Below are 72,089 nucleotides of genomic sequence, written 5' to 3' on the forward strand. Positions count from 1 at the left end.
GCACTCTCAATGTATACTTTTGGGTGAACAACTCAGAAAAAACTCTTAACTGCTAAGTTAAATATTCATGGCTGACACATAATGATATTGGCAAAATACAGCACTTTGCTAGATTAGAGTTGGCACTAACAGAATCAATGTGTTCTAGGTCAATTGGTAAAATGGAAATACATTATAGCAGATGGCTGCTTGGGCTAAGTGGGTAAGTAAAGCTCACAGAGTTACACAGAATTTGATGTTTCTAGCAGCCAAGCAAAGTTGCATGGTGCATCTTGATGCCATTTTAGCTTGGAATCTCCAAGCCCAGCTGGTCTGAGTAAGTCTGCCCAAGCCAGAAGGTTAATTATTCCTTAAGGATGGAGTAGCTTAAAAATAAATACTGCTTGTGGTTTTTATTCCTATTTTTACTACCAGAAGATGTAAATGTCATTCTTGTGGCTGTCTGAAATTTAGTATTTCTTTCTAGATATGAAATACTCGACAGAATACTGTCATAGTATTCATTAGTCTTCATCTTTTTTTATATAATTTAATTTAAAAAAATATATATATAAAATGAGAAGTTTGGTTTTGGCTTCCTCAACAAAACAATTGACTTTACTGTCTCCTGAAGGCAAGCACCTGGGTCTTCCAGCTTTCATGAGTCTGAAGTGAGGACACTGCAGACAACCTCGGTCACATTTGTTCTCATTGAAATTGTGAAAATCTGCTGTGGTTGGTTCATGTAAAAGTTTCTGGGATCTCTTCCGACTAGCAGAACATCACTACAGCCTCTCAAACTGCTGTATTGGGGCTGCAGGGCAGTGGCTAGGTTGCTAGAAGCAAAGCCAGTTGAACAGGACATGAGAAACTACTGGCCGTGGCAGGCAAGGTGAGAAGCCAGGAAAAGCTGCTGACAGTGCCATGAGGGAGGGCTGGTTTTCACAGGTGGTGAGGGGGGTGATGTGAGACCCATCCGAACCTACAGACAAAGCAAGGGGAGCACTGGGGCCCTGCTGATGACAGCAGCTGGCAAGGCCACCAGCAGCCCGTCCTGTCCCACCGCCCCAGCCCATCTCAGCTTACGATGAGGCTGCAGAAATGTCCCTCCGCAGCACTGAGGGATGTTCCCCCTCGCTGGGCCAGCACGTTGTCCACATGGGAGCTGCATGGGAAATAGCTGAAAAACCAGTCACACCATCTCACTGCAGCAACAACCTTCCAGATTACCTGGGCCTACAGGTTCACTTTGTATCCTTAGCATCTCTCATATCCTACTCCTTTCTCCTCTACTTGTTTTCTGCATACTTATCCATCAGTAATCTTGCAGATATATGTACAAATGTATATGCATATGTATACATATTTCTATGGTCTAGATCTGACCTCTATATTTACAGATCTGATTTAGTGTTGGCAATAGCCCAGCTCTGAAAGATTGGACTAGACCTACAGAAGTTCCTTTCAGCTAATATTTCTGTGATTTTTACATTGTCATATGTACATCACTATACTCAATGTTCATCTTACAGGTATCATTTTGTACAGTATTTCCTGGCAGAAAGTCCAGCTGCTCACACAGAAATGCAGTTAATATTTTTCATGTGAACAATCCAGCTCTCTTACTCAAGGTGCTTATTCGTTACAAATCAAGTTAAATGGACAAGACAAAACTGAATCTATCTGCAGTACATGGAAACATTTATTTTTTACTGTGGTATCTGAGTACTTCTCAGTTTTTAATTTATTCATCCTCACAATTAAATTTTGGAGGTAGAAGATCTGTGTTAACTGCAATATACCTCTAAGAAATGGAAATGCAGAGATAATGAGGACTTAGGGGCCTATATTTGATCCTTAGATCCTCAAAGTCACTTTTTAGCTGCTGCTAGCCCTGGAAATGAGTGTATTTCTGAGGTACATAAAAACTCACCTCACAATATTTCCATAGCCACCAAGACCCTATAGCATCTGTCGCATGAACTAAGCCACATAGTATTTATAATGAATCTGCTAAGCCTGGAAAAGGCCGAAATCCTAATGTAATATCTGTAGCAAGTAATGATACTACTGCCCCATTAATGCTATTTGCCCGTCGTTCAAACATGGAGCTGATCTGGAAAACAGTCCTGAAGCAACCTCTCCCATCTCCCTGGACCATGCTTTTGTCTCTACTCTCTGCTCTACCTTGTATATGAAATTATCATTAATGGGAGGACTAACCTTTGTTGTCTACCCAATGTAAGTGCCTGGACTATTGGTTATTCTCATAGTTGCCTTTCTGTATCCTGAGGAACTATTTTAGTTTATTGTGTAGTGAAATAACTTCAAATAGAAAGAGAAAGGTACCCCCACTGTGAGCAATAGGTATGGATTCCAATCTAGTAAGAAAAAGTGAAGCACTAATATAGATTTTTTGGGGGGGTTGTGTGTAAGATAAAGCATTTTTATCTACTGGAGCTTGATAAAATTGCATCCTTTTCTTACCACCTTGTGCTTTGTAATGGAAAGAAATAGGCTGGTAGCAAAATCTGACTCCAGGAAAGGGCTTGTGTTTTTGAGTCACAATTGCAGGGTAGTGCCTAAGTCACCCTCCTCTGTGTGCATGTGTGTGGAGAGGGTCACTGTTTGTTTGTTTGCTTTTGCTTGTTTTTTAATGAAATCCAGTTCTCCAGCCTTTAGCTTTACCTCTGTTTTGTAGGAAGTCTATGGGGAGTTTTTCTACTTTCTAACCTTTGATACCTACCTTAGGTTCTCTTAGTGGTAAAGGGAGAAAGGTAAGTTCCACTGAATGTTGTTTTAGAGCACAGTTTCTCTCCATTTGCTGTAAAGGAAGTGTGAGGAGACTGGCTTATTACATTCTCTGCCTAAAGTTATGAAGTAAATTGCTTGTGTGTCTCAATGACTTCACTTAAGAGGCAGGAAGTTTGCTACAGAGCAGTGATGAGTCATACTTCTTGAATTTTAACAACTCAGCTAACATTTTGAAAAAATATATGTTGGGGAGAGTTTAGAAACTCCTATTGTAAAAATATGTTTTAAAAAACATGTACATGAAATAGTTCAGGGACAAAACCAACATATTTATTTAAACTTTGCACATATGGCTTTCTATGATGAATTTCAGTGGGTCAATGAAGAGGAAAAGCATGATGATTCACAGGAAATGGAGATTGAACCCTGCTCAGGTAGAGATATGAAACACTTGAACTCCAGCTCCCAGGATGGAGACTGTCTGAAGCTCCCATTTTCCACAGAACTGGGTGCCGCTGTATGGATGGGTGGCCAAGGAGCCATGCAATTGCTCCTCTCACACGAATGAGCCATCCCCCATGTCACACTGCAGAAGGGAGGAGAGGGAAGAAGGAGAGAGAACATAGCTGTCATTGGTAAACACTGTCCTCGACAACACATCTCTACTTTGGATTTTTGACACGTTCGGTTTTGGACACGTACTACTTTTCGTTTCATGAGGAAAACCCTTTTTTTTTCTGCCTTTTCTCATTTTTTTCCTCGGCTATGATTTTCTTATCTCTAGACTTAACTAGAAATCCCTATTCCTGTCTAAAAAAGTTGGTTTACCTCTCCAGGTACTTGAGCTTTATTTGAGCTCCCGGTATCTGAGCTTTGTTTCAATTACTAGGCAGAAGAAGAAATCACATAACTTCAACCTTTCAGTTTACATTATATTTTAGAACTGACAGAGAATTTGTTTTCAATGCTGTTAACAATATGGTAAATCTCAAGAGAAATCTGTATAGGCCAACAATTCAACATGTATTATATAGAAGGAAAAAACTTTCATGCTATTGTCATAACCATTTTATGTGATGGAAAGAGATTTGCAGAACTAGTAATGCCAGCTTTGTTTGTACAAACCTTGGTTTGTAAATCCCTCTTGTCTTCTGTGAAGTTTTTAAAGAAGATTATTAGTTGGTGGAAGGACCATTTCCTCTGACAAATTTTAAAAGTGTAGGCCTGAATCTCAAATATCAAGTTTGGCATAGTCTCTGGTGAGGGAAGAAGTTTTGTGTTGGGTCAGCACTTTCCCAGGCCTTGTGTAGGACTGTGTCAAATCAGACCTTTCCTGAAAGCCATGTGAAAGTCTGTTCTGGCCAGGTCAGGGAGGCCCAGATCAGCCAGGCCCTAATTCGCTGTTGAGAACAGGAAAAACTGAAACTGAAAAGCAGTTTAGATCTGTGAAACAGCACTTAAAATTTCAGTACTGAAAGGATGTTTAGAAGTTGGGTTTTTTTAACTTTGAGGATAAACGGTTTTGAATCCGGTTCCATAGCTTTCAGAATGAAACTGAAGCATAAGAAAATAATATATCAATACACAATTCTAAATTTTGTACATAGGAAAACAATACAGACTTTGATGCAAAATATAGTGTGTGTATCTCAAGACTGATTTGAACCACAAGTCATTGGTTGTCTTCTCTTCTAATTCAGGCATGCAAACCAGGCTTTGAATTAATATTGTTATAATTACTTTGGCAAGGATATAAATCTGAAATCTGCCTAAGTGCTGTAGGCTTTACTTATTTCTCAGGGGATTAATTATACCACAATAAACATTTGAGCATGGAATAAGTTAATAAGATGAAAATAGGATAACATTAATATTTTCAAATATAATAAAACCAAGCTTTTTAATTTTCTTTCAGGGAAAAAGATACTCATTTTAAAACATTCAAAAGGCATAAAATACCATTCAAAACAAATACAGTAAATCTGAGTGAACCACCACACATATGAAGCAATGGTCTATCTTTCATTTTCCATCTCTTCTATGGATGTTTATCCATCAATGCTTTTCTTCATTTGTTGTCTTTAATATTGTATCACCAGTTCATGTAGTAGGATCTTCTAAATAGGCCTTTGGTATGTGGTTGATGTGAGATTTTACTTTTGAAAATTTCTAATACAATTTGAAAATACTAACTATGAAGAACAGTAGAAGAGTACATGCCAGCAGCTTTGGTAGTGCTCTTTGCAAAATAAGCTGTTTGCCACCAAAAGCAAGCTTAGGGACTGGGGAAGACAGCTGAAATTGCAACCTTACTAGGTGAAAGGAGTATTGCTTGAAAAGTAGGGAGAGAATTACACTGAGTTTACTCTTCCTTTTCTGTTTTTATGTAGCTATCTTTTTGCTTACATTATCATGGAGATGATAAGTGGGCACATATGCTGAAAAAGACACACTTGCTTCACTGTGAATAAGGAGGATGCAACGGGTGTTTTTCCATAGGGAGTGAATATAAATATTTGGGTACATTCTGCTAAGGCCAACCTTTCTTCTGGCCTTTTATTTCAGTCTTTTTTCAGCTTCCCAGCTTCTCTGCTTGTTCTGTATCCTTTCTACTTTAGGATATCTACATTGTTTGTCCTGTTTTATGCAGATGTGTATATCCCTACACATGTATCTGCACAGGAAATATTACCATGTCAGAAGCAGACTTTCTAGGAAGAGTCATGTGCTAAATCTGGCCCTAGAAGTACTGACAGGAAGGTATAAAGAGGCCAAGAGGATTTTCTCTGGCATTCTTCAGCCTCTTATTTTTCCTGCTTTGCTTCTCTCTTCAGAAGCTGGCTTGGAGCTACAGTAGATGGTGAAGTGTTTTAAAACCAATATAGTGTTAAAACCATTGAGTGATACAGCTGCCTCCTAAATTTTTTAGCACTTGTATGAGCATGTTTTTTTTCAAATTGGGGAATGAGGAAAAACATAAAAACTAAAGGAAAGTCATGAACTGAGTTCATTCAAGTTTTCATTTTGTAGAGATTTCTGTAGAATAATTTCCCAAGAAATATAGTGGAAGCCTTACTGCTTGAATATTTAAATGTTAATTGAAAAAATACTTAGAAAAATATATTGTAGGGAACAATCCTGGTATCAAAAAATAGATACCATGACCTAAAAGCCATTGTTTCTGAATTAGATTCTGCTCTCAGAAGCTCTCATCACCAACGAAATCTTGCAGAGCTTATCTCTGTTTGCTGCACCTGGTCTGTGCAGTGGACTTGAGCTGGGTATGAGTCTATGATCTGAGGGCTATTCAGAATAGTGGGGTAGCAATACAATATGTTATATACAAAAAGGTCTGTATGTGAGTTTATAAGGGGTCCAATGAACTGTGCATTAATTTCATTTAAATATCTTTATTTTCTGTGTGAAAGTCCAACAACAGCAGCTGATGAGTGGGTGACATGCAATGTCAAAAAATAATCAAAGATAACACAAAGATCAGTGAGCCTAGGCGATTAGAACTTGAAAGGATGGATGTTATTAGTATATTTATGATTTAAAGACAGATGGTGTGGAGTTGAGCTGAGGAAGATTGGAAAAACACAGTTGGCAAGCAATGTCTCTATTTTGGTTAATAAGATATTCAAGATTGCACATGCTATTGCAGAGCTCAGTTTGATTACATAAGAAATATAGAAGATGGATAAGGTTAAGCTTTTGCACACACTGGACTCATTCCTCGGCTGTCTCCACAGAGGCCTGGAGATAGATGCCCTGCTCTCTTCCCTGGCCCAAGTCCTCTTCCCAATCCCTCCCTCAATCCCCTCCAGTCCCTCTTCCCAGTCTGCAGCAGAAATTGGAGCTGAAGAGTGGTTGCACTTGCATTCCCTTGCCTAAGGGCAGGCTGATGGGATCACAGGACTTTCCCAAGATTTCCTGGCCATGCTTTCTTCCCTGCCCAAACTGCAAACCCATAGATGCAATTCAGGGAGTAATGGCAGGAAGGAGAAACTGCAGTTGGCTGCTCCACGATCTTGTTTCACTCCTTGGAGCACTTTGTTTGGTTTCTATTCTGTAATATGGCCCATGCTTTGCCCAGAGTTGTAGTCACTGCTTTTGTTCTAGGCTCACAACCATCGTCTCTACAGTGCTCAATAGTAGAACAAACATTTAAAATATCTCTATATTTGTATCTTTCAAAATGTATCCTTTTAAGCTTATAATGGCATGGGAACATAAGAAACAGCAGGAGGGCAATGCTTTCTGTGGTTCAGTAGGAATCTGTTCTTTTAAGATATTAATTGCTCAATAATCTGTTTCGTTCTCTAAACCACCTCATGTAGGGTTATGTTCCTGAGTCTGAGTAGCAGTTTATTTTCAGTTGTATCTCACTACTACTCATCTCCTGCAAAGTCATTGTCATATTTACCTTCTTAGACTGCTAATCAACTCAATCATTTTAGTATTTCAAAGTCCAGCAGTCAAATCCCTGGGACCAGATATGTGAGTAGCTTTTGGCCAGCTTGATAAAACATTGGAACTGTATGTGTATCCACAAATGTTTATATTGTATTAAGCTTATTTGGTTCGAATAAAACAATCTGTACTCCAGAAACTTGACCACTGATACGAGAGAAATATGACAGTAGAATAGCAGCAGTAAAATGCCAGTGGAAATTAAGGTATGTTATTATGTTTGGGTATATGTTGATGGAAGGAAACCAGTTGGTTAGAAGGCTGGCAGCAGGTAAAGTCACAGAATAATATGTTTGTACTACTTGCAGCTCACCTATAATTAAGAATTATTAAAATCAAATAAGAATTAATACCTGAGTTGCGATTGTGACAGAGACTCAAACACAAGCAGTGGCAAAGCTGAAGTTAAACTAATTACAAACTGGTCTAAAGTTTCTTGATTAAAGTGTGTTTTCATGCATATGATCAGGGGCAGCAAAATATTCATGCACTTCCATGTATGAGGAAAGAAGAAAGCAACAATGCTTAAAAAGACCTCTCAGAGGGATTGTGTGAATTTTTGTTTCTATAATAGTCCATATTTGAGCAGGTTACTAGTAGAATAGTACTGATTTTTATGTTTTTATTGTTTTTGCACGTGTATGGAACAGGAATTTCAGGTGTTTACATATATTGCTATTGCTAAATGGTCCTGCCTAGCATTAAAGAATCCATATTCAGTAGCAACAAAATGAAAATGTATTTTTGAAAATTTAACAAAATCCCTTTGCACAGAAAGTTTGGTCGTTGTCAGCTGATTAGTCATGTTTCAACATTTAATTTGACATTTAATTTATATTTTTATTTATTTTGTCCTCAGAGAAGGAACAAATGATTATGAAGGGCAATATTTTCTTCTCACTTGGTAGTCTAAGCAAAAACACAATTTATCTTGGAGTAGAGAAGAGACTAAAACACAGATAAACATCTGTTGAAAACCTATGCTGTATCTATTTCAGGTAGTACGTGCAGATATGCTGCTTATATGCATATGACTATTTATCAGACATAGGAATATAGAAAATGATGGGAAAAGATCAGTAAACTCCACTGAGTAATCTTATCAGTGAATTTTCAGATATTTATTGTGTTACCCATGTAGTGTTTGAATATGCATAGACATTTTAAAATGTCTGTTTTAGAATGTATTGCCATTCTGACCCATCTGATCTGTATGCCTCATCATACATGAAATATAAAGTGTCTGAATTCTTTGCAATGACATCCTTAGAGGTTATTCAAAATAGCAAAGTGATAATGACAACAATAGTTAATGTATCAATCATGGTGTAGTAGCAATTAGTCTATTTTTTTCCTAAAACACAGCACTAAGAATGGCATGTGCACAGCTTAGATTACTAATGCTGTCTACTCAGACATCTGAGATTTTCTGATACCCATCCAAACTTTAATCATGCTACACTTGCTACTAAATAAAATAATATACTTCTGTGATTTATTTCATTACTATCTGGTTAATGTAATGTACCAAGTGAGAGTGTTTGATCCCATTCATAATATATATCAGGGCTGCAACACCTCCATATAGGCAAATAACATTCCAGCAGTAATCTAAGGCCTGTATGAAATGCTTGTGATCTACTAAGCTAGATACTTGCACTATCATGCAAGTATCCGTAGGCCTTGTTCTTTGTTTTCATTCATCCACCTAAACTGTGAACAAATGAACTACTGCTTAATCTGATTACTGACAGATTTGAACCTGAAACTTGCGATTAAAATCCCAGAATACGCAGTAGAACTGTCCCAGCCAGAAAAATTAAACATTTAATTCTTGTCAGTCATGTGACGAGGATAGTGTGTTGGCTTCATGGAATCTTTTTAAAATCAAAAGCAAATAAGTCATATCCCCCCCGCCCCGCAACTGACTCTGTATTCAGAATTTTTCAGACAGTGTATTGGAAATGTCAGCTTTTCTCATCTGGGAAGATTCTGAAAACCAAGAGCATTTCTACCATATGTAGTCTTTGAAGTATATGCAGTAGTTGTGCGCAAACTGGGTGGAAATAAAACAGTTTTTGTTTTGTCTAACAATTTGACATTTTCTCAAAATTTGCATCATTAATATCCTAATTAGGCTGAGCAGAATACACTAGTTTATAGACTGTATAAACAGAATGTTTAGTCTAAATGCTGTTCAAGGTTATAATGCATTAATGTGCCTTTAATCTAAGGTTATCCAGCTGCTTCACAAGACTATGGGCTAGATGCACAAAGGAGGCAAAGATGCTCTTGGCCTAAGCGCTCACCTGGCACCCAAAACTTTTCCTATGCCTGGGGAAGACTAAATTTCTCTAGGTGTTAGAGTTTTCAGCAGACAATTCCCAGGGGTGCCTGCCCTGGGATGTAGGGCATTGCTTGGCATGTACAGCACTGTTGAAATCTTGACAGAACTGGTGAACTCCATTAGCCTAAATAGCTGAGGGACTTGCAAATAGAAGTATGTCTCAAGGAAACACACACACAAGTGATCTTGTGCTGCCCATACTGCAACTGGCCATGTTTACCAGCTGCAGTCCAGAAGCCATCTAGACATTAACACAGCTCTGCTGAGGCAAGATGTTTTAGTTTGGGCTCAGGGCCATGCTAAAATGGATCAATAGCCTCCAGGCCACAGCTGGCTTGTGTCTCTGAGCTCGGAGAGCTGGCAGAGGAACTCTCAGATGTCTTAGGCAAATGTGTGGGGTAGATTTATATAAGTTTCTCTGGACCCTGTGGAGAAGAGAGGCATTCTGTTAGATAAGCATATAATGCTTATCCCCAAATAAAACACAGCAGGGACGAAAAATATAACCTCTTAGGTCAGTTCTGATCACTCTAAGGCCCAGTCTGAAATCCCTCAGTTTCTTGGGATGATTCATATTCCTCATTGTGAAATTCATTCTCCTCATTGCCAACGTAGAGGGCAAAGTTGTATGTGGACAGGGTCTCTCAGCTCTTTTGCTTGAAGCTATTCCATTTAGGGGTGGGCTAATTGCACAGAGAAAAACCAAATTCATTCAGTGATGTAACTTCTAGAGTTGCTGGTGTGGTGTGTTAGGTGTTTCACACAAAGTGGGACAGCTTCACTTAGAGATAATGAATAAGCCCCAACCTGGAATAAGTTGTAACTTTTAATAATCCTCACATTTCTTCATATGACATGCAAGGGTTGCAAACAAGAATTTAAATGAAAAAGATGCTAGAAACCCACCTGTAATTTTCTGTGTTAGTATACAGGATACCCAGTTTTCTTTTCATTTTAATGAAACAAAATGCTGATGATACTAATGATGTTAGGAAAAATATTAAGAAGAGCAGTTCAGCAGTTATTTCCCTGCCACAGGTTTATACAGCTGAGTGGTAAATCTGTTTCTTTCCTTTATGCCAACTCTAGTTAATTACTCGGGTTAAATCTTCCAATAGATGTTTTAACTTATATCAGCCTAGCATTTTGCCTCAAGGCTTCCATGCAAATTTTCAGTATTTTGAGAACATTATGGGGCTTGACTAAAAGCTCAATGTGGTCTTTATTAAACAATTTAATACCAAATACCTACAAGAATGTTTGCCTTAAAACACTTCAATACAAAGAGCTCTCTAGCAGCCAACATGACAGGCCCAGTTCTACAAAGTCTTTAAACTGGTAAACATGTCATTCCTATTGCCTTTCATAATGTAAGGACAGCACTATCAACTCCTTTGTGAAACAGTCCATGAATATAAAGTACCTGACACTTCTGACATGTTCAAACTCTCCTATGGAGCTTAATACCCTGCAGCACCACTTAAATCTTGAGAGCTGTCATTCTTTTAATCTCTTTCCCACCATCAGGAAACTGTCCTTCACATGGTAGCGTGGCTATTTCACAAGTTTCAAATGCAGCTTTGAAACACACAACAGTTTGGACCTAAATAGAACAGGGAACATTGAATGTACTTGGAGGAAAAGAAATATTTCCTTTTGTTTTAGTGTTGAAAAAGAAAAAAAGAACCATAGTTGCACATGAAAAATGCTCTCAGATGCCATTTGATCACAGACCTAAAGTACTGTCGCAAAATGATGTAGAAGTATCTCAGATAAAAGGATTTATCTGCTCCTAGTTGCACGCTTACACCTGAAGGAAGGGGAAGTGTTATTAAAACAAAAATGGCATAGATTCACATTATGCAGCTCAACTAGAAATTCTTTTTCCATTGGCATGAATCCATGCAGTCCTTTTCTCCTATGACATGCATTTATAGCTTTGTAGACATGAGGCAGTCATCTATTTATGCTAAGCAGACATTACTCTGCAAAACCACCATACAGTGTTTATAAAATGTATTGTGAATTAAGCAACTGTTAAAGCAGGAAATCTGCAAGAAGAACTTGAAGAGTCCTGGTTAGAAGAAATTGAGTTTTTCTTTTCTTTCATAGTGTGTGGTGGCTGTCTGCTCTTGGAGGATCAAGGCGATCCAGCCAGCACATTCCAATAAAACAGATTTTTGAAAAATATATTAATTCCTGGAACCCCAAAAAACTACATTCTAAACTTTGTGATGTAAGGCAAGAGCTGGAGTGAAGTCTGCCTGGCAAGTTTAATTGATGGCAGAGGAAAAATAGAAACTATCTGGCTCAAGCTCCATATCTGCAGCCCTCAGTAACACAATTGGCATTAGGGGCTATCCAATCACCCGTAGAAACAGAGACTCCATGTTTGTTTGTGTGGACTCGAGCTGTGTCTTCTTGATGCGGGGTACAGGTAAACACCATGTTTCAGTGTTGCAGCTTATCAATGACTTTTATAAAAGGCTGAGGATGTAGTTCAGGGGAAATGGATCCGCATACAGGTGAAATTGGCACAGTATTCCCAGATAATGCAATCAGACTGTGAATCTATAAAGTAAAACTTTAGCTGGATGTTCAGATTTAGAGAGAATAAACAGTTAATAAATGGATTTTTAATGGTGGAAAAAATCCAGAATATGTACTATACTGTAGGAAAATATTCCTTTACTATTTACTCAAAGTGTGAAGCTGCATGTATTTTTGGACAATGTTTTTTATGAGCATACAATTTGGCTGCACAATTGTTGTACAGGAAAGATAGGATTACTAAACTCTAGGAGGACAAGAGCACCATGCTTCATACTGAGAAAAATTTTTGTCAAAGGGTCAAGTATAGCTTGGCTGCAAAATTCATATATAGAGGAAATGTGTAATTGCATTTTCCTAGGGATAGAAGAGTAAGCTGGTTTGATTCAGTCATAATCCACCTTTGATTTTCTGTTTCCTCAGGCAAACAAACTGGAGAGGAGATGTAGGTGTCCACGGGGACAGGTGAAATTTGGGACGATCTGCGTATCCATAAACAAAATAAGGCAGCCCTTGGTGGGTTCAGTAATCATCCAAACAAGATGCTAACCAGACTTGTTTTATTCAGAATTTTAGTTTCAACTACTTCTGTGTTATAGAAGTAACACAGGGACTTGTTAACTATGTCATTTTTCCATATTTTAGAGTTTAATAAGATGACTATAAACACTATTTTTCAAGGTGTGAAATTTACTGATGTTTTCAGGATAGCTGAAGTTGGAAGGGACCTTTGGGGTCATGTAGTCCAATTCATGGTTCTTCACTAACTGGTTACGGAGACAGCAGGCAAGCAGGAAAAAATGGTCTAAGTTAAGCAAATGCAATAGGAATATTAGTTAAGTTTGGGAGAAGAAAATGAACTAATCTATAGAAGTATCAATTTGTAAACTTCATCCTATTTCTTACAAGAGATTAGTAAATGGGAAGCAGAGTTTGAAGGACAGAAAAGCACAGCTGTCTGCTCCTCATACGGACTGCACACTAAGGAGAGGAATATCCACCTCTTAATAACAGGAAGAGGAAATAGGCGTCTCTCAGAGCTTTTTGTGTGATGAGAGAAGCAAGAAGAGAGGAAAGGTTAAATGGCCAGCCTCACTTTTAGCCAAGATGATGAGGCTCTTCAAATAGCCATGAATTGATAAACATAGTCTAGAATTGTATTTGCGCGTCTTGTGTTTTTCTTTTATAATTGTTTCCATTACAGGAAACACAGTACAGTCCATACTTCAGCAGAGCTAAACTCTTTTATCCTATATATTCATGAATATTAAAATCATCTTGGTAACCTGACAACATGCAGTGCCATTCCCACGGCAGCAGAGCAAATATAATTAGGGTGCATTGATTACTCCTGAATGACGGGCAACTCAGATCTAGGAGACCATACAACCCATGGACCCCTTCTCCACTAACCTGTTAAAATCTGCTTTTAAGCTATTAAATTGATTGTGCCAGTGTCGTGGAGGGAAGACTCTCCCTTAGTCAAAGGGACTGTTAAGTTAGAGGAAAGCAAAGTGATTTTTTGAGGGTAAGGGCAGGAGGAGTGTCTCTTTTTATGCATCATTCAGTACTTGTGTGACTGATACCCTTCAGGAAGAGGACGGTATTTTTAAACTTGCGTATCCAATACCGACGTATATGATTTAAAAAAAAAAAAAAAGAAAAAAGAAAAAAGACAACTTTTTCCTGTTCCTGTGAGGAACACCTCCAAAATAATGATTTTATTGTCATATTTTCTTGAAACAGTGCAAGTCTTGCTGGTATTTGAAGATTCTTCCAATGTGGTATGATACCTTGCATTGTTTAGAGTTTTTCTATATTTTAAGTATATTACCCATATGCCTGCCTTCTATTGACTGTTAGTGCATGCATTTTCCTATGTTTATTTCTATGGTTTTGGTTTAGATAATTAGGCTCATCCTAGTGGCCGCGTGGTGCTTGGCTGGTGACTGGAATGAAGCCATGACATACCTTTTTGAACTCCATTGAGTTGCATTCAGCATTTTCCAGAGTTCAAATCTTACTCAGTTATTCATTCCTTCATCTTGGTAGTACAACATCAAGTAATCTCCCAAGGCAAGCGGCTTAACATACACGCCTGAAACGTATTGCGGTCAGCTGACTCCATGTGACCTCTTCTGAGAGTTTAAAACTACTCTTCTCAACAAGTCATTTTCCTCATCCACACACAAAGCCAAGGAGACTAAATCTTGGAAGCTGCTTCTTCCTTGCATAGGTGATGGTGGGTATGTGCCAGCAAAGAGGGAAGAGCTGAAATGGATCACACAAATGAATACATGAAAAATTACTGCAGGATTTCTGCTTTTATTTCTTTTACATTTATGAAATTGTTATCGAAAGAAATTGATTTTTCAAGGCAGAGAATGCAGGAATTTGATTTAAAAAAGGTGCTTGAAGGGAGAGAAGATGACATATTGAGACTACAAATGACACCTAAGGAAACTTAGTCATAAGGTGTTGTAATTGTCTGAGTTTTTGGTGGGAATACCCTTCCTAATCCCTATTTGCCAACTATTGAGAACAATTTATAGAAAACAGAAATGTAGCTGCTAGAAGAATAAAAGGTCTTCATTTTAGATCAACTGCTGAAATATAGTTTTCACTTGAAAGAAATGAGTTCTAGAGGTTCTTAAATTAAAAGTGGTGAATAACTGCATATGTCATCATCAGAAAATAAGTTCTCTCATAACTGATCTTACAAGGAAATAAAGACAAAATTCTGGAAGATCCAATAGGAAAGGTGCTAAAAATGGAAGTTAATAGTCTTTTTCCAATGATGAGGAATTATTTTGATTTCTGAGATAAAAAAGTTTTTCAATCTGCAATTTACCATTTGACCATATATCTAATTTTTAGCTCATTTCCAGTTAGTAATTTAAAGAGCAGATAAAATAATTGATAAAATCATTTGGACAAAAATTGTAGTCTTAACGGTGTCCATTTTTCTAACCTGTGTGCTAGGTGGAGTAGATTGTGCTCCCATTTCTTTGAAGAACTTTTAAGGAGTGATGTTGACAAAATCAGCAAGGTCAGCTCAATTTGATGAGGAAAATAACAAAAATTAACCTGGATGATTTTGCTTGAAGAGATTACAAAGAGCTCACGGAACACCTTCCAGCAGTACTTTGTATGTAGCAGAGGACGGCTGGGAGATGGGGGAAGAGGAGAGAAGCAACAAGCATCTGGGGAATGTGCATTACCCAAGCAACGCAACTGGACCTCGGAGACGGTACGAGTCTACAGTGTGCTGGCTGGATCTGTGTGTGGCACATCCAGCAACAGCTGCTAAAGGTGCAACTACTGCCAGATGACACCACGGTCTAAGGAAATTGAATGTATGGGGTAGGGGAATTACTGCAGGAGGGAAGCAAAACCAAGCAGCAGGAGAGTAGCTGTCTCCATACCCTGTTCCAGGAATAAATATTGTTGTTAATGAGCTCATTCCTATGTCACTATTCCAGGGAATTAAGTGCTAATCCACCAACAATTGACCCTTCAACTGCACAATATTTTTGTAGAATTTTATTTTGAGAATTGTGATACATTCTTGGAGGGAGACAGAACTAAGCCACGGCTGAGTGCCACTTGCTACCCCTCCATGCTGCCTGCTTCTGCTTGCTGACCAGAGATATTTTTGTTAGCTTGATTGTATAATGGATAGACCAGACAGATAAATACGGCCTAAATGGACCACCCCAAACCCTGATGGCCAGTGGCTGATTTACATGGGAGCATGTAGATGAGTAGTTAGTTTGCTTCCATGGTTTTGCAGATGTTATAGGGGCTGCAGTTAGGTTCTGAAGAACATGCCATGACTTTTCTCTTTTTTTTAATAAAATCATGTCATTCCTAACTTAGTTTGTGAAGCAAGGACTGTACTTTGAATCATTCGAGCAGCAAAATCCAGTGACTAATGGAACACTATGTATTTGTCCATGAGAGATTATCACATGTGCAGTTTATGGTCTGACTGAAAAAGAAGCCGTGTGTCACAAAAGGGGTACTATGATGTTCACTTGGCAGGCCTGTTTTCAGCACATTCCCTTCGTAACTTAGCTGAATTAAATCTAATTTCCAATCACAGCTGGTCTCTTCAAAAGAGAATTAGAACCTAACCAGTACTAGAAAGTGGGAGAAATCAAAAGCCTGACTCTTCACACCCATCAGTAAAGACCAATAAGTACTGATTCTCCAAACAGAGTAATCACTGAAATGAGAAGTCATTAATAAACAGCTACGGAGGTTACTGGCCTATTTGTTTATGCCAATTCTGAGTCTTTCGAGATACGTATATGAGTAAACCATAAAAACAGTATTAAACTTGTGCCTGCATTCTGACACCTATAGGTCTTGGAAGAGAGTCAGTTTTACTGGCAATTTTTTGGTAAATCCTGGAGATGTTTTAGCACTTCCCAGTAAAATCTGATGGGAAAGCAGTATTTGGTAGTTGCTGGCCTACAGCATAGAACCATCTGTAAGTAACTGAAAGGTAGAAGCAGCAAAGCTCATAAAGATGGAAATAGCAGGGATAAATGGATTTGATTTTTGTGTTAAAATTTACAATAATCAAAACTTTTGACCTGCTGTAGTGAACAGGAAGAATGAGGGTAATGAGAGTGAGCAGATCTTTATTCTCAGTTCTCAGACTGCAATTGTACTTGCCAAGAACACTGTAAATTCAGCAGAATGTATGTCTGAAGAAACAGTTTCTTCAGCAGAGACTACTGTCACCTTGCGGCTTCAATTGTTCTCCATTTCATAAATGCCACGTTTTAATTTATTCCAATAACATTATGGTTGTTTTACAGGGTATTTTTCTATTTACTGTTTGACTTTTAAGCCTTATACACCAGAAGCCAAAGACATTATAATACCTTTAATCAATTTTCTGGATTTTATTAATATTACAAATATGGATGATGATTTGTCATGGACTGGGAACAGGAGAGCAAGATCCTGCACTTATATTCAACAGCAGCTTTAGAAGTCCTGGGGGTAGAAGATGACTGAAAAAACACTAGGATGGAGAGAGCATCTCTGAGTGGCGGGGACACACCACCATTGATAGAATGCAAGTTACAGTTGCATTTGGAAATGATTTATTATCTTTGAGGATCTTAGAGTAGGAGCTATAGTAGCCACATAGCATAGCCAGATATTGCTAACCCTAACTTTTTATTCTTAGTTTTGACTTGCTTATACAGTATGCTTGATAGACTGGGTAGAATTTTGCTTTTTTGGAGCTAGTGATCTCTCTCAGGATAGTTAAGTCTTTGTATGTAGATTAATAGAAAAAAGAGACAGAGAGCAGTTCCTTTGCTGTTTCTCTCAGTCTCTCAACAATAATGTTTTCATTTTTTTTGTTCCATGTGTCTTGCAAACAGAAATGCTAAGCTAACATTAGCAGCGACAGACATACAAAAAGGCACTGCTGTAATTTCAAGGCTTGATAAACCAATGAAAAGGCTTAAGTTCCTTAAGTCAGTTGGTATCTTGTTCATGAAGATCCCTGATGCTATCATTATAAGAGTCATATAAATTCTTAAATTGAATAGGAATCCAAATCAATCTGACTTGATTGTATCAAGACACTTAACGAAGTAAGTACTGACATAAAGTAGACCAGCACCAGATAACATATATTCTTTTGGAGCATTCCTGTATAATTCCCAGTATTCTGAAACCAAAATATTAACAAAAAGACAAGTTTCAAGAGTTAACTGAAGGACAACATCAGAGATTAGAGATTCTGAAACTGAACAGCTCATGATTTCCTTCTGCATTTTCCACTTGGTCAACTTTGCATAGAGTTAACGGGAGAGGTTTAGTACACTGGAGTTCTTTTTAGTGTAAATTTGCCTTATAAGTATACTTGCAGACTGTACCCAAATGGTGACTTATTCAAACTACAGTCCTTTGCTCCTTGATTTGCACTGGTAAGTAGTGGAGACATATCTACTTTCCAGTGTCACTAATTCTTACAAGCAGTGCTTGATCCTTCTGTCCTGTTCACCAGTCTCTACCACATATTCACAAAATCACTTTCTCCCTCTCTTTTATCACTTCTTTCAAACACATCCATGTGGCCATCTTCAGCACCTTGAAACAGAAGTTCATAAGTCAGTTTATCTTCAGGCATGTTTGCCTGTGCTCCTACAGACCATTGAAATGTGGTAAATTCCAGACCAAACCCAAGGCGCACCTCAGTGTGCAAATCAATTGCACAAGTCCAATCCTTCCTCCACACCAGTCTCATTACAAAAGTGGGGTACACCAACACAGCTTTAGTCAAACTTCTGATCCCAACTGTAGTAGAGCTGCCCTCAGCATGCAGTGGCCATTCTTCCTGAATTTTCATATATCCAGTACATCCTCCAAAGCAGATGATCAGTGTTTTTAGCAAAAGGTTATTGAAATTGGTGGGACTGTCAAGCCTGCTTCCAAGCTAAGAATGCTACATGATATGGACTATATTTAACAGGCCAACTTAGCACCTCTAGTAAATTTGAGGATTACTGCATTTCTGCCTGTCAGATGAGCCATACTAACTAACCCGGTGTGCATGCTTCACCGAAACAAGCAGGTAAAATTTGTCAACTTCAGTGCAAGATGACTCAATGAAACTTCCAAGCTAATGACTTTATCTCTTCTTTTCCCATGGGCTATATGTGTATGCATTATTTACTGTGGCTTGGACAATGCACAGAAACATGATTATGCATCTTGGTTTTGAAGCTGCTGTTGTCAATTTAAATATTTAGTGAGAATGCAAAAACTGAAACTTTGGGGTATTTTTTTTCTGTTTGCAAAACAAGTTTTCTAGTGCTGCTTAATAACAAAATTCAGGTCCCTGAAGTATTCATCGCTAGACGATGTTTACCTAATCTCACATTTTTTAGCCAGCCAAAGCGAGACATGTTCATAGATACGAATATTTAGGAGTATACCTCGTAATGCACTTCTTGCCTCAGGTATAACTATTTCAAACAAAAAGACGAGTCTTTTTGAGCATATTGTTAAAATATGATCATTCCCTCACAGGAATGCTTTGAAGTCAAGTGTTTATGCTTAGTTAGATTTACAAATGTCTAACACAAATACATCAGTTCCCAAGATGTATGTTATGCTTCAGCAAAATGATTAGTTATGAAATTGTGCATTAATAAAAACAGTTGGTTCTCTTTGTAGCTCAACTCCCTTTGCCCTCACTTTATATACAATAATGTCAAATAGCTCTCTGCAGTACTTTTGAATGACTATAACTATACTATAATCATAATATGTGAATTTATATTATGCATGAAAGGTCATGGCCTATGAGGAAGTCAGTTTCTTTTCATGCATGTACTCCTTAAGAGTTAGCACTTACGGAAGTGAGGCAAAAGGAAAAGAAACAAGCACTGCAAGGAGTGTGATCTAAAACCTTGATCCTGTAAGAAAAGCACAGGACATTTGGTGAATAATGGAAAACATACATAAAAGATTCCCATAGATCAGGGAAAATGTGAATTCCAGTACTAAATAGAGGCCTGGATCTTGTAACCTAAATGAAAAAAAGAACTGTATCATACCTCTATGAGATTGCCCATGTCAGACAGCAGAATTTACCTCCTTCATTGCTAGCGCAAGAGATGGAAAGATTTACATTTGCATCTCTCATTCAAAATACACTAACATCAGAACACCACGGAACTTGTAAAGAAATAGCAGATCCAGACAGGACAGTAATTTAAAGATTCTGGCATGTTGTAAACAGTGTGATTTTAAGAGAAATATTGCTCCTCTTGATTTGAGATGTCAGCTAAAAATTTTGTACCATGGATATTTACAGTTCGGAAAAGGAAGTGATCATTGAATGAACACACTGCGTTTTGACAGTGCCATTTATTTACTAGCAATTAATTTACAACTATTCTTGACTTCCCCAAGCACTGAATGAATAAAAAAGGAGACAGAATCCCTATTCACAGCCACAGGAATTCAGTTCAGAGAGTTTATCAGGGTCAGGTCCCCAGGGGTTGTTCTTATTGCCTGCTGCTTCTTAACAGTATGCTTTACTTTTGTCATTCATTCACAAGCGTTTGCAAAATAGCCATGGGAAACCCTGGATCAAAATGGCTCTTTCATTTACCTTTATTTCAGCAGCAATATGAGCCTGTGTTTGGAATAGGGCCTAGTACTATTTTAAAAATTATTTGAAGTCTTTTTTATAATAATTTTTAATTACAGGGCAGCAGTTACACTCTAATGTATAACTACCAGTACCCCTTATCCTACTTAAAATAACTTCCTTCCCAGATACAGTTTAAAGAGCTATAAGTTTTACAGATCTTATTGAATTAAATGCATGCTTTCATGTCATCCAGAAATGTCATCCAGTATAATTTTGTGGCAGCACAGCTACTACATCTACTGTTGTAGCTCTCCCATCCCTGGAAACATTCGAGGTCAGGTTGGATGGGGCTCTGAGCAACCTGATCTAGTTGAAGATGTCCCTGCTCATTGCAGGAGGGTTGGACTAGGTGACCTTCAAAGGTCCCTTCCAACCCAAACCATTCTATGATTCTATGATTCTGTGATTCTTCACAGGCCAGGAGGAAACTTTGCCAGAGGACATCCGGAGATGAGATTCTTTTGAACAATAACGTGAGACCTAGAGAACAGCTGTGCTCCTGGCAAAAAATATCCAGGTCAAAGCACTTGTGAAGGCTGAAGTGACAGGGGAGTTGCAACTCTTTGAAATATTATGCAAGTCTCCATTGAACAATGTGAGTGATCAAGCCCAGATGTTCCTGGGTATCTGCAGGAGAACCACATACATATCCTGTAAGAAGTAGCTCATATGGAGGTTCTGAGCCCAAAGCAGGGCTTGAAACCTTGTCTACCACATCTTGGAGAAGAATGGGAGAGAACACTTATGAGCCTTACCTGATGATGATTTTGTGTTTAACAGAGAAGAGCAGGTTGTTTTCTTTGGGCAGCTCTGCAGAATAGGATCTGTGGCCTGTGGACCTGCCATAAGCTGGAAACCAACTAGGGTGCAGAAGCCAGCCATGAAGGAGGTAGTGAAAATGTTACTGCTGGCGCCCACCTGTGGAGAAGCTCAGGAGTAAGCACTGGTATTTTGTGGAAGAAAGAAATACACTGACTCAAGTAGCCTGACTAATCCATCTCTAGTTTCTTCTGGAGACATCAGCATGTTATTGTGGCTTGCAGTCACTCTCAGGGGCTCAGCCTTTTTTGCCCAAATACTGTTTCCCTAAGAAACTCAGGTTTCTTTCAAAATTTTATCTCCTGCCTAAAAATTTTATCTAAGGGAGATATGCCTATCTCCCTCATCTATAGCAGCAGAGATTTGAACTGCGACACCTTCCCCTCACCCCTTATCTTCTGGAGATGTGTGGTTTTCATTCTTGTGGATCAGGCCTTCCTATCAGTTCAGCTGGTCTGTCATTTTCCTCCCATTTTTCAGGTCTGCAAGTCGCCCAGTCCTTCTCCTGATCTCTTCCTCAATTGAGTGGTATAAGATGGCTTTCATTATTCAGCCTGCTTCCAGCCTTACTACAGATCCATTTTTACCTTTTCATGTTCTCTACTCTTGTTCCCCACATCAATGTCTCTTTCAATGGTTTGTGAAGCTTATAAACCTCATCAAACTTCCCCTGCATGGCAGAGAGCAGGTCTGGGAGGTTGTTAGCCTCATACCGTTGATACATACGTGCTTTTCTAAATTCCTTGCAAACATCAACTATAAAAGGAAATGTGTTTAAAAGCTGAAATGAGCACAGAACAAAAAGGGAAATGAAATTCAGTCCTGAGAAGGAATAGTCATCCATAGATCTCAAACAAACTACCAAAACTCCCAGGCAGAAAATACATTAATGCTTTTGCACAGTTGAATCAATTGTCCCTTTTGAGCCCACATCTCAGTCTAATACTCATTCTACAACTGCGTCAACTGAGCAGTAGAAGAATTTGCAGCACTATGTCCCAAGATTCAGCAGAGGCTGGGAGAGACAGGATGTGGAGGAGTCACTTTTGTGGAGACCAGAGGGCATTTATTTTTTTATTCACTGACAGCATAGCTCCTGAGTATTAAGGAAGCACCTGTATTTCATGCTTGCTTCAGTGCCTCTTAGGAAAATCCCATCTCACTGTAGTACTGAAATGGGATGTATGATTTGGTGAACAGGCTGATGGGGGTACAGTGATAAAGACAGAGTCTGAAAAAGATCAGTGGGGTTTTGGGTGAGAGCTAGGTGAAGAGGAGGATTTCAAATTCCTAACAGTAGCAGACTGGGTTTGTGCCCTGGTAGGCTTCACTGAGGACAGAGTTTGTGAGGAACTAAGTGTGGGGTGGGTATCTCCTCTCCCCTGCCAATTCCTCTGCCCCTGTAGAGCTCAGGACTTTCATCTCTTTCTTGCCCAAGCCCCCTACAAGCCCTCCCATCTCCTCTAACTGTGGTCTTCCTTTTTCTCTCCTGCCCCTGACTTTTAGTCACCTTCTTCAGCTGGCCTCACACACTCTTCCAGGTTGCAGCTGCAGAGCTAGAGAGGCAAAGGACTTGGACAGGGCCTACCCTTGCTGAGAAAGAGGCAGAACCAGGCTCCTATTAGCTGACTAGTAGCATCCTGCTCTTCATCTGCTCCTGCATCGGCAGGAGCTAGGCTGCAGAACCATCCCAGGTGTCACCCTCTTGGTACCACCAGGAGAAGTAAATGCCCGGCTGCCCAGGCAGCTGCCTACTTCACTCATGCCTGCATCTGATCCTGTTAGTACTAGTCTTCAGGAACTTTGCAATGCACTGCCATACTATGAGCATGAATTTGCAGTATTAAAAGAAGGTAAACTTTGTTCATATGTTTTCTATGAGACAAAGTTTTCATTTTAGTTGGTACTGGTAGCTTTTATACAATAATCTCAATAGTGCATTGCATTTTATTTGCTAAAAATACAAATTATTTTGTAAACTATCAGGATAGGAATATATGTATTTAAAGCTAAGGAAGAGTTCTCTTCCAATTATATAAAAATACATGCCCTCTTGATATTTCGAATCTCCGGGTCATAGAGTTTTCATTTCAAGCAATAACTTCTCTGGCACTTGCACTAATGTTTTAACCAAAACCATTAAAGTCAGGAAATAAATAAATGAAGGAAGGAAGCAATCATGTTTTTACAGGCAAATATGCATAAGTGCCAACTCCACAAAAATTAACTAGGAGATTTTGGGTCTCCCTGTGACTGGAAATGTGCCAGATAGTTTGGCAGATAATGTGTAGGAGCAACACATCCTGCTAAGGAAGAGGTAAGTGATATTCATTGGCTAAGGAACAGAAAATTCAGCTCGTAGCTATGGTAAAAGCTTACAAGAAAACACATTTTTACAATCATTTTAGTTTTCAAAGCAAATGCATTTCAAAAGCTCACATTCGCATGCTTACATGGATAATACATGAATGAATAGCTATTCAATCATAGTTGCAAACTCCTTTTGCTTTTTATCTTTAGATAGGTAAATATGGCAGTTTTTAAATTGTGGTTCAGATAAACTTTGAATGTTCTTCAATTTGAAAGTTTATCAAAAGTAACACATAATATTAACTAAACTACAATGTTAACTAGATAATACATTTGCTGAATTCAACTGTATTTTTTTCTTTCTTATTAGGAAATGTGCATATTTATGTGGTATAACATTATTCATGATCTCGATTTGTCAAAGGATCCAAAACAAATTATCATTACAATAATTACTAGAAAGCAATATAATATTTATTTTTAGTAATAAATAAGCATCAATAATGTATTGTATTGGAAAATCCATGCAGATACTGTAATTATTTACTCTACTCTTACTCTACTCTTTGTCATCTAATTTTAATTATCTCCTTAGCTCTCATCCATCCTTCTTCCAGAAAATGTTTTTCTTTGCTGTAATGAACCTAATTCTTTAACTTCCCCTTTACTGTTTTGATACAGTAGTTTCTCTTCTAAAACACAGAAGTAATGTTCACTTCTTAAAATTCTGGTTAAAATTCAAAATATGTTTCCAGATTTTTCAGAATAATCTCTAGAATTTTTAAATGTAATTGACTATCATTTAACTTAGAAATGGCTTCCCAAGGGACTCACATGAAGTTGAAAACAGGTGAGTCCTGTAGCTCCCCGGGTCCTCCCTCTTGCCCTTCTTCAGGACAGATGCGATGTCTGCATTTTTCAATCATCAGGAACCCCTCCCAATTACTCTGACCTCTCAAAGATGATAGAGATATAGCAGCATCAGCCAGCTCCTCTTAACACCCTTGGATGAATGCTCATCTGGGTCCACAGACTTGTGTATGACCAGGTGGGTTAAGTAATTTCTTTCTTCCTGTGGATACTGCTTCACTCCCACAGATTCTGCTATGAGTCTCAAGCAGCTGGGAGGCCTGAGCACACACCATACCAGCGATATCTGAGGCAAAGAAGGTACTGAGTACTTCAGTCTTTTCCCAGTCCCTTTTCAGTAGGTCTCCTGCCCTACTAAGCAATGGACCTACACTTTCCTTAGCCTTCCTTTTGCTAACAATGTTATTTTAGAAACCTTTCTTGTTGCCCTTCACCTCTCTTGCTAGTTTCAACTCCAGTTGAGTTTTGGCTTTCCTGACTCCATCACTACGCATGCAGGCAATGTCCTTGTATTCCTCCCATGAAGCCTGTCTCTCCTTCCACTTTCTGTGTACTTCCTTCTGGTGTTTGAGATCAGTGAGGAACAACATATTCATCCATGCTTGCTTTCTCCCATGCTTACATGACTTTGTGCACATTGGAATGGACTGTTCCTGTGCTCTGAGGAGGCTGTCCTTGAAGATTAGCCATCTCTCCTGGCTAATCCCCTTTGCCCTCTAGGATAGTTTCTCATGGGATCCTACCAAGCCCCTGAAGTGGCAAAAATCTGCTCTTTTGAAGTCTGGGCTTGCAATTCAGCTGCTCATCTTGCTTACTGCTCTCCGGATACCATGGCCTCGCAGTCATTGTAGCAAAGGCTGCTTCATCCAAACAGTTCTTCCTGGTTTTCGTATGGCAGGTACATCAGAGCATCTCCCCAAGTCAGCTCCTTCATCACTTCCATCAAGAAATTGCTTTTGATACGTTCCAGAAATCTGTATTGCCCTTCCAGCAGAAAGTGTGGTTAGAGACACTCATGAGCACCAGGGCATGTGACTGTAAGGCCTTCTCCAGCTGCTGAAAGAAGGCTTCATCTAGCTGATCTTCTTGACCAGATCTGTAGCAGACACCTACTACAATTTTACCTGCACTGGTCTGTCCTCTGATCCTTCCCCACAAACTCTCAACTACTCTGTCATTTGCCACAAGAGAAAGCTCCGTGCATTGAAGCCACCCTTCTACAAAGAGCGCAACCCTTCCTCCATGCCTGCTCACCCTATCTTTCTGAAAAAGCTCACATTCCTCCGTTGCAGCACTCCAATCATGAGTTATGTCACCGTGTCTCCATAATCCCAATGAGGTCATAGTTCTGTAGCTGTCCACAGACTCATGATTCCTCCTGGTCATTCCCCATGCTATATGCATTGATGTACGGGTATTTGAAATGGCCCCCAAAGTCATTCTGCTTTTACACTTGCTTTGCATGGCTCAGGCTTTTATCTTTGCAGATTTTCTGCAAAGACATTGTCAATTTCTTCACTTTCCCTGCACAGCCTGCTCACCTCTCCCTGCAGCTCCTCCAGCTGGTGACTCACAGTGCACTTTCCATGTGAGAAACCAACGCTTTCCCAGCCCTGGGGAGATGACCCAGGCCCTCCCTTCAGCCCCAGGGCCAGGCAGCAGCATCCTAGCTGGACTCAGCTGCACTAACTGATGTGAGAGGGATTACGTCTCTCTCTGCTGTTCCCCATAAGCCTGAACCTCACGTCAGGCGTTCAGTACCTGGATCTGAAGCTGACAGAAGCTTCCACAAGGAGCCAGAGTGGATATCTATAGATATTTTATTATTACTTGACAAAAACCATTAGTGACTAATCCATGAAGTTAAAAACTTTTTTAGGTTCAGTACAGAAGTCTTCTGTCTGCCTTTTTAAACATAACTGTTTAATTAATATCTAGGGGAGATATAACCCTTGATCCATACAACTGTTGTTATACTCTCTTGAACTCAGCCTAAAATTTCTTACAAAACCTCATATTAATGTCATTATTAATTAGAACCAGAGCAAATAAAACCAAACTTATATGACTACATTACAAGGTACCATTATAATCATTAAGCTGCAACAAGAGCATGGCAGGACTTTGTAAAACATAAGCATTTAGTGCTGGTCAGCGCAGTGCATGGACTGGCATTTCCTTTTTTATCAAGTAAAAAGGTAAAATTTATTAACAATTCTCTTATTTCACTTTTGGCAAAGTTAAAACATCCCAATAAGTCAATGCTGTGAAGTTTGTCTCTGAGTCTGAGGGGAAAAGGATGGGTTGTCATGAGGTAGTAACATCACTAATAAATGAATGAACTGTAAAAGAGTTAGTGAGACCTAATCTTATCCTCTTTCAGTGATCTATTCTTTCCAGAATTGTCATAGATAATAACTACGATACAAACTATACTGTAACTCTTGGGTATGTATTCTTTTAATTATTATATGTATTTTCTTGCTAAAGTTCCTGATATTAAAAAAAAAAAAAAAAAATTGCAAAATTATTTGCCCATGCAAATCATCATTCAGGATTGAGGTTTTCATTGTGATGTGGTATCTCATATTTGAACCATATCAAATAAGAATTAAGCTCTTCATAACTTATGCTCGCTTATTTGGTATTCCTTCCTAGAAGCGAGTACTCAGTAAAGTGATGTACTGCACCAGGAGGACTCCTGTGCTTTTAGCAGTGCCCTGTGTTTTCAGTTAGATAGCCCAGGTTACAACCACACGGGACACAGCCTAGGGCTGTGGAAATATCCATCACAAAGCACTTGATACCGTATTGCCTTATAAGTTACCCTGACATTTCTGTTGTTTTTTTGGGGAAGTCTCATGCATGGAAGGGTAGGTCAGAATTCATGCCTCTTCCATTCATATTTTCTTACAATAGACTGCCTTGCAAAACTGAGGTTACAGGATTTTGTAAAAGTTTTTAAAAATGGCTTTTCTTTGTATTAAAACACAAGCAAAGATAACTGTTGATAAACAGGATTGCTTGCTGTTCATTCTTTCCATATTTAAAGAGATTCCCTCCTCAGATTGGAAAGTAGAACGGATGTGATGTGACACATATCCAGCTAGAGACCATGAAGCTGAGAAGTGTGAGCTGAAAAATGAGGTGATCTCCAAGCCACTACAAATCATTAAGAGTAATTAGAAAATGTGCACATTCACAAAACCCATAATTAATTTGAAAGAAACTGAACTATATTAATGAAGCATTGCATTCAAACAAACTAAAAATCTCACCCGTCTCCACATGTAACTGCTTCTGTGGAACAGAAAATTGAATAAAATATATAGTAGGTTTCACACTTGTTCTTTAGTTTCTCCATTCAATTTCAGCATACTAGGTAGAATAGTGTGTGATTACTGTTTTCTTTGGATGCTTAGGAACAGTAGGTCAAACTAACCTTGTGAACTATTCCAAAAGTTTATAGCACTGAAACAGAGAAAGCCGGCAGTGAAATACCAAACCTTACATCCTCTTTTCAGAACACATTTGGCTAGCACCTCAGCTAGTCAAACAACTCTGAACTCCTACAGTTTAGTATCTCTTTTGAACAAGGTTCTGAATGACTTTCTCTTTCTCCATTCACCAGAGAGAAGTCTAACAAAAAAAGTCTATTAAATCACAGCTTGTCCTTGTGAATACCTCCCTAAATGAGTTGCAGCAAGGATTAGGCTTCCAAGGCATAAAGGCTGGATCTGTAGAGGAAACTTGTGCTTCCAGCTTAAGGGGAACCATGAAATAAATATCTATAACTGTATGGGTATGATAACATGACCCAGCAACACCGGTTTCAGTGGATAGTATGGTCTAAATAAAACACTGGAGTGATGAGATGCAGCCTTTTAGATGATCTTGTAGGGAAGTGATTTGGTGAGTTATTCGGGTAAAAGCTTTTGTACTTTGGAAAAATTTCTAAGATGACCAAAAATATTCTTCAGTAGTTGTAGGGACATCAGGTGTTTATAAGATGAGCTAAGAAAGTCAAAAGAAAGGCTACACTGAAATACAAAATATATTATTCATTATAAGTAAATGCTAGTATTCTCTAGCACTTACAAATACTTCTGTATTCCTTTGAGGAATAAATACTGTGCATCAATTTGTCTGTGAACTGATTAAGTAGTGTTAGATGTATACGACCAACTTACTCTTTTGGTTTGTAAAGAATAGGGCAGATGTTTAGGGTTCCTGATTTTCTATGGAAAGGAAGTTTGTGATCACAGTGTCTGGAAGGGATTGGACTATCTGCTGCTTAAGTTTTGAACTATCAGTTAAATTCCCAGTTCAGTCACTGTATGGTTCATCTTTAGTGCCTAACTCATTATCTTATGTCAGTTTTTCACTCCACCTTCTTATATTAAATTCATAATCTAAGGCAGCCAAACAGTGGTCTCTTGTGCTTCCAATAAATACTGCAAATTGAACATACAAGTTCCTCTGTGAGACAGCAGTTGTACATATTGCAAAAGATACTAGAAATTTAGAGATACCACCAGGAAAGAAATTAACCTTTATAGGTGTAGACTACTAAATTTTCCACTGATCAAGCAAAATTATAATTTATAATGCAGTGGCACTTTGAATTGTCTGCAATGTTAAAGGTATCATCTGCTGCAAAATTCTCATTCAAACAAGTCTTGCTGTTCAGTCAGTGACATTACGGCATTGTATCATCTGTGTTGACATCTCCATCTGTCACTGTGATCTTGTCTAGTCTCTTCTTACTCCCTAATTTTTTGAAACTATATAACAGCAACTTGGAAACTATTTTAAATATTAGCAGAAGCACAGACTGGAAAAATCTTCTTTGATTTTTGTTACTGGTTATCTTTTTTTCCCTTCATCATCTCCCAGGTTCATTGCTTAATAATTTTTAGCTTCCAAGTAGATGACCCATCAGATCTCTGACCTGCCTTGTTTCCTCAATTTAATCTCTTTATTTGCAGCTGAGAATTGTTTCTCCTGCTTACTGAAAGCACCTTTTGCTATAATTTTTCTCACCTAGCACTTTTATCTCTCAACTCTCAGTAACTCAGTTCTTCCTCTCCAATTCTTTCAGCTGTCTATGAAATCTTTTCAGATCCTTTCATTGAGCTCCTGCCACTGCTAGCTCATCACTGTCAGAGTTCTTTTTTTGCTCTGACCTCCTTTAATAGCCCCCTCTCTACTTTCTTCCATCAGTACTGAGCACAGTCATTTTCTCCTATAGTTAATCAGTGCAACTGCTGATCTTGTTTAACTCCCTTTTCATTACAAGACACCTGGCCAAATTAATTACAAATTCAACTCTCATAACTATTCCCTCTCCTTGTTTTTCTTAACTTTGTGGAAAACTCAAATTTGGTGACCTTCTTTGTCTGTTCTTAAGTGTGTTGCCAAATTCCAAGCCCAAACCTCTATTTATTAAACAATATTAATATTAATATTAATATTATTTAATGCTCTTTCATGGCATAGAGGCAGGACAAGAGGAAGATTTGAAGAATGAATATGTTTCTCTCTTTGCAGAAGACCTAACCATCTTCCTCCAAGAGAAAATTGATAAAATGTTCAGTAACTTTCCTCTTCCCTTTGTCTTGCCTTCCCTTTCTTCATCACAGATGCTAATCTGGTATCCTCCTTATCCAATCTCATGCCCCACTGATTTTATCCCTCCACCTGATCTCTCTCATGATCATTATCTCTCCTATTCCTTTCTCAGCCTTTCTTTCTCTCCTTTGCCTCAAAATAAAAGCATTTTTAATCTCTTTGAAGTTTTTATACTAACAAGCTGTCCCAGTTCAGGTCCAGCTACCAGTTCATCTTTCTTTTCTAAGCTCACAAAAAAAGTTGTGTAGAGTACAAATGGCATTTTAAATCCTCCAGACCCTCTGCAGTCTCCTGGCTCCACTGAAACTACTCTTAAGTAGTGCCTTGATTCTAACTAATGACAGACCTAGGACTCCTTCATCAGTACCATTTGACTTTCTATCCTGTTGAGTTTACTCTTGAAATATTGTCCTCCCTTTACTTGTGTTTTCTTTTCTTTTTGTTCATTTGTTCACTGTCTCAATCATCAAAAAATGAAAATTATAATAACTAAGGAGGCAAGGAGACCTGATAAATCATCTTGATCTAGCAAAGAAGCCTGCGAAAGATGTCCTTGCAATACCTAAGATCAGGACCAGTCTTAGGAATGAATAGCTAAAGTAGGTGGTTTTGACCTAGAATTTGGGACTATACCATTGCTTCTTGTGACACCATGATAAGGTATGACTTAAAGTTAAACTTTACAGTGGCAGTAACACGCTTGGCTCACTTACTAGTCTTTCTATGATAAATGGGAGGAGCTCATGGCCCTTCAGACTGAGACAGTTGAAAAGGTGAAAGGGAAGTATGCTAAAAAAACCACGAAGAAACTTCCCAGCTGGCAGTGCCAATATTCTCCATCTGTCTTGACTCTGCTACATTAATGGAGGAAATAAAGGAGATTACCTCTTCTTGAATGGTGAAGTGTATAAAATTATCCTTTTTTTTCTTTTCTTTTGTAAGCTTTAAAACTCTGCTGTAATGGGGCAACAGTGATTACTTTCTACATGATCTAGAGATCATGCAAGTAGTTAAGGAGGCTTGTTAATATCTCTTAACTTCTTTATGCTACATAGAATTATGGGGTAAACAGTCTGAATTTTTTTTTCCTTTGCAATGTTCACAGACTATCTATACAAGAATTCAAGTCACAGAGGCTTGCCTTTTTCAAAAATGTGGTAGAATACCTCCAGCATGCCTCTCTCACAGTCTGCTTAATAGTATAGGGATTCCCATACTTGATAGCTTGTGCATGGAACAGGAATGAGTTGTTGGGGGTGGGTTGTTGTTGAATTTTATACTGGAGCACCTGCTTCCCACAACTTTAATATCTTACCTGCCTGTTAGGCTGGGATGAGAATCTCATGTTCAAGCAGTTCTGTTCTTTGTGTGAGCTCATTGAATGGTATTAAACACCAACCTGATACTGTTGCTTGCAGGAACGCAAATGATACAAGTACAGTTATTTTCACTCTCATTTCTGCTTTCCCCACCCTCAACAATTCCTAAAGTTTTCATTTTGAGAAAAGAATCTATACACAGTTGTAGTCATAAATATATACATAAATAAATCTTATTCTCAATTAATATAGTGCATTACTAAGCAGGATTGTGTTTGATATGCATGGTTTTTCTTGGAAATCCTTGTGTTGATTAGTATGTGTCATCATCGGGTGAAGCACTACTTATTTTTGGTCTCCAAAATTAATGTCTGTCAAATTCTCAGATGATTGCTATATTTCTGTCATAAAATAAAAAGGCTATTCAATGCCCTAAATTCTGTTTGAAAACTTTTTGAGAGTCCATATTAGTCAATTTAGTTATATGATCTGTCTGTGTACTTGTTACTGCTCTGTTTCCTTAGAAACGCTTTGTGTTGGGATGAAACTTGCTGTTGGTATACACTCATTTCCCCATCACTTCAATAATGTGGTCTTGGGGAAAATCCGCAGACTTAATTAACAAACTCTCACATCACAAAAGATGGAGCCAAATCCTGACAAGGGATGGCGCTGGTGCTTACTAATAGATCCTTTGTACCTACTTGTTGGTATCTCCTCCATCAGTTGTTTGGTTTTTTTTTAATTGTTGTTGTTACACCAGTTTACTGCAAGAAATACTGGAAAACAGATAGAAAACTAGAAAAACCTTGCAAACTAGCTAAACCTATCTGCACAAAATCATTTGCAGGGAGGTTTTTAGTATTACGTTATAGTAGTCTGTCCTCTTTTTATTAACAGATGAGCAAGGAAGATTGTATCTGCAGATATTAACTTTATTGTTTCATCTTCATGTACTCAAATGAACTACAGCATGGCTTCCTAAAGAAGTTCCAAAAAACCTGGAACCAACTAATTAAATCGTTTACTTTCAAGTGATGCAGCCAAGTTTTTATAATAGAACACTTTAGATGATGAGGTTGACTTGCAAAGAAGTTTTCACTTCAAAACAATCTTGTTTTGTGGTTTGTTTGCTGGTTTTGCTTTTTGATGGTGCAAGAAGTACTCAAATGTCCTAATCTCAACCCTAGTTAGCATTTTTTGCTTCAAGACAGACTATGTTGCTAAAGCCTTGTTCATTACACGTTTAAGTATGCTAGAGACCTGGGAAACCAATACCACGTATACTTAAACATCTGTATTGATGAATGTCATCTCTGTTGGTCGACATAGATGAACAATTTTACAGGTCAGGTGGCCAGGCACTCCTCTAGTGTCTGAGGATCACAGAACATCTTTCCTGAAGTCTTTTTGCTACAGTTCAATCAAATATGAAGATCTTAGCTTGAGTTTCATTACATATAGTTTCCACTGCATGTTATGTGTGAGGTCTGATTCTCTTTAGCTCTTCTCCCTACTTGCTCTTCTAGTGGTCTTGTTTTTAAGCTTGCTATGGCTAATACTGAGTCATATTTAACAGTCTAAACACAAAATCAGCAGTTCTCCTAGGTTAGAGGAACCTGTAGCAGAAACCAGAATCACAGAGTGGTTGAGGATGGAGGGAACTTCTGGAGACCAACCCACATGCTCAAAACAGAGTCAACTAGAGCAGGTTGCCCAAGACTGTGTCCAGTTGGGTTTTGAATGTCTCCAAAGATGGAGACTCTACAACCTCCCTGGGCAACCTGTTCCAGTGCTTGACCACCCTCACAATAAAGAAATTTTTTCTTATATTTAAATGGAATTTGCTGTATATCAATTTGTGCCTATTGCTTCTTGTCCTGTCACCAGGTACTACTGAGAATAGCCTTGCTCCATCTTCTTTACCCCGTCCCATCAGATAGTTATTGGTAAGGTCCCCCCTGAGCCTTCTGTTCTCCAGGATAAGCAATCCCATTTTTTTCAGCCTTTTCTTGTTATAAAAGATGCTCTAATCCCTTCGTTATCTTCATGTTCCTTCACTGGACTTGCTCCGGTATGTCCATCTCTCTCTTGTCCTGGGGAGTTCAGAACTGGACACAGTACTGCAGATGTGTCTCCCCTTTGCAGAGGGCAGTAATCACTTCTGGTAATGCTCTGGAAGAGCTGACAATGCTCTCCCTAATGCAGCCTAAGATATTGTGGCCTTATTTTCTGCAAGAACACATTGTTGGCTCATGTTCAACCTGTTGTCCACCAGAATGTCTAAGTCTTTTTCTGCAAAGCTGCTTTCCTGCCAGTCGGCCCCCAGCCTGGACTGGTGTCTGGGGTGCAGTCCTCCCCAGGTGCAGGACTTTGCAGTTCCTTCTGCTGAACTTCCCAACATTCCTATCAGCCCATTTCTCCAGCCTGTTGAGGTCCCTCTGAATGACAGCACATCCATCTGGTTTATCAACCACTTCCTAGTTTTGTATCATCTGCAAACTTGCTGAGGGTGCACTGTGTCCCACCATCCATGTCATTAATGAAGATGTCAAACTGTTTTGGACCCAATTTCAGCCCCTGTGGGACACCACTATTGCTTGGCCTCCAGCTGGACTTTGTGCTGCTGATCACAACCCTTTGAGCCTGGCAGTTTTCAATTCACCTCACTGTCTGCTTATCTAGTCTCTATTTCCTCAGTTTGTCTGTGAGGGTGTTGTGGGAAACAGTGTTGAAAGCCTTACTAAAACTGAAATAAGCAACAACCACTGCTTTCTCCTCATTCACCAAACCAGTAGTCTTATTTTAGAAGGGAGAAAGTGTTTTTGGGACAACTGGCTGTGGGAGTGAAACAGCAGATTAAAAATAATCAGTTAAATGTTTTGACTCCTTTTTGTGTCCTTTTCAAAAATACATGTAAAGAAGACAAGCTATTTGTGAATTGTAAGAATTATTGGCTGAATTCAACAAAAGAATGCAAATTATTCTATTTTTAAATTGACTTCAAGTCTCCATATTGAGGTCTGGGTTTATATTCTTAAAAGCTTTTGCTGTTCACTGTTGAGAAATAGGCTACTGACGACTTTTAGTCTTTTCCTTGAGAGCATACTAGCAGTGTTTCTCCCAAAGCCTTTATAAATAGAGAAGGAAGAGAAAATATAACTTTGATCTTTTTTTTTTCCCCACAAGTGGCCTCTAATGCAGTAGCACAGCATTTACAGAGAGATTCTACTGCTTAACCAGACCTTTGGTTTCATGTGTTTTAATCTACTCTTTGAGAAAAGCACTTTTAGAATGTTTTCCTTCTGTGCTTGTCCACAAAGAGATTTTACAACCTTTCTAAAGAGTGTACAGCTCCAAGAGGCAGGAAATGTGAATTCCGTAATGCTCAAGGGAAAAAAACTGGATTCCACTGAAGTCACTGGCTGAAAAAGGCAGTTTTGGATGTTGTTTGCCAGCTAAAACTAGATCACTTAGAAAAACATTAAAAGGAGAGAGTGATTAAACAAATTAAAAACAAACAAAATATATCTGAAAAGACTGGCCAATCTATCATTTATCTATCTGCATTAAATACACAGAAATCAAATAGGAGATCCAGATATTAAAGATTTTTATTTATCAACCCTGACTAATGCTAGAAACACTGCAAATAATACCTTCCTGCCCTTTGCTTCCTACTCTCTGCTTTTACAGACTAGAATACAGGGCTGAAGCTATCAGAGCATATCAAGTTATTTGATGGCTGGCTGGTCAGTTTGCATTCTCTGAGTGACAGTGTGTTGGCAGCTGTAGTCTGATCAGGAATGGATGAGAGAAAAATATGTGTTGATAAAAAGTTGCCCTGCCAAGCCACATGTGGTATAAGCCTGACTGTTTTCATGAAGAAAATAAATCTGATTAAAAACCTGACATCAATAGCTCTCTTCCTTTCTGAATCTGTTTATAGTTGTGTACTCTGGAAGCATGTTAAGGACCTGATTTTTAGGTATAGTATTTTATTGAATGCCATTGGAATTGGGTACATAAAACTGCTAATTTCAAGATCCCAATTGTATCTCTTAAAAGTTGCAGGAGGATTCTGTGCATGTGGCAAGACATCTGTAGGAGCACAGATTGCTTTATTGCTGTGTGATACATATGATACAGGAACAGGATACAGATACAGTCTTATCTTCTTGTAAAGTTAAGGTTTTCTAATTCTGCAATTTAAAAATATTTTTTTATGTCTAGTGGTAGTTATATCACAGTTGCTTATTCTAGTGTAAAAGTGTTTAATGGAGTCTATGTAGATCAATGTGGCTCAGAATTCTCTGGCATGTATTCACCAGAAGACGTAAAACAACTTTGGGTAGACATCAGGGAGATGATAGATCTGCAAATAGTTTTGCAGACTTAACAGTTATTTCAGATTAACTATGGGAGAAAAAGTTCTTGGAAATTTAAATGGTAAACTTAAAGATATGCAAATTCTGAATTTCTGTCAGCAAAATCACATCTGTAAAAGAAAAAAAGAATTGTGAGATTTGCTGTTGGTACTGGGCTGCTCTTTTAGAGGGAAGATAAAGAACCTGGTAGTCAACACTATGAAATAGTCAAGCAGTCACACTTAAGTCTAGTCTTGGTAGAAAACATAGCTTTCTAGATAAGTAAAACATAGTTTTCTATTGATGGTTGTAGAAAAAGGACAGGTCGTACAGACATAGGATACACAGGAAGGAAGTAGCACAAACTTTAAAGACTAGAAGAAAGAAGGAGGTCATTTTAAATATTATTTACACTACATTAGCATCTTGGAACACTGTTTCTTACCTTGTACCTTAGTATTATACTTGGTGTATACTAGCACTACAAATATTTTGCCAAAGATTTGGGTTCCCAAAACAATCTAAATTGTAAGCATAAAACATAAGACTATACCTGGATCAGGGCTGATGGGAAATTCCAGGTGATAATGTTTGTCAGTGTAATGGGCAGTTGCTTTCACATTTAAACCAGCACAAGTGAATATTGGGAACAGTAACTTTCAGACAGGTGGTCCCACCATTTGATTAAGCTGTTATTATTTGCTTAGCGAGTAGGAAAGATGAAAATACAGTTTGTGCCCCCAGGAAATGATAAAGACATTTTTCCAAATCCAGATGAAAAATGTTGAAACTGTGTAATGCTTTGGTAGTCTGTATTGAGATCTAAGATGAAATAATGCATATTACGTTACACCAGTACACATGTGAAAAAGGGAAGTGCTACTTGTGGCAGGAGCTATAGAACTGCAGAATTTAAGTTGTAAATGTGATGGAAGGATGGCATTCATGTCTGTCCTATAACTACACCTGTGGTGCAGCTGGGTATAAGGGCTGTGCTTGAGTACACACCCTGTACACTTAGTTTGTTAATTCCCTGGGTAGTCCAGGAACTAACCACCTAGTCATCACATAGATGAGACACTAAACTGACTTGAGACAAAGTAATTGACTGAACTTCTATCCACTTTCACAAGAAATACTTGACTAACTGTTACTGGAACTCTCCAGGTGGGAATTTTGAGCAGTCCTGAAGATTTGCTCAGGCTGCCCCTGATAAGCCTTCCTTTATTCTTAAATGTGTTGACTGACATCCTGTGTGGAGAATCTAGCAGCCCCATCAACACTCCCAGGTGGTTCCTGCTGATCAAACTGTACTTGTAAGTAGTCAGTAGAAACTGTTCCTGCAGATGTAGAAAAGGTCATGCAGTCTTTCTCGCATAGGTAAGGTGGGTAGAAAATTTTTAATACATAGCTTAAGATAAGCGGTAGGGATGGATCATGAAGTCATGGAGGACCACAGGTCAGCTGGGTGTAAGAACTGAGCAGAACAGCAATTTGGAGAGTCTCATCCAGTCCAGCTGAAGACTAAGCTGCGAGGACGCTTGCAACAGAGGCTTTCCCAAAACCAGTGATTTACTATTTAGTCATCTGCTGATGGTGATTCTCAAAGAATCAATGTGATTATATATGATGATATAATGATGATTAAAACATCCTGTGCTGTTGGTTGGGAAGTATCTTCCAAAACAGCGATAGTCTGGCACATCTAGTTTTTAATCAAATTGGCACTTCCTCCAGTATTTACAGGCAGATAAGTGTCCCAAAATCATGCAAAATGAATCAGTAACTACCTACACATAGCTGATTAGACTGCCAAAGCACTTCTTTTTAGACACTGACTAAAGCTTCTCTCGCATTTGCCATCTTTAAGGACCTAAAATGTAGACTTATCTAATGGATAGCATAACTGAAAAGACAACTTCTCTCATCTGTTTGCAATTTAATTTCTTCCCTGAATCCTACTTCTGAAGAGAATTGAGCTTCCAGATAGTAGCTGCTATTCCAATTTCCTGCTGCTGATGACATTAGAAGTTATCTTTATTGGCTTTCCTGGAGAACCATGTTCCAGTCTTTGAGAAAGCAACACAGGTTATTCAGGGTTCAAATTGACTCTAATGTTCAGTTAAATACCTTCCTTTTTTCACGTGACAGATTTATCCTACCTGTATGTTATCTTTTTCATCTTCTTTTCTTACTCTCTAACATAAGTGGCTCTTCAATAACTTAAAGATTTCTAGTTCAATTCTTTGAACAAGACTAAGAAAGTGAAAGATGTGAAATAGCTTGCTCTCTGAGCAGTAAGAAATACTTGCAGGTCTGTCACTTTTCTCAAGTTGGAAAACAGATCTTCTACTTAATTTGCCTGGTAATTACGTTATCAAATACCTTTTAGTCCTAATACCATGTCTTCTTCGTAGACATACCACCTTAGAATTAATTCTAATATATGTTTCTTAAACTCTGATCTCTCAGCGGTCTTCAATAGTCAGCCTGGCTAACTGCAAAAGAACTGAAACAATAGCTCTGTGTGTATTGTGTGTACATCCTTGGAGACAGGGCTATCTCTGAGGACTCTCAAAGTGTAGTGCAAATTTTATACGTACATTACTACAGAAATAAAAACAAATTTATAGAAAGATAACCAATATTCATAGAAATGTTTTAAAGATTCAGCTGCAACAGATCCATCTAGCCCTTCATATTGTTTTCCATACTGTCCAGTTTTTGATTCACAATTTTTTATGTACTGTATTGAGAACTGGACTAATGTTTCTAAAGAACTGCTTGTGATGATTCCAAGATCTTCTTCTTAGTAGTTACATGTCTAAATAACTGATTCTAAATTGGGTAGTATGAAGTCTATATTTGGAGGGGTAACGAGTAGCATAGTTAGGTTTCATTTTTTCTTTCTTTTTCTCATTTCTGTGAGAAACTTACAGCCTCTACTACTCCAGTTTTATGAACCAGATCCTTTATCCATTGACTTTAGTACTATAGGGTTAAAATTCTTAGAAAGAAACAAAAGTAATGCAGATTAATATATCCATGAGGATACTTTCATATGGAGATAGGTGAAAATGAGAATCTTCAATAAAATTATTGAACAGAAACTTATCAAAGGCAGCATGGTTTAACAAATGACCAATTTTCAAATCTTCAAAGAAAGAGTGCATAAGAAAGCTACTAGTCCAAGAAACTATTTGAATTATTGTACCTTCTTGTTTTATCAATGAAATTGGACTGGCTACAGAACTACATTCTTCTTGATTTTTAGGGATGAAGTGTGTTCCTTATTACGTAGGTACAGTTGCTGTTGGAGGTCTGGCACTAAGAATCCCAGAAAGAACACAGCAAGCTGTAACTGTGCTCATCTGCTTTAGCTCAAACATATGATGTGGTTTCTTCTGCATCCACATTGCTAGTGATACGCTATTTAAGAGATTCACAGTATATCTCTGTTTAAAGTTGTATTTCTGTCTCATTGAGCTGAGTCCCTGGTTTTTTGCACTTGCCTGAGGCAGTGCATTGATGTGAATACATTAATAAGAATGCATAACATATATTAATTTATAGAATAACTGACAGTATACCCTACACAAAGGCCAGCCTTGTCAAAACGATCCCTAATCATGGTATTGATGATGTAAGTATTAAAATAGTTAATAAATGCCCTAAGCTGTCACACTATGATCTTTTCTATCTTATAAATAAAATACAATAATAGGATAAATATCAAGTAAACTCTGGATTTCTTTAGCTGAATGATTAGTGGAAGCATTCATTACATGAATAGTTGAGCTTTAATAAGCTACAGCTAAAATGTGATGCATGAAGGAAACCTGCAGACTTTTGGAATGTGTTTACATTGTCAGCCTTCAAAACTGCATCTGATTCTTTACCTCGATGCAGATTTGCTGTGATACATATGAGAGTACCAACCCATAACAATCTGAGCTGAAGTAATTTTAAATTGCAATGAAAGTAGAAATACAGATTTTGATGATAACATTTAAACGTAAAAAGAGAAGTTCTTTCTGAGGGGTCGTATCTGCCCGTCTTTGTTCAGCTTGTGTGCTATGGTCCTTCAAGGAAGGTCACTGGTCAGAGGTGCCCCCTTAGCCTTCATGAATCAGCTATGGGAAATTAGCCTTTTTGATAGCTATGGGAAGCTTACTGTGAAAAAACAAGTTTAAGCAGGTGAATTCCAAACTTTTAGTTGCCTTTGGATTCCCTCTCTGTCTCCGAATGAAAGAATTTGTTTCTTTAGAAAAGAAAGTAAGATAAAACATACTGAGTAGCAACTTAAAAGAAGAAAATAAATTAATGACAGAAATAGCATCAAGAAAAAGTCAAGAAAGCAGGAATATTCACTACATCAATTCTGCAATAGGTAGGCATTCACAGGCAAATTTTTAATGGCAGGCATATTAATTCTGGTCTGCTGAGGGTAAATGCAAATAAATGGATTTATCTACTTGGATAATAGGTCCTTTACTCAGTTCCCATATATGCTAAACTGCCAAGGAACCAACTTTTTAACTGGCTCTTTACAACCAGCTGTGTCTATACACAGACAATTAAGAAGTAGCACCTGTTTTTCATTTTATATACATAGTTACCTCTGAAAACTTTTATTTTTCATGCAGGGTTCAGATGGTAAATTTTGTGTAGTGTACCTCTGTACCAATTTGTCCAATGGCTGAATATGGAGGTCTGATGAGTAACTTAGGATTTTTCAAGTCTAGAAAAACAACACTTAACTACTCCAGTCTGACAATGAATGCCATTCTTAAGGGAGGATTTAACTCAAAGGCAATGGGCCAGATCCACAGCTGGAATTAGAGATGGATTTGTCAGTAATGTGGCCAGATGTGTCTCAGATGAACTCTCCAGCTGAGGATGTTCCTCCACCTGTAGCAATCTACCTATGATTCACCAAGATGATCTAGTAACATAATTGCTATGCTCTAAGTTTCTTTTAGGTTTTGCAAATATGTAAGTCTCATTTATCTTACATCTTTTTAATGGTATTTTTAGGCTTTCTTATATGTAGACCCTTGTGCAAACACAAATACCTTTTATGTTGCAACAGAAAACTCATTATTTTAAATCCTCTGTGAAGGGGAGGTGCTGCAGTTAGTGCTGGAAAATTAAAATATTGGTCTGGTTGGGTTTTGCCTGGTTTCCTACCTGTGGATTTCCCTAAATCTTTTGTGTATAGAGCTCCTCTGAAAGTTATATAGGGCTGTTGTCAAGTCTAATGCAAATTTTATCTTCAGTGACAACACAGGAGGGCTTTACAATGTACATAAGGGAGACTTTAATAGTAATTTATATTGCCAGTGTGTTTATGTAAGTTTAAATTACAATAGGGCAGTGTTCCTTAAGAAACAAACTGCTTTAACATGTTCTCCATAGTGAACTGCACACTTGTGCAATGTTAAAATATTACAGGGCATAATATAAGCCATATGCTTAAGCGTTCACCAAACAGCAACTAGTCCCTGACCAGGCCCTCACCTTGGAACTGTTTTATTATTCTCTTAATTTTGTTCTCTTAATTATAGGGAACAAAATGTGTAACACCAGAGTTGAACTCTGGTAGTTTAGATTAAAGCTCAATTATGTTAGAATAATATAAAACATGTACTAACAATGTGCCACTCCCCCAAATTAGTATAATCTAATATTTTGAACTAAGGCTCATAGCATGCTGTAGAGTTGTAAATTTCTAGCTTTGAAAGCACCACATCATAGAGGACTATCCAGATTGTCTAGGTAAATGACCTTCTGATTTCAAAAAGCTTTTAAGGACCTTTATTCAAGGCTATGAATATGTACCATTGGAACTCAGCAACTTGTTTCCACATCCTATTACATCAAATTCAGGTGTTCTTATTGAATTTTTCTATATTTATAAAAGAATACAAAGTACTTTACAGAGATTTTTAAAAGATATGTTCCTTCCCCAGAACTTTAATGCTGTCAGGTGGATGGAATGCCATATGAAATAAAAGGGTAGGAAAATATGTTCTGAGAATTAATTACTGAACTTCTGCCTGAATATTATATGTTTACATGTTTATCTGTTGTGTGGGTTTTTTTAATGAATGAGGAGTTGCTAGCATGGCAGCAAAGGACAACTATGACATATGGTGACTGTTCTTCATTAGATTTTCCTGAAATTTAAGGCTACTTGGGAATATATAAGGAGGCATTTTTTAACATTCTTATTTTCCATTAAAAATGTCAGTAGTGCTCCTCTCAGAGGGAAAGAAACAGGTCAGAATTATGGCCTTTGGAAAACAAGGATTGTATTTTCCCTTGAGATAAGCTCAAACCAAACTCTCCAGCTGTATCTGAACTTGAGTAGGTGTACTCCACAATTCTGATTCCCCGTTTGGTAGGAGCCTGAGTGTAGTGTAGAGTAAGGTGTGCACTTTTGGCTTTCATCCTGACGTGCAGTCAAGATACAATTAAGTTGTCAATCTGGACCCAAGACTCTAGCAAGTTCTCCTCAGTCCCTTGCTTAAACGTAGCATAAATCTCCAGGGGAGATTCCAGTACTTCCTGATCACCACTGCAGTACCTAAGCACCAGAATGAAAGATAAATGTGCACGTTGTGCTCTTCTGAAATTTCTGTCAAATGTAGTATTTATTAAGGTGATTATGCGTCCTGTTCCTTTTCCTGAAATGCTTGTCTATAACAGAAGCAACATTATATATATCAAAAGGTTTAAACATGCATTGAACTTCCTGTTTAGACAGAACATTAGTGTTTCTGAAGATCCTTTCACCACTTTACTCCTGCTGCAGATTTTGGGTGTCTCAATGGCTTTGGGATGTTTTAGGACTTCCTACATCACAGCAAGGTGAAACCACATGATGTAATGTGGGCACACGTTGCAAAGGCAGAAGCCACTTCTTCAGCAGCCTCCAGTATGTTCCTAGCTCTGCAGTTCGCAGAGCTACTGAGCTATATGGGAGGCTTACAGGTAAGATGCATCCTGTGGCAGAGTGGTAGAACAGTCTCTCCTTTCCTGCATGCTCTCTAAGCAAGAAAGAGGCATTCCCAGAGTAAGGAGAACAGAGGCAATCTCTCTCCAAAGACCATACATAGGGTCGAGTACCTTGTGGCTGTAGCTACAGTTAAAAAGTTCTTAGGTTAAATGCTTGATGTCTGCTGTGGCTATACATGCAAACAGCATATCTCAAAGCAGCCTCTGCTTCTGGTAAGTAGATTCCCCATCTTTAACCTAGCTTGTGGAAACAGTCCAAGTTTAACTGTATTTAACTGTATTCCGGACAGGCTTATGGTGTAGATTTTGTCACATAATGAATGTGGCCTTACTTGGGACTTTTGGATTGGATGATGCTACTTACACTCCCAGTATTTATCATAAATGGTTAATCCTAACTCCAGCTTCTGTGCCCGTGATCAAAATGAAAGTTTTTTAATTCCATATATGAAACTTATTCCTTCTGCAGGCAACCAACTGTAATGAGTATTAGTGTACAGGAGTGTTTGTTTGGCATATCTCCATATGCCATTAATTTCCATAAATTTTATCCTAACAGCCATGTTCTGTGTTTTAACATCTTTCAGGTGCTAGGCTATCTTTCCAAGAATAATATCCATATTAAGTGTAAGAAATTTATTGTGAACACTTAAATTGGATGCTAAAAGTTAAAGATTTTTTTTCCCAGCTTGACAGGATGAAAAGATGTTTGAATTGGTTTATAGTTCTGAACTGTACATTGTACATTTGTGTTCAAAATATGTATCTTTTAACTTTTAGATGGTATATTTAAGTTAATAATAGAGATACATGATTTATGCAGTGTCTATATAGGACTATAGCTAATCTTTAGACTTCCATCAGATACCCTTGTTTCCTCTTCAACTGAAATTAATGTAAAGTTTCTGGGGAAAAGACAGAAAATACTCATGTAATACATACCACCTAGTGTTTTCATATGTATTGGAAATGTGTGTGTATGTTTTTTTAAGTATGTATATGTATGCATTATCTATCCCAGCTACTTATAGAGGAGAGACGCTTTTGAAGCCAGTTAAGTTTAATGTCCTCTTGAATAAACTGCAAAACTGACTTTTGTTTAAATAAGTATTTCATAGGATATTCTTGATTTATACACACAGATTCTGATAATGAGTGGATGGAATTAAACTTACAGCATTTTTTCTTTCCAAAGGAGGCCACTTTATGTTTATAGTTGCTTTGTTTATAAGATAATCAAACTATATGGATATTTTCTGCAGTTTTATTATATAGTATTAAAGAATAAAAGCTGTCTTTTTGTTTTAAAAGGCTCCACTTCTAAGTGTATAGTAAAGGACTCTGCTGTGTCAATACCCATATACCATATATTTGTATAAGACATAAAATATGCCACATATGGAGAAATCCCATCAGATTTAAGAATAGCAAGCATTAAAAAGACTTCTCCACACCCAACAGAGCCTCTCCAAGTTTTCTGAGCAATTAAAACTGCTTTTAATGGTTTAACAGAATTTTAAAGCAACTATGAGAAAGTTCTCTCTAAGATAAATTATCACATTTAATCCTTCTTGACTGATTGTCGTTTACCTTAATGCCTTAATTTTTGCAGTACTGTTTTTAGTATTCTGATTCAGTCCAAAACTTCAATTTACTCTTGACAAGCCTTTTGAAACTTCTCCAAACCAGAAATCCTGTGATTTAGCTAGCTCTAGTTGGAGGTCTGTCCTTAATATCAAACTTTAGTCTCCTTTGTTGCAAATTTTGTAAATTATTGCTTGCACTGTCGTTGGTGAACATAGACAACAGTTGGTCATTTTCCTCTATAAAAAGGGCATTATACATATTTGAAGACTGTGATCATGTCCCAGTTCAGTCTTTACTCTTCTAGACTAAACAAGCTCCATTATTTCAACCTTTCCTCATAGGTCATTTTCTGCACCTCTTATAATTTTTATTACTCTTCTCTGGACGCTATCCAGTTTGTTTACATCTTCTGTAATGACTCAAGCCTGGTCTGTGTCCACTAACAGAACCACATTCTTCCTAATGTAGTTAAGATCTGGTTTTAAAACAAACAATTAAGACTAAATGGTTTGATCACAAAGTGACTCAGGTGTAAAACATGTTTGTGTGAGAGCTATCTCTTCCTTACTAGGCCTAAAACAATGCTTGTACAATTTTGTTGGCCAAGACAAAAAAAATGCATAGTTTGTAACATATGGGAGTGATTAAACTAATTTGGGAAAAATCATGAGGTTCATTCTGTCATTTCTGACTACCTCTGTCAGACAGGAGATGCTACACAATTTTACTTCTTTTTTGTGAAAAATGATTGATATGATATTCCTGACCTACTGCAATGCTTAGGATCTGCTGCTTAAATCCAGACAGAAACAGTTATTGTCCAAATGTTATAGCAATCACTTTCTCTGTAGTTCTAGAAAGTTATGCTTTGCTTTTTAAAAAAATAAAAATAAAATTCTATTATAAGCATTTAAAAACAATTATTGGTCAGGAATTTAGAGCAAAATCATAGACTTCATAATCATGCGAAGTTAAACATTGCCTTTGACCTGATATAAATGAAGTACAACTTGATCTGGCATTAGATATCTGTTCAGAAGAGTGAAATAATGATTTAAGGCAACTTGTGTCTAGAGACCAAGTCTTATGAGGAGCGGCTGAGGGAACTGGGGTTGTTTAGTCTGGAATAAAGAAGGCTCAGGGGACACCTTATCGCTCTCTACAACTACCTGAAAGGATGTTGTAGTGAGGTGGGTGTCGGTCTCCCAAGTAATAAGTGATAGGACGAGATGAAATGGCCTCATGTTGCCCCAGGGGAAGTTTAAGTTGGATATTAGGAAAAATTTCTTCACCAAAAGGGTTGTCAAGCACTGGAACAGGCTGCCCAGGGAAGTGGTTGAGTCACCATCCCTGGAGGTATTTAAAAGATGTGTAGATGTGGCATTTAGGGACATGGTTTAGTGGTGGACTTGGCAGTGTTAGATTTACAGCTGGACTTGATCTTAAAGGTCTTTTCCAACCTAAATGATTCTGTGATTCTATGAATATCATACTGCTGGTGCTCAAGAATGTACAAGGTTTTTTCCTCTGAAATCAGAAGGTGTCCTTCAACTTTAAGTGTTATGTGGTCTAGATTCATTTTGTTCCTCTTGCACGGAATTCAGTTCTAGGTGGAGGGACGTTTCTCCCCTTGTGTTATCCGTTTGGTTTACAGTTTCTTACAGAAACCGTAGAAGACACTAGAATTTTATTGGATCATACTTGTTTAATGGTTGGGATTTAAAGCATGTCTATATTAAGCATGACTCCACCAGTAAACTAATTGTGCAGGACTCCAAACAATTCCAACACTTCGGTTTACCAGAAGTGAGCATACTGTCATGGTTTAACCCCAGCTGGCAACTAAGCACCATGCAGCCGCTCGCTCACTCCCCCCACCCAGTGGGATGGGGGAAAGAATTGAAAAAAAAAGTAACACTTGTGGGTTGGGATAAAGACAGTTTAATAGGACAGAAAGGAAGAAAATAAAAATAATAATAATGATAATAATAATAAAATAACAATAATACTATTAGAAGAATTAGAATATACAAAACAAGTGATGCACAATGCAATTGCTCACCACTTGCCAACCAATGCCCAGTCAGTTTCCGAGCAGCAGTCTGCCCCTCCCGGCCATCTCCCCCCAGTTTATATACTGGGCATGACATCATATGGTATGGAATATTCCTTTGGCCAGTTTGGGTCAACTGTCCTGGCTGTGTCCCCTCCCAACTTCTTGTGCCCCTCCAGCCTTCTTGCTGGCTGGGCATGAGAAGCTGAAAAATCCTTGACTTAGTATAAACACTACTTAGCAACAACTGAAAACATCAGTATGTTATCAACATTATTCTCATACTAAATCCAAACCACTGCACTAGACCAGCTACTAGGAAGAAAATTAACTCTATCCTAGCCAAAACCAGGACACATACCCTGTGCAAGTGTGCAGCAGGGAACACCTGGGTACTGCAAAGTATAACTACCTGTGAACAAGAAGCTACTTTCGTTTTGATGTGCTGCTGTAATGTTGTGTACAGTTTCATCCTGGTGCTTGGAGCAGCTAACTGTTGGAAATGTATTTATCTGCTTTCCTTTTTTGGTGACTGCTTAGTAAGAGCTGCTTGTAACAGCTGATAACAGACAGTGAATTTTTGTCCCGGAGATACACTTTGGATTGAAAAATAGTTATCAGTCATCTCTTTCCCTCCCCACATTCCCTACATCCTGACTCCTCCTCTTCTCTGTATCCATATGACCCTGGTACTTTCCCAAACAACTCAGCGACAAACCGCGTACTGCTCAACTACCAATAACCTCTCTCCCAAACACTTGCTATCTCTCAGGCCTTTTCAAGCCTCTTTCTTCCTCAGAAGACTTTTGTGCACACATGGATTCAGAGTACACCTCTGTACCCACAATTCTGAGCTGATGGCTTGTCTTCAGCAAGTTGCTCAGAATTGCAGCCTGACTCTCTCCTAGGCTGAGTCAGTCTGTGCTGGCTAGTGGACAGCTGAGGGGGTACCCAGCCCTGACTCACCTGCCTCAGGGAGGTGCTGCACCCCTTTCGAACTTATTGGCAAATCTATTTCTGAAATGACAATACAGGTTCAGATCCTCATAGGGCACAGAAGACATGTAGCAGACCACTAAGAGTAGCATCAGAATGATTTAATGTTCTTCAGACCTTACAGCTGGCAGACTGGTCTGATCAAGTCCAATGGTCAGTGCAAACTGCAACCAGGAGTTGGGGAGAGGGACAGAGTGGATTAATGATTAACAGAACCAATAAAAATCATAGAAAAGGAAGGAAGGGAAGAAATCTGGAGATTCAACTGCATTGTGTTGTTTTTTTTAATAATTACCGATCACTTCTTGTTTAATATTTCTGGTCTTTATCATTTTACTGATTCCTAAGCTTTTTATATAGATGCAAGTATTTAACTTTCAGCTGCCTGCCAGTAATAAATATGTATAAGCTATGGGACATAATTTTTTTTGCTTCTCTTAAACAATCACTTGAGAACTAGAAAGCATGGCTAAGGCAGAAAGTCAAATGGATTTTATAACATTCTAGTTTTGCAAATATTTGAAAAAGCCTGGTTTCCCCCCTGGTCTCCAAAGCTCAGCTTTTGACCCTGTGAGGCTGGTAGATTCCACTGAATGCTAGATTTAGTGTTTTACGTCATCATTCCTAGCTCCCCTTATGTTCATACTTGTTTGTGCCAGGCTTAATATGCAATGTGGGTCAAATTCAATTGAGTACAATTACTTTGGTAGCATGTCCTTGAAAAGAAATCTCTTTCTTTTTCTTTTTTTTTTTTTTTTAATAATCATACCTAACTCTGATACTGTACTTTTTTAGTCTGGTTATTTTGGTCGTCTTTAACCTATGTGTCTGCAAAACTGGACCAGCACTGACAGTTACTTAACAAGTTACACATCTTTTTCTCTGTGTCCAGTATAGCATGGGATTCAGCCTGAGACTGACAGCTGAATTTAGCTTTCTAAAGCATGATAGCTGTCTGGGCTTCCTGTACTGTGGAGATGTATTCACTATCAACGAGGTCTTAATCTTGGGCTAAATCCTACCCCTAATCTTATCCTAGTTTTGAAGCATTTGCTCTGTACTTGCTGAGACTTTAACTGGAAAGCCATTATTAAGCTGATGAAGCTTTTCACGAGAAAAAAAAAAAAAAAAAAACTAATGGAGAAGAGAAAGCTTTGGAATTTCCCTTCCTTTAGACTACGGATCCAGAATTTATATACCCAGACAAAACTTCCACCTCTCTCAAACCCATAAAATTAGAATAGGAAACTCCTGCCAAGTTCTCAGAGCATATTGGCATTTCCCTACTCAGTCAAAACTGTAAAGGTAAGTTCAACTATGGAGGAAAAGTCTAAAGACAGTATCTCAGTCATTCACCCTCATGAATGGTAGTATGTTTCACAATTTCAATGGAATGTACCTTTTCATGATACTTGTTTTTTACAATATCATCTAAAAAATGATAGTGATTGTTTTTGTTGTTCTTTTGTAAAGTACAGCCTCCTTTCCCTTTCCTTGTCTGCATTCACACTTCACAATATCTTGCCATTTGGAATGGCGTATGGCATATTCTTACACCTGAATAGCTAATGGGTGGCCTGAAACAGAGGGAATAGATTTGGAGACCCTGTGTGTAAAATGAAAAAGCAACAAAGGGATCTGAGAACAAAGAAACATTTTGTCTAAAACTATTGGCCTCAGTTCCTGCGAAAAAAAGACTACATAGATTTCATACAGTTCAACTTTTCTGCTAGCTCATAACACAGTGCTGTCTTGTTATATGAAATAAAGCACCAGGTTTTCCTTGAATATGTCAGTCAGGAAAGACTTAAATGAATTGTATATAGGGATGTATTCAAATGTAGTCAGCAGCTTAATGATCAGACAGATTTTTTCCATTACTGTTAATCAGGAGGTAGTGATGCGGGCCAGTGATACAACCAGGCAAGCTCACGTGTCTTGTAAGCAAGCTTTTTAGTCATGCTCTAAACCTTAAAATAATCCTGAATACTCTGCATTTTTAGCAATGAGGGGAAAAAAAACCCTCAAGCTCTTCAATATTGTCTGTCCTTTCTCATTCTTCATTCCTCAGAGGTTTGGAAAGAGAGAGCTACCACCTGCCTACCAGGCAACATGTCAGGGGATCCGCATCCTTTTTTCTGACTGCTTGCCAGAAACTAGGTTCAGAAAAAAAGTAGGTCGAAGATAGGAATGAGCCAGTCTTGGAAACCTGCCCCTTGCCAGTAAGGTGCTGAGCGACCAAAGGCGCTCTCCTATCCTGAGCCCTGCACATTGCCATCACAGGACTTAGTGCCTGTACATTAAATAGGTTTTGCCTATGTATCTCCTTTCTCACAAGCTTATCCTCTGCAATGCTTTTTATCCACAAATAGATGACAGCTGTGTATATGACCCAGTCAGCTTTAAAAGAAACAGGCACTCCATGTACTAGTTTACTTGATGTGAATAATATTTAGGTTAAGAACAGTGAGTCCTTTCGTAGTACTACCAGCAGTCCACAAGATGTCATACTATGACAAAAATGGCAATTTCTGTGTACCTGGAAAGTACTGCAGTACTAACCTGCCAGAAACAGCACAGTCTGTTCAGGCAGCTTCAGCTTAAGATGTTCAGACAGGCAGAAGGCCACCCTGGAGCAAGAATGCTCTGAGATCTATTGTAATCTCTTGCCGAGCACTGAGTTGCCAACTTGATTTCATCTCTAAATTATTAAAAGAACATGTGAACAAATGCACCCTCAAGCTCTAACTCGTAGCTCTACTCAAGTTGCAGACTCAGTGGAAGGGGAAAGAATTGCACCAGGTTGCCCTATGAGGAATTCGGTTCTATCGGCTATTTTGAATATACTCTATGGTTAGCAAGAGTGGATCATAAATGTACCAAAACCAAGAAAGTTTACTGCAATAAAAAAACCTTATTTTGCTGCTGCGGAGTTTACTCCTCAGAGCAAAATTAACTTACTTCACCTTTAAAAAGGTCATAATGTTTTTCTTTTAGTTTGGTTTGTGCCCTGCGTTGAGTTTTTGTGCTCTTCATACATTTATAGACTTTAAACTAATTTCTAAGAGTTTTATTTCGGGGTTGCAAGAAAACATCTCTACACTCAGAATATAAATACTGGGTGGAATCACCCTTTCTCTAGTGTTTGTGAAGAGAGGGAGAAAATTTCAAAGTGGAGTTGCCAGACACTCAGGTCATAGAAGTGCTAAAGGAAGCATTTTGTGCTAGTTAAATAGCAGGTCTAAATGGACTTGTGAAAAGGATCAAAAACCCCTGTGACACAGTCAGCACAATAGCTATGAGCATCTGTCCATGCAAACACTTCAAGTCTGACTGCATTTCAGAAAAGCTGATGTTCCAAACAGCAAGAACTATCATGCACTAACACCAGAGGCTTTAGGCAAGAGTCATACCAGTTGCACGTAGTAGGTTGTGAGTGAGAGGGTGAAGACAGGAAAGGCAATGAATGTAGAACCAATGGCATGAGATTATAAGATGACTGCCAGTATCTTGGGTTCCATACATACCAGTTTTGGTGAAAACTTGAGTAAGTGGTAAGTATAAGTTAGTGTCAAATGAAGGAACAATAACTTTACTGACGGGCATTTAGATGCTTGGCTACACATGAAATATATCTTTTGACCATTCTAGCAAACTTTGCAAGTTTTTTTATGCTCTGTTGTTTCTTGGGGTTTCGTTTGGTAGTTTCTGAAGGTTTAGAAGGTAGAACATGGTAATTAAATGTGAAAGAAGATAAGCTGAGTAAAACCTGGGTTCTGTGTTGGGATAAGATACTTAAAAGGCTTATTAAGAAATTTTTTTTTTTTTCTTTACAAAGAAATATCGAATGTAGTTGAGTTTGAACAAAACCAGATACCAAAGAAAAAAAGTAAATGTGAATCAACATAACTACCTCCTCCTTCTTTCTATTGGAAAAAACTTTCACTGAAAAATTTCTTCTTTAGCTGAAACTAGCAACTACATCACCATTGTCAAGAGTGCAAGAACTGCCAGTCAGTTTGGCAATAGGCTGGAGCAGAGCTCTGAAAATATGCAGCTGAGTTTTGGCATTCTGTAGAAAAAAAATCAGGTGTAGCTGAACTGCTGTTAGTGTAATTTTTGGATCCATTGCAGTGATCATTGTAACAGCTGTTTAAAAAACCCCACAATATTTGCTACATCAATATATATTATTAAAATGATATTTATTTTCCATCAACTCCAGACTGAAGGATGCCTTACCTCCTCACCGTCCTTCAGTATTTGTTACCAAGTTATGGATAATTTTCAAGGCCATTATTACATTTTTTTTCCAAATTGTGAGCTGAAGCACTGCTGTTAGAGGATGTTAGTACTCAGTGTGGTAAAGGTTTTAGCCAGTCTTTATTCAGGTAACTTAGCCATGAACTCTAATGGGCTTACCATGGACCTTAGCTTCATTGAAGATTTTAGCTGTAGATTTTTTGGGGGCATTGATGGGGTGAGAAAACGGTGGAGGAGTTCTGTTTGTGTCATGTTGTATAAAGCTACCTAACCAGACAGTTTGTGGCATCTCTAAAGGAGGCCATTGAAATTTGATTGGCAGAGCTTACGTATTCCCTGTTTATTCTGAGTTTCTACAGACCGAATACTAATGTAATGACTGAGTACTAATGTACTGGCTACTAATGCCTGCTGACAAGATCTTTTGAAAAACAAACTAAATGCAGAAACATTAGAATGCATAATTCTTGACATTTTTTAAAAATATCATTCCTATTTACTCTCGTGGAATATGATAGGGAGCAATATAGCTTTGAATGGGTTGTTTGCCATTTAAAATGCTGGAAGTACAAAATAAGGAGGAGTGCATGGTAACTAATATTCAGATTTATTTTTGCAGATGTTTAAGGAATAACATCTTTCTTGGACTGCCTAACAATTCATTCTAGAGGTAGTGATGTACTTATTAACTTCACATCTCTTTTATGTATTTTGAGATGTATAAATATCTCTGTCAGAACTTATTTTCAAGTGTTAAAATGTGTTAAATATTACAAAGTAAGGGGAAATAGAAATGTGCTCCTGACATGTGAGTACCAGATAGTGAAGGAAAACAGGAGAACAAACATGGTTAAGTCCTGTTTAGAAGAACACTGTTTCAATATGCATATGACTATAAATGAAAATAACATGTTTTCTCCTACAGACTGTATCTCCTTAAAACCAAAAAAAAGCCAACCCATACAGTGCTAATTTGCTTCTTCCTTCAGTCCTTAACCTATCCAGTAGTCAAAGGAACGTAGTAATTCATTATGAAGGAACAAAACAGTTTACCCAGTGCAAAGCAAGGTAAGTCTTTCTTCCTGTCCTGACCTCTCTTTCTTCCCCCCCCCATTCTTTGACCAAAAGTAGCCTGTCTTTGAAAGACTTACGCTACTCAAATGTTGTTGATATAAGTTTATTTCACACTAGAGAAAATGGGAGGAGATAGCAATTTGCTAATTATGTAGTCATCTGTGCAATACAGGGCAGAATGAACCTGGTTGGGAAGGGATAATGAATAAACAAACTCTATTGAAATAATTTATATTACACCTTTTATATATTTCTAACTAAATACTCATGAAAAGGAACTAGTGAAGTAACTGATACTTGGAAGGATAGTTCGATCTTTCTAAAGAAAAGAATTAAGTTGAAAATTGAGGACCAAATTATTTGGTTTATCTTTATCTTTTTATGTCAAGGGGCACATTTATTGTTTATTAAATAAATGTTGACAATTTTACATACACCAAATGACAGTAATGGAGGGATGCAATAGGTCTGCCGGTCTGAGTTGCGGTAGGGGAGGTATTATTTGTAGGGAGAAGTGGAACATATGTAATGTTCTATTGGACAAACTGTTTATTTGGTGTATTTTGAGACACACAAAGCCTGTTCTTTGAGTAATGAGAAGAGAAGCTAGTTTGGTCTCTTCCTGAGTGTTGTAATGCTTGTATGTTTCCCCTTATGCTCATGCTCAGATCAGTTGACTGAGTAAGAAATATTAACCTTCCCTAAAGCCTTGTCTCATTACGTTTTTAAGTTGTTATGGCCAAAACTCCAGTCTGTTATGAGGAATGACTAGTTAGGACAGAGACTATTAGATTCTTGATAGTAACATGGTTTAGGAGCCAGCTAGTGAGGAGGGGGAAGCTGGCAGTACTGAAAGATGAGTATTGATTGCAAGAAAAAGTATTATTAAACAGAATCCTCAGGGAGCTTAACTCTGCTATTTTCACTTGCTGAGTGTGCCAGTGAAATTTGCTGAGGATGCAGGGCTAGGAGCTGTGATCAATATAAAGGACATCTGAGATCTCAAAGATAACTAATATCTAGATGATCTTGTAGCCTCAAGGAATAGAATTGGAATAAAAATGATTAGTATAAAATGTAATATTTAAGCTGAAAAGTTACTAAGAACAGATGTAAAGTAGGCGCTTTTTGGCTTTCAACAGCTGGAGAGAAGGATATGAAGCAGTGATTCAGTTATCTTGTGAGCATGAATCATGTCCTAGTGCCATGAGATGGTAAATTCAATTTCTATTTACCTCAGCAGAAGTAGGCACATGTAGCGTCACTGTAGAAAGGACAGATATGAGTTCTGAAATGCTCCCCAAGATTATGGCCACTGATACTCAAGAAAGATGAACTCTGCTTGGAGTAAGTGTGGGTGAAGCAGGGAAGAGATCTGATCGTTCTTGTTTGATCAGATCCTTATTAAATTTCATTTTTCTTAACACTGTCTAAAAATACATTAGTGGAAGGAGAGGTATATGAGGTAAGGTGCAACAGACACAGCAAGAAATGTGTGCAAACTCATCAGAAATTACTTTAGCCTGAAAACTAGACAACACTATAGAGTTATCACAGCAGTGAGATTCCAAAACAATCCTCTAATAAGAATAATAAGGACAGAAATATACTGTTTTTTAAGAATAGGACTTAGTGAGCAATATGGTTATAGGCAGTAACCAGGAAGTCAGTCTGACAATCTCAAAGGGACCTTGCTCATCCAGCCCAGTGGTTTTAACAAAGGTAGATGTATTGTTCAGCATGCTTTTGGATTATGCAGACATGCTCAAGCTTCTCCAAATTAATGTTCTTAAGAACTTAGTTTACATTTTTCACTATTTCAGACTCCTTGAGAAGTGTCCTGTGCAGAACACTAAACAAAACATTAATTGCAACATGCTTTCCTTCTAGCCAGATAGCCAAAGTAGATATTGGGGAGAGATTGACTTAAATGGACAAATAGCATTCTTCCAAGTAACAAGGAAACAGAGTATGTGACTTATAATTTGTAGTTTACTATACAGTGACCAGGATTACGAGAATGACTGCAGTACATTTCACTGGCATATGTAAATTCCTAAGATTTTATTTTTCTGCCTTTCAGACTTCCAGGTTCCATGTATATCCAAGTACTTGTCAGCCTGCAAGAAAGAAATTCTTTGACATCCTGTGCACTTAGTCAGACAAAACACCTCTAAAATAGTAGAGATGTTAATTGGGTGACCTTGTCACTTTAAAAATATTTTAAAATTTACTGGCAAAGGTCTGAAACTCAAGTTTTCTACCTGCTTGGCTGAAAGCAATTTTAGCTTGCTTGATGTTTTTTCTTATGACTGGTAAACATCCCTGTGTGGAGGTAGAAGGTCATGATTCAGATCCCTGGCCTGAATGATGAAAGGGCTTAAGTTAAACTCAGGTTTCTTATCTCTCAGGTGAGAATCCAAAATCTGAAGTATCATTTAAGATCCTCCATTGATTCCTTCTGTCAGTGCTATTCCACAGTGTACTCTTAGGAGTTTTACACAGAAGTTTCAATAAAAGTTTAATTATTAAAAAATGGAACAGAGTCAGTAGCAGCGCCTGAAAGCACTCAGCTGTCCTGTCTGATGAACAGGGCTTTCCTGTGGATTAGTTTGCCATCATCTAACAGAAGCTGAACTCTGAGCTCCTGTGTTCTGTGGGGGTCTTTATCAGAAAGCTACAGGCTGAGGTGGAAAGGCAGTCCTACTCCCTAGCCTAAACCATGAACATTTTGTCCTTTGGTTTTTTGTCAAAAAAATGCCAACATTTTGGACAGGGGAAAAAAAACCCAACAAGACAGACAAGAACTTTCTAGTGCTTTAAATTAAGGTGAACGTATTTATTCCGTTAATTATTTTGACTCTGCAAATCTTGTCATAGTCTCTATCCCAAATATGCTTAGAATCTATTAAAGAGACTTCTGAGGAAGCAGTGAATTTATTTTAACTTTTTGTTTTAATTTGTTTTAACACATGGAACTAAAAACAGTATTTGAACTTGACAACATTTGTAAGTGAGTCTTTCTTGCAGGTATTCGAATCACAATAGGATGAAATGATGTGAGCATCAACACACATTACTTCTGCTGTGAGGGACCTCTTTCAAGAAGTGTAGCTATCAGCCACTCGCATTTTGGGTACCTGCATGAAACTTTCAGCTCCGGTGTGCTTACTGGCGTGAAGCTCTGCTGTAATGAACGACTGAAAACTTTTTGCTGGAACATGAGTGGGTCAGAAAAGTCTGTGCAGAAGTTGCTTTTGGCAGTAACTCTTGCCAGGCATGCATCCGCTTTTCCTCTAATGCAGTAACTCTTATATCACATGTACCAGGTAATGTTAACCACCTGCTGAACAATTTCAAAGAGCCAGTTAGTTCCCTCTCCATGTCTTTCCCTTGCTCCCCAATACTACTCTGTAGACCCTTTGACTTTTGTAATAATCTTCTAAACTGTTTAAAATGTTCTGCTGCTGTTTAGTCCATCTGTTCCTTGCTGACAGTTGTCTGACCCCCTCCGTTCACCATATTGGCAATGGTTAAACTAATGCCAAAAACGGCAAAAATGTGTTACCTTGCTCTCCTGCATAGCTGTTTATCTTCCCCTTGTTTATCATTCTTTAAATTAGAAAGCGAAATCCTTGCTCCAGATGCAGCCAAATCCATCACTGATCCTACTAATAATGGAAAAAAAGTAATAAGGCTGATATTTCAGTAAACATGGATTGTGGTAGTGCTTTCCAAACCTATTTTGGAGTCTGTTCAGCAAAAGGGTTTAATTTTCCCAAGGCCTGATATCACAGTAGCCCAGAAGTATAATACACAAATAACATAAATAAAACATGAAATTTCAAAGGCATATAAATACTATCAACTCTTGCTTTTGTGGAATAAGATTACAGAAGGCACCATCAAAATCCCCTGAAACAATAGTAACATGAACAGAGAATTGTTCTGACTAGTCTTAGGTTTTAATAGGAAAGAGATACAAACACAGCATTTTGCTTTGGATCAGCTTTAGGTTAACATTTCTGTCAGTTTAAGGCTAAACCAGGCAAGATTCTGATTTGGCTTTGGCTGAGCCAAAAATCTCCTGAGCTCTTTTCAGGAGATTTTGGCCATCTTGAATAGCCAAAATGAAAAAGAGATTATTATTTACCTTCCAAAATTCTTAAATATCAGCATTCTTGGGGAATCAGATTTAAAAGAAGAAGCATTTTTATGATTTTATGATGGATTTCAAACTATATAAAGAGAGGAATTCCACAATAATGATTTTTGTAAATGTAAAATTCAGAGAAAGAAAATATGGTTAAATAATAAATCATTCTTCTGCCAGGAAAGCTTTTCAGAATATTATGCTAAAATATAACGCTTGATGTTAAAAGTGGCTTACAGATGAGCTGACATACTCCGTTATTCTTAATGTAATTTTTAAAAAGAGCAAACTTAAAAGCATGAAAAATGTGCAAATGAGGAAGACAGTTTATGTGGTTTTTCTCAGAAGAGGTTCTAGACAACTCACAGGTTTCTGCCATTCAGAACAGCAGAAATAAATGTAGGCTTTTTGGGCTTCAGCAGTTTTGGGCTTCAGCAGGACTTTGACATTGGCATGGCTTTTTTGTTTGGTTTGGTTTGGGTTTTTTATATGTGTCTTTCACCCTTAATGATTTAATATAATTTTAAGTGTGCAGGGTGGGATTGCTAGTTAGGTAGTGAGTATGATTTTAATTCTAAGTATCAAAGAATCCAAAACTTCTCATCACTCTTTCCTGATTTGTTGGACAGCTTCCTGGAAATCTCGGCGTCATTAACTTCTTAGTGACCTTAAGGAGAGTGAGTGGCTGTTTAATCATTCTTTCTTCATTAGGAATTGTAATTTTATTTCCTTTCTCTCTCCTGGTGAATTTCCACCAGTATCATTAAGAGTTTTTCCTTCACTCAGTTGTTCCAGTCCCAAATTCTTGCTTCCCATGACACTCAAGTTTCAACTGTTCCTTAAGATCAACAATCAGATGCTGATTTTTATAGTTTTCACTGTCAGGGAGGGACTGCTCCCTTTTACCACCAGCTTTTGACCTGCAAAATAATAGAAAGAGGTGTTCCTCAGGCATATACCAGAATGAAAGGGAAGAGAGATTTGCCTGCCAAGGATCTTTTGCTCTCATCAGGCAGCCAACACATTGTCAGAAGCAGAAGTAAAAACACTAGTGGGTATAGGAAAATAATAAATTAGGGAATCATTAATTGATCTAGTAATCACTTGACCTGATGAGAGTCATTGCAGTTTCAAAAAGCAATGCTGGAAATATGAAGAATGCTCAACTTAATGTCAATTCCTGGAAAAAACATGTTGGATAAAAGCATTGTCAGGCACCCAGGAAATAAAACTATGGACTTGTCAGGAACTAGCTAGGTTAAACTAACCTAGTTTTCCTCCAAAACAAACTAATAGGCCTTTTACATAGAGGACAAGCAATTAATACAATACTTCGACTGCAAGAAGCATTCTGACACAGCTGCTGAATACACTGTCATAAGCAATGGATCCTGTTAAAAATAAAACCTGACAACTCTTATGCAAGTGCATAAATTGAGAGGGGGGCACACACTTTTAAAATTACCCATTGAATTTGACTCTGAAAGGGTCTCTTCTGCTTCTAGTATTGGTCAATACTTTCCACTTTTGGCATGGAGATGGAATTGGAAGTAATTACCAAATATGCAGTTATCATTACATTAGGAATTCAAACTCCCTTTAAGAGTAAAGTAACATTCAGATGACCTTTCCTGTAGTGAACAGTATTTTTTTTTTCCCAGCTACAAGTCTAATTAGTCAAATGTATGGAATCACACACAGGTAACAATAATCAGTGGTGCGTATAAAGGTTGCTGGATGCATTTGGAGGCACGCAGTTTGAGAAAGGTGTTGATCACCAAGAGAATGTTGAGTTGAGGAGTAATGAGAACAGTCAGGGGTCTGGAAACGGCTGTGTGTGAGCACCAGTTGCAGGAATTAGAATGGTTTACACCGGAGAAGACTGAGGGGAGATCTGATGATACCCTTAAAAATTTTAAAAGTTGCTAACAAAGAGAGATAGAAATATAAAGTCTTCTCCGCAGACACTATGGAAAGGCTGAAGAGGGGTCTTGAGCTTAAATTACTCTGAGGAATGTTTAGGTTAACAGGAAGAAAACACCTTTCCAGCATAAAGGAATATTAAACAGTGAAATAGGCTCCTGTGATCTCCAGACCAGTGAAGTTCTATCCAGAAACTCCAGTCATCATTGCTGGGCTTCTTAGGAACAGGTCAACAGATACTTGCCAGAAGTGCAACAAATGAACCTAGTCTTGCTAGCAGTGGGTGGAAAAGCTCTTAAAGTCCCTCCACTTTTGTCTCTATCATTCTCCCAAATGTTTGACATAATCTAGCCTACACATATGTTTGTAACATTTTTATTTTTACTTGGGGTCGTCTTTGTCTGGAGTCGAAGGGGTTTGGTTTTTTGCCCCCACCTCCCTCATCCAGCCAGTGGTACCACTGAGCCCCACGTAGCTTGATAGCGTTAATAAATGTGGTCAGCTCTCCCTCTAGTGGCATCGTTCGGTTGGGATTTATTTAGTGGAAAGAGGTTTTCTCCTCTGGCCTGTGAAGCCTGATACCCACAGGCACGGGGAATCCGGGGACAGATGTGCTGTAACCTCATATGAGGTTTAGCATTTCCCATCAAAATTCTCGTTGTCCCTTATACCGCTGCTGTGATCACACTTAGCGACTCATCTGCGACTCCTGGTTGAAGCAGGCAGTGTAAAGGGGAATGCTTTATGGTGAAGGTTTCCTAAGTTCAAGTTCACACTAGCCCTGATAGCAACAGACAGTATCTCACATTTTCTGCCCCAGTCTTTTTAATTCTAAATAAGCAGCGTATCTAAATCTTCAATAGATTTCTAAGGAGTAGGCACAGTTTTTAAAGTGGAGGCAGACTGTTTGTTTTTAAAAGTCAAGCCACAAAAAAGGCAATGTGGGTCAGAAACAGGGGAAATAATTGCAGATGGTCTCCAGACCCTGAAAATTAGTTTGCAAGTTGATATTGGGGATTTAAATGGTTTGACAAGCTACTCAACTCAGCTTTCCAGCCACACTTGGGGTGGCAACCCCAGGTGCTTTGCCAGCTGCTTGTTCCTCCTGGCACCCAACCTTGGAGGGAGGCAGTGGACCTTGTTACTCAGGGCAAGGGGACGCTGATGCCACGTGTACTGACAGAGTTAGGCTCACCATACACACATACACACCTTTCTACTTCTCAGTTTGTTCTTGTTCAGAGAGAGGAGGTATCTAGTTATGTCTTGGGGCGCTTTTATATCCTGTTTTTCATCTTTCTCACTACTCTGTTCCCTGGGTTGTAAGAGCAGGAAGTTTCATAGTTTGGCTTTTTATTTTCTCAGTAAAAGTGTGGCATTGTACTTTTAAATTTGTACAGCATTATACCCTAAAGGAATTGTACTCAGTACAGGGGCTTTGATCTGGATGAATATGTTAGGCAAGGCTCTTGTCTATGTTTGACTGGCGGTACTGATTCAGCATTTGTCTTGCTGTGGTTTACTTTGTACTTTTATTCAGACAATTTCATATAGATTTGGGGGGGGGAGGGGGGGGGAGGTCCAGGAACCCAATCATGTTTATGCATTGTTTTTTTGTAACAAGTTGTAGTGAAACTAATCTGTGGAAACATTGTACCCTCATGGAGAAATGTGCAGTTTAGAAACTGTTCTGCTACGAAGTTAACTTTTTCTGTGGAAATGTAGATTGTTCCTGAAAACGTATTTGTTGTATTGTTCCACAATTATCTTTTCTCTCTGAACAGTGAAACTGCTGTATTTTCAAACAAATTTTTGTTTGTTTCTTTCTCTCTTCGTTTGGCAACAGCAAGTAAACTTAACATTGGAGTGAAAAGAAGCTCAAGATGGAAGAGGGAAGTTTTATAAATTGGATGATTGTATAGCTCAGACAATACCAAATTTTTACTGAGCTTCTCAAGGAAGTTGAGGATTTTACATTTTTAACCTTTCTGCTGTGCAAAGGTTTCAAGAAGAATGTTATTCTTCTTTAGTAAGGTTTTGTGCTTTTACTGTTCGTTATATACACATATACATATTGTATATATGTATATATTATATACATATAATTTATAAGGGGAAAAGATTATAGTTTCATGCATAAAGTCAAAACCTTGAAATATATATATATATATGAGTCTTATGTTAAAAGCAAGGAAATCGTAATGTAATACAGGCCTTTTAGATAGGGAACCGCAATAAAATTTAATGTAAATATTTGAAGTATTTTGTGTTCTGTTACTGAAGTTCAGCCTTTTGATTGAATTATTTTCTTCAATTTCACCCTAATTAATTATTAATAATTAATAATAGCTAAAATTTACCATCCCTACACCATAAGCCAGAGTTCTCAGACCAGCTACTGGCTCCTAAATCCTTATGAACTTAGAAATCGAACTCTGTTAAGACCATGACAGCAACAGAAGTAGTATTTTCTGGCTGCTGAACCCAGTAGGGTTTTTTGCATTTCTGCAAGTACAAATTTTCCTTTCAGAGTTTAGCTCCTGGGCTGGGCTTCAACAGAGTTGGAGTAATATTATGTATTAAAATTTGTTTACGTTATATTTCCAAAGTGACATGAAATGAAACTGTTACAGCCCACGTGTTGTTTGATAGCCCATTTATATAATAAATAATGGTTAAAAATCCAAACTTAGTAAATAATGCTCAGAAGATGATACAAAAAGATCTGTTTTGTAGACTCAGAGATTTTCTTTTCTATAAGAAGGTTATTTCTGATTAAAGTAGTTGATAATTATGAATAATATTGCAGATGAATGCTGAATGAGAGAAGATATAAGATGCTACTTTATTGTGACCCATTGTATTAGTCATGCTGACTATAAATTACTGATGATTAATGTGCGCCTGTTCTCAACAAAATAGAACAGCATTTTGTCAACACTTGCTGTAATCTTCTATTAGAAAAGTGGAAACATCCTTCTTCATTCTCCAAATGTAATTTTAGCACACTTTAAATATTTCAATTTTAAAGCATTCCTAACTGTTCCACGATTATACAGTATCTTTCAGTAATTACAGTGAAATATGCTTAATAAATGAGGATGAAATAACACTGTCTTTATTGTGTCAACACAATAAATCTGTATCTCAGCAAGTGGTGGTTTGATATGTGTTCCTTTGGGGTTTTTTTTGCGTGATAAATTGAGCAGGGCATTGCACATGCAAGGCAAACTTCAGACCTATTGCAAAAGGGCAAAATGTCAGGACTGTATGTAGGCTTTCAATTAGTGAATTTAGCAATGGAAAATGCCTTAATTCATAAATGGGAGAAAAAGATCTGGTGGAGTGTTATGTTCTGTCTATGTTTTGTTATGTTTATTATCTATGATTTAACAATGCCTTCCAATTTTGCATCTCTTGTTTAAAAATACATTTTCAGCAATAGCAGGAAAGCCTCAGATATCAGTTTCTCGACTTCATGATTGCAGGATTAAGCCTTAAAACATGACCTAAAAGTTCAAAAGATGAACAACAGAAATACTGAAGCTCTTTTTTTCCTTAGTTCCTTAACTATGGCTTTTAGGAGATGGGAATTCTGCTAACATCAGTTGTCTAAAAGTTGTGTGTCTAGGCTATATACCATGTACTTATGGTCTGCAGTAGTAGAGAAAGTGTTTACCTCCAGAGAATTAAAATCTATATTATGATGGAATAAATCAAACATAAATCTAATTCAAATTTATATTGCTAGCAAATTCCAGTAACTGAATTTAGATACACTAAGACACAGCTTGGAGTCCCTAGGACACAGCTTGGAGTCCCTAGGACACTCTCATTGTCACCCTCAGGTCATTCTGATGAATGTGAGGGGGGTTTTAGTGCCACTGAGAGCCACCGGAAGACACTTTTGCCTGCCTTGACCCTTGTGTTCCCCACCCATCGCCTGGTCTTTGCCTGGCTCACACAGGGAGCGCTGTTAGATGCAGTGGAGAGCACACTGAGTAGAGCACTTATGCCACAGGCCTGAGTGAAAGATTCACCACAGCCTTGGATGAAGGACACGCTTTGTTTTCTAACTTGAAAAATGGTACTTTGTCCAGGTCAGGTTAAAGTCTAATACATATACAAGCACTTCTTTGCAACAACTGAAAGAGACAACACAGTTACAAATGTCTGTAACTTCGCAAGGTGATGCAGATGGATAAACAGAAGAAAATCTGTGTTGAATTTGCTTGTAGCAAGTAAAGTCTCTTTTTCCCCCCCTCATCCATCTCTTTCCCTCTTGGTCCAGTAATGCTCAGAGTCTCAGTCTCTGCACTCCTCCTTCCTCTTGGAGAATATCTTAGCTTTTATACCCAGTCTCCCCTTCCAAGACTTCTAGGCAGTGTTGCTGCTGCTTCCTGCAGCTTACATAGGAGGTATATGTTTTCTGCTATAGTATAAATCATCTTATGACTTTCCTGGTTAGTAACCATGCTTTTGCTTCTCTTGTTTATCAGGTGACTATTTGGTATTCCTCACTGCAGAAAGCATCTTTCACTGGACCTTGTATAATATATCAGCATGTACATCAAAAATATACATTGCAAAACCAGCCAGCTTATAGCTTGAAGCTCTCTGCCCTTTTCTGGTTAGATATACTGTAACATAAAGTTAGGAAGAAATTGTTATTTGCAGTTTGATCAAACCATATTCTTTATCGGTGTGTTCTATGGTGGTTTACAACCTTGCTTTTCTCTATTTTTAGCATGCAAAATAGTAATCGCTAACAAAAGAGCTTTCACTAAAGACTTTCCATGTCTTTTTCATGTACACTTTGTCGTGTATAAACATATAAGGAAGTTGTAGGAAAATACAGTATCTGCCTACTCCATCCATCAAGAGAATGACTCTCAAGAAAAATGGACTGACATCAGTATAAAACAAAATGAATGTTTTCCATTAATAGGAATAAAGATCTCATGTTTAATATTAGAACTTCATCCTCATTGAGTTTACAGATACTATGAAAAAAGTCCATGGTAGACAGTTGCAAGATGTTTGATGACTACTGTTTGTGGCTCTTAAATGGCAGCCAGATATGCAAAACCAGTGAAATGGTGAGCTCTCAGGTTTTGCATGTAGGCAAAAGCCAAAACATTTTCATGAAAAGGAACCCTGTGTACTCAGAGTGAAATGACCTGTGGAACTAGACATTAAGTCTTCCTATTACACTTTCTGCAAGGTATGAATTCAACTGTGAAACATTGCTAATCCTTGATTTACTACTCTTAGGGCTAAGAGTGTAACTGTAAAGAGTGCATCTGAGACAGCTTTCAGATAAACTGAATTTAGAAGAAAATTATAACTATGTGCTATTGCAAGGCAAACCAACAAATTGGACAAGTGCAAAAGGAGTTTCCTGGGGGAAAAAAAAAAAAAAATCTGGAGCTGATGTGAAAATTATGGTATGTGTCCTTCCTATGTGTCTCCTCATGAGAATCCTGATGAGAAACTTTGTTGCTGAGGTGTATTTTGAGTGACCCTAAGAAGCAAATCATCTAGATAATGGAAACATTGTTTTCTGTTATACATTCACAACAGAAGAAAACCTGAAGATAAATTTTTACCATCAGCTCAAGTATTACACTAGACTCTAGTACTGCCCTGATAGTACAACTTACTGGTCCACACCAGGTATAACATTGAAAATCAAAGATAAGGACACTATCGAAGCAACATTTTACAATTCTTCTTATAGTTTTGTTTCATTTTCATTTAAAAAATAAGGAAATGAAACATTGCTTTCTTAAACATCCCATTGCTTTAATATTAGTTATAAATAGTGCTTAAGTACAAAAAAATTCAAAAAAACTTATGACAAAAATTACATAATTACTATAATCCAATTAAAAACCCTTCATCTATGTGTTTGCAACTACAAATGAATATTGGACTTTCTCCTTAGAAATAATTAAAATTGAATTCAGTTCTTGTGACTTCCTTCCACCCAAACTGTTTCTGACATCAATGGAAATACTTCTACATTGATTTGAAAGGAATGAGCACAAAAAGCAGTCTGCTTAGAACAGTTTTGATCTAGCAAGGTTATATGTACTCTCCTCACTCAGACACTTTGTATGAAGATATTTCATGTGTTGCAATGCATTGCACTAATTTCCTAGCCAGGGAAATATGAATTAGCAGAGTCTGTTGAAGGCCTGCTAGCAGTTCATGGAAATGTTGATGACTGTTCTATTCAGACAAGGCTGCTTATGTTTAATGTCTTAGTTTCTCCTTTCTTATTATTACTAATAGTCTCCGTATGAAGAATGTGTTCATTGTGCTTTCTGTGGTGCTTATATTCCCTGCAATATTTTGATTTATTACCGTGAAAGCAGTTAGGTCACACGCATACAATTATGATTTCAAAAAGGAATAATTGGCCTCACTAAGGAAATTAAAATCCAACCAACCAACAAACAACAAAAAACCTTTCCAGCTGGAATGTCTAAAACTTTGGTTAAATGGAAACACCCAAATGAATTCAATCACTTCAGGCTACAGTGGCTAATATTTTGGTATATCTCAAAAGTAAGAAATTATCGAAGTAAACTAGGTTGCAAAACATAGCTTTTTTAATTGTTATTTTAAATCCTATGCTGACTGATTTAACTTTTGACAGAGAGTTATTTCTCACTATGTTCAAGTTCATGCACTCGTTCTCTGGTTCCAGGGCTTTCACTGGTAAGTGCTGTGGAACCACACTAATGCTTAAAGCAGGAAACCAAGACAGCCAAGAGAGAATTAACTGACTGTTTATAAATGATTCAATATTTAGCAGCTTTTGAGATTTGAGTTCATTACCTTCACTGTTTAAAGAGATTAGACCACAAGTCAGGAGATTAAAAAGTAGTATATTTTGATCTGTCTTCTGTATGTCCCTTGCTTGCTGTAAATAAATGCATATGTGCGATTGGAAGAGCTTTCAACACCTACAGATCTCTCTGAACTGAGATTTTGTCTTACTGTGGTGTGCTCTCCTCAGAGAACCCATCTGTACAAAGCCATAAGGAGAGAGTACCTATCTTGAAAGGCACATAGAAGTGACAAACATGGTGACAGGTCTGTGTTGTGGCTGCTGGAAATGAGAGGGACAGTAATCTTACAGAAGGCCCAGCAGACATCCATAAAACAGGCTGCTTGGAAGAGATTTTATCATCAACTGAAACACTTGAAAACTTTTATACTTTTTAATATTGTCCTAAAACTCAGGTCGTTCATCCTTCTTCCTCCCATGTGTGCTGACGTGACAGCTTTGAGAAAGAAAGAGAGGTTTATTGAATCAAATTCAAAATTTTATGGAACTGCTCTACTTGGGTTGAAATGAAGAGTGAATCTGTATATTTTTATTATATTCTTACAGGGACAATACATGCTAATGATGTATATACAGCAAAAAGGCAATAGCTGGATAAAAGCAGATCTGTATTTACTTTTAATTATCATGTTTTGCAAAACAAATCTGGCTATTATGCACATATAAGATTTTTTCATCCCAACATTCTGTTACAGTATTTGGACCACAACCTTTGGATACTGCAGATAGCTTCTTTCTTCTCTGGTGTATAAGCAAATGCTGGGACAAAGCAGGCAGTTATCCTCTGAATGAGCTAGCCCATTAAAGGATATAATGTAGGCATTATCAGGCAGTTATAGAGTACTGGAACAGAAATGAAACACTAGGAATGAAAAACCTGCGGAGCTGTTACGTTTAGTTGTAACCCACTCTTATTTTTGATCATCTGAAAGGACAGACATTTTTCCATCAGCATCTATGTTGTCACCAGGAGAATTCCTGTGTTACAAAATATTCTAGGGTGGTGTGCTGCCAACTCGCGTGCTGAGGCTATTCATTTTAAGATGATTTAAAAAGACTAATATCACTTTACCCTGAGAAGTATTTAATTGTTAAGAATGAGCATGATTCTTAAGTTTCGTGGCTAGAACTTTCCCATGGAGGAGACACATAGGGTTCAGACCTTCTGCATATGTGTTATTATCTTGTCATTGAAACAGAGTCCAGTCAGCGATGTATCCGCTTGGAAGATGGTGTTGCAAATCTTCTCAGCCTGAACAGGCAATTGAACCTTGGTCTTACCAAGAGCTAAATGTGCTGTTAAGCTGTTTTTAAGTGGCTCAGGATAAAAGCAGAGTAGGAAAGTGTTACTGCTTTATGTAGTTGTTTTACAGAGCAGGATTGCATTTTGACATTCCATGATCCTTCCACTGCTGCAAAAGAAACCATCACCTTCCCACCTGTATGCTTATTTGAAGTACTTACTTCAAGTACTTCACCTTTTCATGAGGCCCGTGAAAATGAATGATGGCGTTTTAGGAGATGTTAGAGTAAAAAAATAACTTCCACTCAGAAACTATTACTTTAATTCTTTTCTACTTTCCATCTGAGATGTTTTCTATAGTTGTACCAGTTTTTTCCTTTGCACAACAATCTTTACACTGCCTGTGAGGTCTGGTCTGTTCATATAGTCAATCATAAATAACTTCCTTATATTTAAACTGTGGATTTGATTTCTTTTACTGTGGAAGCCATTAAGGAGTATCTTGCCTTCAGTAAGCCTGTCTAAGTAAATAATAATAATGTTTTATGGAGATTAACATGTCTAAGAGAACTGTGAGTAACCGTCACTTTTGTATAACTCCAAAGTGATTTTCTTTCCAATAAAAATAGCTTTAATTTCCTTTTGAAAAACCTTTCTGTTTTGTCCAGAATGTAAATATCTAAAGCAAATTTGTGCAGGGGAAATTATCTCTTTAAAAGAGGTCCTTTTTTTTTATTTGAGAATTTGTCTCTAAGAGGATCCTGTCCACAATGTGGAAGGTTGTTCAGTGTCTTCTTTCTACACCACCAGCTTGGAAATTTGGTAGCATCTGTGTATGGAAGAGGTTGTAGAAGCTACTAATGGTAGTTCTGCAATTAACTTACAATTGCAAAAAATTGCCAGGCATCTGCAGAATGCAAATATCTAATGAATAACCTGATATGCTGTAATAACTTCTATCCTGTGTCTTACAGATAGTAGCACAAGAATGCAGTTAGGTGAAAAGAATCATATTTTTAATGAAGCTTGCTTGTTCAAGCTATATATACCAGTTCTTGAACACATATGATCCAAAATGTTATTCCAGACCACAGTTCCCTTTGCAACCTCAACCTGCATGCCAACACTACCAGTGTTTGACTCTGACTAGGACGGCTGATGCTGGGAGTGAGCTGCCTTGCTGTTTCTCATAGCTGCCCCTAAGGAGCTTACACTGGCCCACTAGCGCTGCAGAATTTTGTCAGAGGCCCTTTAGCAATAACATTCTGAGAAAATTAATTTACAACACTCTATATAATGGCACTCTCTGGTGACTATCTAGTGACTCCAGTGTCTAAATATACTAAATATAACTAAATAAACTCTGAACATTCAAAGAGGAATGATCAAACATAAGTGAAAGTATCCCCCCTTGCTAGAGAGGTAAAGAGTTTGACTCAATTTCAGGAGTGCCCAACACAGTAGATACAGGTTATAAATATTCATTCATGTAATTAATTTATCAGTCTTGTTGCATATTTTCTCAATAGGCATTGGTCCTCATCAAAAATAAAGGTTGAATTTCCTCAATATGACTTATTTCCATTAAGAATCAGTCTTAAACATTCTACTGTTTAAATGTATGCACCCTGCATTGTTGTGGTGAGACCTGCATAACCCAATGTCACTCTTTATTGTGTGTATCTGAGTGCTAGAGTGACAGAAACAAATAGGAAGAAACATTACAGAAAACGAGTTTTCGATGGAGGAAGAAGTGAGCTGAAACTGTGCCAGGCACTTTGTCAGCAATAACAGTCATCTTGAAGAATTCAGAAATCCCAAATCCCACCCTACAAAGCAGAAAATGAGTGAAATGGAATTAGTACTATTTATAAAGTAAAGAGTTCAGGGAACAAAAGGCAGATCTTCAGTAACACTGTGTTGAGGAAAGCAAATAGATGCCCCACGGAGTAGTCTATTTGAGAACTAGAAAAAGTTTAAATGTACAACAGAAATGTTGGCAAATGACATAGTCCCATATAAACTGTTGCTACAAGATTTTGTTTGGTATTAAGAGAGGCTTGTGGTGTCCTTAAGAAGGATATAAAAAGTCAGTGTTCAATATTTAAAGGTTTATGTTCCTGATTTCTTTACTGACAGCAGGAAATGCATAATTCTTTAATTCTAAAAGTAAACACATATTAGAGTAGTACAGGTTGTTATGCATGTCTGTCAATGAGCCATTAGCTTCATTCTGCTTTAAAATTAAGAAAACACAAGACCATTTCTCTTTAGTATTATCTAATGTTTCCAATGTTTCCAAATTATGTCTTTTCCTGATTAATTTTCTAACTAACGATTTTATATTTTCTGTGTTTCTTTTGGATTAGTGATTAATATCTAGTATTTAGTTTCTATCTGACTTTCGTAAGAAAAGAACTCCATTCACTTGGGGTCTATTCTCTTATACAAATTAGGTTTTTTTCTTATTTTCTAACCATGCTCTATATTAAGCATCTTAAGAAATCTTTCGGGAAAACTGTTTGAGCTTGTTACAATATACAATGGCACAGAAGATTAACCTTAAGCTGTATGCAATCTTGATATATATGTGTAATAATTTTAAGAGCAGGTAGACTTCATGATAGCTCTATATATGACTCTTCTGTTTTACTCCAAGTTTCTTCTGATCACAGTGATCCTTGAACTGAAATCAATAATTTGTATGTAAGTGTAGAAGAAATTAAAATTTGATTCTCAAAACCACAGTGTGAGAGACTTGCCCAAGTTTGTCTGTATCTCAACCCCAAATCAGGAACCTCAGAGCCCTTGGTTATTAAACTAAACTAAGAAATCTACGTGATATTTCACTAAGGGAAACAATTCAGAATTACAGGCCAGAGAAGAATTTATGTCTTAGAGAAGAAAATCTGCATCTCTACAGTGCCTTCCATAAGCAACTCAGATAAGCATGCCATAACATAGCAAAAGAACAGCCCAGAAGGGCTAAATGTTCCACTGACTCACCAGGCAAGCAAAAAATTTTTCAGCACAAAAGTGGCATAAAAGTGTGCTTTCTTTACTGTATTAAATCTGTTTTGTATTGAAAAAGTTGCCCTCTTTCACAGTGCAACGGGGCAAAGTAATAGGAGGGGTATCTGTTCTGTTGTTTGATAATATGTGAAAATGTAGCTTTAACTGAAGTAAGATTATGTAGCTGTGAGGGGGAAGGGATGGCCAACCATATATTTAATGTCCTCATTTTTCTGTCTGCTTCATGGTCTCTCAGGGGCACAGTCAGAGGCATCGGCATTTTGTACACCTCTTTGGCTGCAGAGCTGAGATAATAGCCTCTCTATTTTAAGATAGCGATGGAACCACCAGCCTTTGAGGAGGGACAGTGGAGGTAATATTTGAGAAGATTAACTCAAAGTACATACTTAGAAAAGAAGGAGGTGTACAGATACTTCTCCCATCAACACGTTTGAGTAAGTCTGGCAACAGAGCAAGTCTGCTGCAGTGCTGTTGCCAGGTAGGTAAGCAAAAGGATGAATCCCTCCTTCCTCCTTGTAAAGCATGAATAATTAGAGATTGTGAAGAGGACTGTGTGTTAATTTTAGCCACAAGAAATAGAATATTTTATCTCCTCTAGTAAATTTTTGTAGTTTTTAATGGACTAAATTGAATTTTTAATGTCTAATTAATTTATCTAATTAGTATTTTGGAGGGCTAGGTAAATGAAATTGAAGATTCAGAAAATCTTGTCATTTATTTGACCTTTCTATTACTCCATTTCGATGGAGTATTGCCAGCTCCCCAAAAAAGGAAATAATGTGCCTGTAAGAAACGGAAGAACTTATATATGGTTAACGCTACCAAGACGTTCTGTGGTGCTTCAGTTAGAAAATATAATAACGTGTATTTGATTCCAACTATGATTCTGGTTGTGTAATTCTGGGCTGCCATTTTGACATTGGTGAAGATAAAACCAGGACTCTATGTCCAAGTCCGTTCAATTATCAGCAGTTCTATTTTCTGGGCTGCATGGGGTAATTTCCCATCAGCAAGAAAGGAGATTTATACCAATGTATTTCTGCTACTTTCTTCTCTCTTCAAGGTAATGACTTGACAGTTCCTGGTTCTGATCTCTGACACGTTGATTCCTGGGCAAAATGTGAAAGACTTTTAATAACTGTAGAGGATATTGCACTTCTTGTCCTATGATCCTAGGGTGCCTTTTGTAAGTTGATGTAGCTTGCTACAACTTTTTTTAAAGAGACTGGAAAGAATGATCATATTTCATTCCTCACTTATGAAAAATTACTTCTTTTGGGATTTTTGAGAAGCAGTTCTGGAATAGTTGTAACAGGCTGGAGAATCTGATCCACAATTTTGAGGGTTTTTTTTGCACGACTTAGCACAGGTAGTGAGGGTAAGAATCCAATCTGCTGCTGAAAGAGAGCCACTTCCTCCCAGAATAGCATTTCACTTCCTTCTCTCTCCAACTCCCACAAAATCTTAGACATTTCAGAAGCTGTCAGTTACTTTCACAGAACTGCTCTAGTTCACTGCAACAAAAGATTTACAGGAACATCGGAGGAGAATAGAAATAATAAAGCAGGCAGGCCTGTTTGTTTATCTCACAGTTTTAAAATATGGGCTTTTCCTAAACAAATTCAGGAGTGATTTTAATGAAATTTGTATATGTGTATTTTATGTTGATCAACAAATCCACTTTTGAATTCAAAGCTTAATCTTTGCAGCTTGTATTCATCTTTACATGTACATGCACCTGAGTTGCGCAGTATTATTAGTAATCATTTATTGTGCCTTACCTTAAAAAAACATCAGCATGAGTACAGGCTGCCTGCTTCACAAAAAAAAATTCTGTTTAATTCCATTTCAAGAGATGCGTACCATTTATAAACGAACACTTGGGGTTTAAATGTTAATCTGCATTATACTGGTAGTTCTTGCTTTCTCCCATGTCCTTTCTAAAAGCAAAATCCACAACTGAGTTAGTTACATTTATTCTTGTTTCCTCATTTTTATCTTTCACTACTCCATAAGTGTGTTTTTACTTCACTATAATACTTGCTCCTCTTCTTGTTTCTCACTCTTCTGTTTTACTCACTTATGATTGCTTGGTGTTTTCTGTTCATCTATTTCTGCAGCTGCTATCACTGTTACTTTTAAGTGTCCCTTAAGGAACTTCTATTTAATACAGATTTTCATTTAAAGTTCCATCCTCTCTTTTTCAGTGACTTCTAACACCCTAATTATGTGGTTATTACTATACTGTGCTCATTACGCAGTGAGGCCTGTT

Source organism: Gymnogyps californianus, chromosome 2 (genome assembly GCF_018139145.2).
Source record: "Gymnogyps californianus isolate 813 chromosome 2, ASM1813914v2, whole genome shotgun sequence".
In the NCBI taxonomy this organism is placed as follows: domain Eukaryota; kingdom Metazoa; phylum Chordata; class Aves; order Accipitriformes; family Cathartidae; genus Gymnogyps; species Gymnogyps californianus.